The following is a 70,739-nucleotide window of genomic DNA, read 5'->3' on the forward strand; positions in this document are numbered from 1 at the left end:
ACTGAAGACCTTCACGCTCGATGACTAGAACCACGCTCATGACCTATAGGGTAGCTGCAACATAGAGCAAGAGCTCCTTGTCTAGTCGAGGAGTAGTTAGTATAGGCGGGGAAGAGAGGTACCTTTTAAGATCTTGAAAAGCTACCTCCGCTTCTGGCGTCCACAGAAAGTGGTCGCTTTTCTTCCGAAGTTTGAAAAGTGGCAACTCCTTCTCTTCCATCCTCGAGATGAACCTACTCATCGCTACCATGCACCCCGTGTGCTTCTAGACTTCCTTTAACCTGGTTAGGGACCTCGTCTGGTTGATGGCTTTAATCTTTTTAGGGTTTGCTTTCATCCCTCGCTTGGACACGAGGAAACCAAGCGACTTCCCCAACAGGACTCCGAACGTGCACTTCTTCGGGTTCAGCTTCATGCAATACTGTCGGAGGTTGTCGAATGTCTCTTGGAGGTCTATGACCAGGGCGTCCTTGGTACTACTTTTTACGATTGTGTCATCAACATAGCCCTCAACATTTCTACTAAGTTGTGGTCAGGAAGGGCAAAATGCATCGTTGGTAAGTAGCATCAGCGCTTTTTTAGCCAAATGGCATCTTTACATAGCAAAAGACACCAAAGGGTGTTACAAAACCAATTTTTTTTCTCATCTACCCCATACATGCAAATCTAATGGTACCTTGAATGGGCATCTAAGAAGCATAGTAGGTCACTGCCAACAATCAAGTCAACAAGTTGGTCGATGCAAGGTAGAGGAAAGAGATCTTTTGAGCACACCTTATTGAGGTCGATGAAGTCGACACTCATCCTCCACTTGCCATTGGATTTTTGGACCATGATAAGGTTAGCCAGCCACTATGGGTACTGCACTTCTCATATAAAGCCTGCTTCCAGGAGCTTATCGAGCTCCTCACAAAGCGCTTCCAATCTATCGGGTGCGAACCGATGCACCTTTTGCTTTACTGGTAGCGCGTCGGGTCGTACTGAAAACTTGTGCTCGATCACCTTCCTAGGGACCCCAGACATATCCGACAAACTCCAAGAAAAGATGTATGTGTTTACCCTAAAGAAAGTGATTAGAACGAGTTCCTATTTCGGGTCTAGATTGGCCTCGATTTGGACTGTTCTGGATGGGTCGGCGCCGTCTAGGCACACTTCCTTGAGCAGGTCATCGGGATAGGCGACGACATGAACCTTATCTGGGTGGCCGCTTGGCCATGCACCCTTGGGCCATGATCCAGGAGTTAGCTCGACCATGTTAAGGCTCCTCCTGTCACATTACAGGACTGCCTTTTGGTTGCCCATGATGGTGATGACTCCCTTAAGACCAGAGATCTTGATTGTCTGGTATGCATAATGGGCAACGGCCATGAACTGTGCTATCTCTGGTTGCCCTAGGATCATGTTGTACATGGTCCCGAAGTCCGCCACGTCGAGCAGGACCCTCTCGGTATTGAAGTTGTGAACCAAAAGTGATGGCAGCTTGATCTGCCCTAACGGCTTGGCCAAGGAGCCAGGGTGATCCTGAAGAAGGGAGGAGATGGTTTCAACACACTCTTTGGGATCTGCAGGGCATCTAACGTGTTGACGAAGAGGAGGTTGATGGAACTCTCTCCATCGACCAGCACGCGCCCCATTCGTATATTGTGCACTATGGGCTCGACCACGATGGGGTAACATCCGGGGCGCTTGACACATGCGAGGTGGTTCGCCTGGATGAAGGTGAGGGGTACCTCCGACCACTTCAGTTGCACACTTGGGCTCGGCATGGTTGTCCATACCTCATGAACCACTGACTTGTACTCCCTATTTGAGGAATATGTCACAACACCCCCATAGATATGGTGGACCATGTGCTCGGCCTGCTGAAAACCTAGAGCCGACTGGTCGGGATTAGCCCCATCTTCACCATCATCGTCGTGCCCTGGTTTGCGGCCCCCGAGCTCTTTGTCAATAATGCCTAGCATGAACTTGCATTCGGTCAAGTCGTGTGTGTCGGTACGGTGGATCAGGCAGTAGCCTCTGCCCTTTTTTGCGTCCTTCTTGAAGCGTCGGTGCGGTTGGCCATCCTGCTCGATTGCCATGACATCGGGTGGTCCAGACTTGAGCTTTTTCTTCTTTTTCTCCTTCCAGCCCACCCCTTTGGAAAGGACGGGATGGTCAGAGGTCGGCTGCTGCTCCACGCCGATCTGGCGCACTCAACCCTCGGTAGCCTGTGCGCACTTGTCCATGAGCTCGAAGAGCTCGGAGGTGCTCCGGACCTCTTTGGTGACCAGCTTTCAACCATCTTCTGGTCTCTGACCCCTCCTCTAGAATGCGATGATCACATACTCTCCTATGATCTTCGGAATGATATTCTGGCACTCGGTGAAACGCCTGATGTAATCTCACATCGGTTCGCCACGCCATTGCCTGACCTGGTATAAGTCATCCTCGACCCCTGGTCGGGCGTAGGTTCCCTGTAAGTTAGCGACAAACTAGTTGCATAAGTCTTTCCAAGAATAAACCGACCCGCATGGGAGGTTCATGAGCCTGGACCAATGCAAACCGGTCAGGGCGGTCAGAAAATAGTTCGTCATGATCTTCATGTCACCACCTGTAGCTTGCACCATGATGGTGTAGATCTACAGGAACTCCTCTAGGTTGGTCGAACCATCATACTTTTTGGCTAAGACCGGTCAGAACTTGTCCAGCCAGCGCACCCCCCACGACCGAGAAGAGAAAACTTTGCACCCTGTCCCATAATGGGGAGCTGCTCACTGATGGGTAGCTTCACGTGACCGGGGGGAGAGCCAATGGTCTCGCGGCCTTGGCGATGGGGTGGAGGAGTTTGACTTCCTCCTGCAAGGAGAAGGTGAGTGGCAAGGACGCTTGCCTTTGTCATGCTCTCGCTGGACACGGTCCTCCTATTTTCGGGTGGTCCTCTAGCCTCAGATTACGTCGCGGAGGTCGTGGTGGCAAAGAGAGTCACACAGGTCAGTGGGTTGACTGTCCCGACATGGTGGCAGTTTCCGCGTACTCCCTGTTACTGAGGGAGCACATGTTCTCTCCTACTGCAGGGTCCACTGCAAACCCTATGAACCACGACCTCGACCAATCCTCGTGATGGACGAGGGGGCTGCTGCCGTGGTCTGGCACCGAGCGGTCTCTACCAAGAGGTGAGGTCATGCGATCATGGTGCTACCAGTGAAATATCCAGTACCACCACCGGCTTGTGGCTAAGAAGCACTCGCACAGTCTACAAGTTCTGTGCATGGGTCATGGTCTCGTAGTCAAGCCGCTGACCACAGAGTGGAAAGACATTACGAGGGGGAGCCCCAACGCTTGTGTTCTGCGTATGGCGCGAGTCTGCGATGTAGCGTGACAGCCTTGAAGACGGCGTGGCATAGTTGCTAGGGCAGTATAGGACCACCACCATGCCTGGCGCTGGGCTAGTTTCCCTCTTGGCCAATGGCCTGAGGCTTACCTCCAGTTCATGAGACACAAGCATATCTGCTGCCCCCTGTTGCATGGTCTGTCATGCAGACTCACATTTGGTCTCTGAATATTCAGACTCTGTCACAATATCCCATGCTCAGAGCACACCGAGCTCGGCTGGATCATACTCCATGATGAAAACCTCACGAAGACCAGGGTCCTCGAAATGGGACTCCACAGCCGTCACAGATATGGACATTGGTAGCCCAACCATGGTCTAAAAATGCGAAAAATGTGCCCCTTCCTAGCGTGCCAACTGTCGGGAGATGATCCCTGACAATGAATCCAGGGTGTACCGGATGACAGGCGTGTTGATTAGCGTTTCTTGTGGTTGGGTCAAATGGGTGCAAGAACGCGGAGATTTATCCAGGTTATGGCCTCCCATGGGATAATAGCCCTATGGCATGTGTATTTTCTTATGAATTGGATGAACTTGTTACAAAATATCATTGTCCTCCTCTACAAGCTAGGTCCTCCCCCTTATATAACAAGGGAAAAGGAGAACAAACAAACGGACGATGACAAACCCTGTAGCAGACCTACTCCTAATGAAGGCAACTACTCCTAGGTCATCATTATGGGGGGGGGGGGGAGGTATGCACGCCCATCCTGCTCTGTTTGCCTTGTAGGCCCTATCACGTTCGCCTATGAGACCGTCCCATAGCACTAAATGCTATGAGACTGGTCACTCCAACTTTACATCTGCTTATGATCATGCTTGTCGAAAGGAGGTGCTTGGGGAAGAAAAAACTTAAATGGATGGTATTTAATGCGATTTGATAGGTTAGGTGAGTACTTACCCTACGACTAGTAAGGGCTGGTCGTCTGAGCCCTGCACTAGTCGTGGGGTGAACCCATGGTCTTGATGACGTCAATCATTCGATTGACAATTGGCAGCGTGGGCTCGCCGGGTGGGGCATGCCCTTACCTATTACACCGACACAATCCTTCTCTTCTGTTGATGACAAAATTTAAGGCTAATGTTTGAGCCTACCCACAGTAATGGTTTGTTATAGCACATTTTCTGACACAAATAGTTGAATATCCATATTTATTTTGGTTCAGTTCACAACACAAGAATATAGATGATGTGGTGAGTTAGCCACCCTGAATTTAATTTTTTACTTCAACTTGTGTAGAGGGAGACCGATTTGCATGTGGGGGGGTTGGATTGGGAATTCATTTATTTAGATAAAGCAACGAGTTTCAGCTTTTTGTATCATTCGATGCATACAGCCTACATTTATTATTACATCAATGATTAAGCATAACGGAAATAAGTTTTTTTTTTAAAAAAATAACATCAACCACATAGCCTATGATTATGCGGCCACCCATTCTTGGCGAAGACTTGTATGGCCACCACCTCTAAACAATGGCATGCTTTCATAATGTCTTCTCCTTGTGTTTCCTTTTGAAGTAGCCTCTAGAAACGTAACCAATAGGTTCCTCTGAAGATTACCTACATGAAAGTCACAGAAAGTTTTTTTATTAAAAACTATATCATTACGGCAAAGCCATATAGACCAAAAAATGGCAGCCGCCCCAACTAGAGCTTGGGAATTAGAAGTAGCTCCCCTTGTGCTTGGCCAATTTCCCATTATATGACCTATACTGTTAGGTTTTTTATTCCCAAGGCAATAGTAATTATGTGTCAAATGGACCTTGCAAAAGACACTTAAAAAACAAATGTAGTATGTTTTCATTGTGGTTGCAAAAACAACCTTTTAAGCTACCATTCCAATTTATTTTTGCACCTCTACATAAGTACCACAAGAAAACCTTGATTTTGAGCAGGAGCTTAAGCTTTCATAGACCTCTTGCAGTGACAGAAATGGGTTGTGTAATCATTTGGTTGTACATTGAATGAACCAAAAAATTTCCATTCGAATGCAACCCCCATTTAAAGATGCCTCGTCCACTACATAATTAAATATGTACCAACTTGGACACCATATTATGCCAAGCAATTTGTTTATCCCCAATAATTGGTCTACGAAATGAGAGATTTAGCGATATGGAACTCATGATCTGTCACGTCCCAAAGCCGTAATTACATAATTAAGCATAATCATGCTTCATAAGCATTAGGTTTAATTTTGAGTAATTTTGTTTCAAAGCATTAGAGCACTTGATTTTAAGTTAATTGGATGAGAAAAAGAAATTTAGGAGAGAAAGAAATGAATTCGCAGTTGAAACAGACTTCTTTCTCTAGCATGTAGAGCCCACATAGGTGGCCAACCACCCCATCTCCTCTTGGGGCAGCAGCCCTCACCAACTCCCTCTCTCTCCTTCACTCTCCCAGCTTTCTCTCACTCCCGCTGCGCAGCCCGAGCAGCCCCCTCCCTCTCAAGCTCTCTCTCTTTCTCCCTTCATTCCTCCCTCTGGAAGCCAAATCGAGGTACACATATGGTATTCACATGATCACTAGATCATAAGATTCCCATCTATTTAATTCATTTTCATTTTCCCGAAGGATTCGAGCCGGTTTTGATGTCTTTTGGTGTTCTTGGTTGAAGGACGAGGAGTACCGGTGTTCTTTCTCTTCCCGAGCTTTTCCACCTTCCACCGACGGTCACTAACGTCGGCAAAGCATCTTGGGTGAGTCTCCTAGGCTCCCATGTAAATGATGCACGTTTTGGTTGGATGAATTCCGAGTTTGGAGCTAAGTTTGTGGAGTTCTCAAGTTATTGAGCTTTTGAGAAAAAAGAGATGATTCGGATGAGATTTGTGCTAGGAATCGTGTTTCTAGGTTGGTGAGTGAGTTCTAAACTCTATGAACTATCTCAAACATATTTTCCTTTGGTTTGGAGAGGCTCCCAGATCAAATCAACCGATTTTCCCCCTCGAAGCAACCTCTCTGGACAACCCGGATAGTCCGGGTAGCCTAGTGAAAACCTCGATGAATTGTGCTAAAAAATCATCAGGATTTAGGGTGCAAGTTGGGTCTAGAATCCTTTGTATAGTGTATATGTATGTTTATGTAGGATAGATTTAACATGCGAGTCAAATGACCCGAGGAAGATCATCGAGAAGTACAAGTCTGCCCAACCCGGATAGTCTAGGTTAAACCCGAAGGATTCGGGTAATTTGCAGTGCTTTTAACCGAGCACCCTCACTCGGAGTCTCACCTGAATAACCTGCCCAACCTAGATAGTCCGGGTTAAATACGGAGTGTTCAGGTTAATTCGATTTAGATTTAGTTAAGTATCATCGCTCAGAGCCTCACCCAAACATTCCGGCCTAACCCGGAGGTTCCGGACTTAGCCCGGATCCTCTGAGTTAATTCAAAAATAGCTAATCAAGAAACCTTGTCTAGAGTACACCCGTAGATTTCGAAACTCGTAGATTCCGAGTTCAATCCGATGTCTCTAGCCTTCTATTAGTTTTTCAAAGTCGTTTAGATCACAAAGTTTGCTATTATTTGGCATGTCTTGCACTTTTAGCTTGTTGTTATGCATATTGTAGCATATATTGTTACACTTCATTTATACTCATCATTGCATGCGTTCTTCGTTACTGAACGAGGTTCCAGAGCGTGACACGGGTGTGGTTGAAGGTGACATCGAGCCACACGGGTTTTGTGAATTCTGTGTGGGTAGCAGCAACCAACCAACTGAGCAGCAAGGTAAGCATCTAGGCATATTTCTCCTATTAATTTTGATCATATGTGTCTAATATGATAACATATACTTTATGTATGTTTGCATGTTATCGACTCGACGTCGGGTTTGGTATGGGTAGAACCTATATTGATGCATTACATCCCCTATCTTGAGATGTTGATGATCCATATCCTTATAACCGAGGTTTAACTTGATATTGTCTAATTCAAAGGTTAACCGAATTTCTTAGCCATGCTTAGGATCCACCCAAAAGCACGCTACACGAGTAGCTTGCACTACTCATTCCCACCACCTACATCGGCAGGCGTGAAGTAGCCAAACACGAGCTCCTCCTCACCCGTGGAACCTGAAAGAGCAGCGTCAGTGCGAAGGTACTCGCAAAACTTAATCTATAATGGGTACATATAAATAACCCGACTCTAATGACTATGCATTTAAGTCATTAGCAAGGAGTAGATCACAAGGTTAAGTAAATTCATATGTGTAAACAACCATACTTCTATGTGTGAGCATCTATACTTAACTCAAGGCACATATACCCTGCAACATTAGCCTATACATAAATGTAAAAGAAACCATCTCATGTAATCAATAATCCTCAACAATCAAACCCAACATACCATGCCATATCCCCAAATTTGAAAACTCTACAACCGATGCGGATGGATAGAAGCATGCTCATGACCGAGAGCGTGGTAATTCAAATTGTTCTTACATCCTGCAGGTGATACAACTTTACCCACACGACCCGGATCCATCCTCTTGGCCCTCGAGATAACCTTTCCCATACCTGGAACTACCCACTTGCACATGCCCCTATGGCACAAGGGTTACCGCGGGCGGGTCCCGGACATCTCCGGCTCTCCGCCACCTTGCTTCTCCTTTATTTTTCTTACACATATAGGGACACACAACAAACGTCAGCACGACGTATGATACTCGGCTCATTCATCCATTATCCGAATATGTGGTTGTACGAACAGTGCTAAAGCCAATGGCACCAATGAACGGTGCTTAACTGATGCAAACGTCTATGACATCCGGGTTCCACTCCCAACCTACCCCTAGCATTACCCATATCTCGCCTCATTCTCACATCTCATAGATCCCGCATCATTCTCATTGTAATTGAGACAATAAGTAAGCCCTAACCTCGCGAACAACGATTGAACCATTGCTCGTCTTCTATTATTTCTGAGCAATTGTTGCCAAAACCCATCCTCATTAAGTAATCTAAAAAGCCACTTGCTGAGGAGACAAATATTCTTAACCGAGAGATTATTAATACCTAATCCACCCCGGTCTTTTGGTTAGCAAAGTATATCCCAACGAGCTAGCCGATATTTCTTTTTATGGCTATCCCCTTGCCAAAAGAACCTGGATCAAAGATGATCTAGTCTTTTAAGTACACCCCAGGGGACTTCAAAGAAGGACATCATGAAAATGGAGAGGCAACTTAACACTGAGTTTAAGAGTACTAATATTCCTCCAACATACATAATCTTTGCCTTCCAACTGCTCAGTTTCCTCTCAAACTTTTCTTGAACCCCCTTCCAATCACTATTTCTTAGCTTCCTATGAATAATAGGAATGCCAAAATATCTGAACGGTAGAGAACCAATATCACATCCAAATAATTGTGAGTACTAGTCTTCACATTCTTCCATGAAAATGATGGTGTCATCTGCATATTGCAGAATAGATAAGCCATCATCCATCAGGTGTGGCACAAGTCCATTGATTTGCCCATCCCTTTTTACTCTAGATATTAATATTGCAAGCATATCTACTACTATATTGAAAAGTATGAGCGATAGGGGGTCTCCTTGTCTTAGTCCCTTTTGAGTTTAGAAGTAAGGTCCAACTTCATCATTAACCTTAATTTCTACATGTCCTCCTGACATAAAACTTTGGATCCAGTCACACCATTGTGCTGAAAATCCTTTCATTATCAATGGTTGTTGGAGGAATGACCATTTCATCTTGTCATATGCTTTCTCAAAATCAATTTCTCAGGATCACACCATTATGTTTCTTCCTATGCAGCTCATGAATGGTCTCATGGAGTATTATCACTCCTTCCATACTGTTTCGACCGGACATGAATGCAGTTCGTGTTGGACTAATTATATTTTCAGCCACAACACCGATTCGATTAGTGGCAACTTTAGTGAAGATTTTAAATCTGACATTAAGAAGGCATATAGGACGATATTCTTGAATCTTTAGCGTATTACTTTTTTTAGGAATCAAGGTAATGAACCAAAGTTCAGACTGAAAATGGATAATTGTCCTAGGTGAAAGTCTTTGAATAAAGCCATGAGATCGCCTTTGATGATTTCCCATAACACAGTTGGTAAAATTCAGCCGGAAAGCCATTAGGGACTGGAGTTTTATTATGCTCCATTTGGAAAATCGCCCTTTTAACCTCATCCTCTTCAAATTGGGCGGTGAGGATCTCATTTTCGCTTTCACTTACTTGAGGAATGTTGCTAATTAAAGATTCATCCATCGCAAAACTATTATACTCTGGTTTTTCCGAATAAGCCTTTATAATACTTTGTGATGTATTTTTTAAGAGCGACCACACCGATTATGGGCCCATTCTCTTGTTCCAACTTGTATATTCTTGTCTTTCTATTTTTACCAATGGCCACCAAATGGAAATATTTGGTATTATTATCTCCCCCAGTAACTCTTTAACCTTAGCTCTTTGGCACCATTTGAGCTCTTCTTCTCTTAGCATATGGGATAACCTTTCATTAAGGTAATGCTTCAATGCAATCTCATTAGGCATTAAAGGATTATTTTCTGCCCTTTTATCAAGCTCATCTATCATGATGATGAGTTGTTGTTTTTCTTTCTTAAGAGTGTCAGAAGTATGTTTGTCCCATCCTCTCAAGTCTTGTCGTAGAGTTCTAATTTTGTTTTGCCATTTTTCTATTGCATTATTCCCTCTATGCTCATTTTGCCATATATTAGTCACCATCTCATAAAAACCATCGCAAATCAGCCGCCCTAATTCGAATTTGAATAGGGGTTGTGTATCAAATTTGGCAATAAAGGGGTATGATCCGATCAAGACGGATCAAGTGGCTCAACCTTAACTTTTGGGTGCTTGGATTCCCACTCAGGGCTCATGACAACTCAATCAAGTTTCTTAAAAGTTGGTGGATCCTGTTCATTTGCCCATGTATATTGTCTTCCAATAATCTCAATCTCTCGTAAATCCAATGTGTCAATTATTGCATTGAATAAATAGGGCCACCGAGGATCAAAGTTATCATTACCCTTGTCCTCCGGTCGTCTCATAATATTGAAATCTCCCCCTATGATCATCGAGTTAGTTTCCAAACTACAAACATGAGCCATTTCAGTTAGAAATTCTTCTTTTAATTCCTCTAGGGCCGGTCCATAGACCGCATATAATGCCCAACTGAATCCATCTTCTTTGTTCTTTAAAAGGAATTTAAAGTAGAAATCCCCTTCAACTATGGAGCCTATATCAAAAATAGAAGCATTAACACCAATAACCATTCCCCCTGATCATCCTCGTGGTGGCATAACATGCCACAAATAATCCAAATCCCCACATAAATGGTTAAGGGTTGAAGCAGGAAAATTACTTCTACCTATTTCCATAATAGCGAGGAAATCGAGATGTTGTTCTTTCACAATGTACGATATATAATTGTGTTTAGCAAAGTCTCATAGACCTCTGCTATTCCAAAAGAGCAAAGTCTCATAGACCTCTGCTATTCCAAAAGATATCTTTCATCATATATGTATTTTAGATGGAGTATTTGGCTTTTTAGGTAGGCGATGAACCTAACCTTTTTTCTTAGAGGAATTAGACTTCTCTTTTCTTGGGACCACATTCAGATTATCACATACACTGTCCAAATCCTCATCATCGAGGATCTCAGTTAAATCACGGTATATGTGACTAAGGGTAACATCAAGTCCATCGGTATCCTCTTCCTCCTCAAAATTATAGTCAATCGGAGTCTTAATAACAAGTTTTCCTCTACCTCTAGAGCTAGGTGTTTTTGCTAACACAGATAAACAATCAATCTCTATGTTTTTAATAGAGGTAATAGATTGCTTAATAGATCCATCATCTCTACCCATAGAAACACCTGGATTCTTAATGTTCGGAGTAACAACATTATTAGATAAAGAAAGGAAGGACAACTTTTGTGTACCTTCATCTAGGTTGCGCTTCATTGCAAGACGTTTCACCTTGGTCATCGAATACTCATCTCCCGAAGCTTGAAGTCGGCTGCTATTAGGGTGCAGAGTGACCATGGTAGCCCCTGGGACTTTGAAAATAACACCCGGTACCGCCCTTTCCTAAACTACAGTCCCTGTCTTTACAATAACCTCGACACCAACCAACCTCGGTAGCGCCACCAAAGCCTCAATCATCTCAATATTTTTTATGTTGGCCTTGACCCCATTTTTCTTACAAAGATGGTGCAGCTGTTGTCTTGAGAAAGCCTCAAACACTACCCTCATGTGATCAATGGTAGCATGCAAGCATGGTAATGCAGGCGTTCCTGACTAAATCTCCAATGTTACACAGTCACCATTTCCTTCAGCTACATTCTGCACAACCTGGAAATGAGCATCACTGGCTGGCTTGAACACAGCATCATTGTGCTTGATCAATGGTGCATCATAGACCGCTAGGTAGGACAGATCAATCGGTGTCCCAGCGTCTAGCGAAACCACCTCAACGACATCCACATTGCAAACCCAGACTCACTATGATCGAATTCAATGGCTATACTATCAGCACATGTAGCCATCAACTCAACCACTTCTATCGGCGCTACAGCATCACCAACCAAAGCAGCAACAGACACAGATTCAACATCGCTCTTGATCATCTATTGTCGCTGAGCACCTAGGACCGCCTCCGCGTCTTCCATCTCTTAAGCAGCAGAGAGGCTAGGGAGCACTGCAAGCTGTGATTTCCACTCCCTGCGCATCGCGCACATCACCGGACTCATACATCGTACCACGCACAACCACTTCCATTGCATCACCCATAGCTGCAAACACCTCCTCAGGCATTGTTACTGGACAAAACCGTTGACAGCATACACTTCGGCGCACAAGCCTCCTGTGGGGCACCGGGCAATCCTACACCCCACTTTCTTTCTGCTGCAGGCCCTTCACACCCATGGCGCCACAAAGCTCGCTGCCATCGCAACACAGGACTCTGGCACCGCGCCACTCAGCCCCAGAAGTGCCACTGGACCCCGGCACCACGCCACGAGATGAGACACCAATGGCAACAGACGAGGAAGCTCCCATGTCAACCTCGTCTCCACCTGGCTACCACAGAGAAACCTCACACACCCTGGCAGCCCCATCTGTAGGCATTAAAGAAATGTCTATTGCATGATAAAAAATAGCGGGCATCTCCACCTCTGGTAGCACCAAATAGCATACCGGCATTGTTTGCTTAACCTCGAGACAAAAAATCAGATTAGAAGTGTTGATACCCAATGAGTCCTTAACCTCCTCCATCTCATCCTCAATCTTGTCATTCTCAGCAATGACCTTGTCTGCTATCTCCGATAAAAGATTATCCACAGCCAAGTTGATTGTCTCATCAACCAGTTCCTTTACACGATCCCCATCTTTAGATGCAGGGTCATTAGCCTTAGGGTCTTGTTGCATTGCTTCAACCCCTTGTGTATCATTAGATGGAGCATTATTGTGATTCAATGAATCACCTTTAGGTCTTTTACAGAGGCTATGTCTTCCATATCCTCGTCCTCTTCGTGTCGGTGATCTTCCTCATCATTATCATTATCATGGTTATCTTCCCATTTGCCATCCCGCAAAATCTTATCAACCTTGAAAAAAATATCATACACCGCGTCACCTACCACTATATCAGCAACATCGGGAATGCCTTTGACATACAGAACCGTGACCAATAAACGGACCACCTCGGTTCTCTTTGTATATATCATATCCACTTTCTGGGTAGCACCAAGAATGGATCCAATCGCCCACAACGGTAGAAAAGATCTTATCTCAAGAGGAACCCCATACACATTAACCCACACCTTCTGCAAGTATTGGCGTGGTTCAATCTTCTGATCCCACTCGTGGAAAGTCATGACCCCCCTCTCCTTTGTCCGTTCTGACCTCACGGATTGCCACCATTTTTTGTAATTACACTTTGCATGGAAACAAAACAATGAATCCATCTTCATGTTCCTGGACCAGCCATGTCCACTTCACAGGGATGAGACAAGCCAACTCAGTCTTGATTAGTTTGACTGGAACCACACCCTCCTTGATACAAATCAGAGTGGTAGGTGTCTCTTTCTTGGGTGTGTTGATCATTGTTTTTCCAGCATTAGGAATTTGGAAAAAGCCCAGATTATCACCTGCAAATCGACTTTGGAGCTCGCAAAAATGGACATTCAGGGGTAAGATGTGCCTCATCACAAATGTGGCAGCACAACGCTACTTGCTTCTTCTTTCTAGCCTCACCATGCACTCCCAAGATTTCACCCTTCCCCACTTGACACTTCTTCACATGAGTCACCGGTGACACGGCCTATGTAGTGGCTGGATCCGAGGGCCCTGAATGATGAAGCCCTTGGTTAGCCTTTTCATCTTGCATCAGAGGCACCTTCTGGAAGTCACGGTCGGCTCCGTGGCCACCGCCATGTCCATGGTCACCACCGTGTCCCTGACCAACACCTTGTTCATGACCATGCCCACCTCCGTTGTTGCCACGATCCCATCCGTTAGGGCCACGGCCTCGGCGCGCATCACTGCCCCTGCCATTGTTGCGCCCACCATGAACTCCTTGCGTGAAGGGACGTGGGTGCCAAAAACCCTCGTTCCCCCGATCAGAACCCCTAGCGCCAGTAGATCCGCCAACCTTGTCCTCCGTCAACATGTCCTCTGCTGGCCATCCCGTTGATCACAGCAGCCGCGTATGAGCGATCAGGAGTCAAACGTTCGTTGATCATAGCAGCCGCGTAAGAGTGATCAAGAGTCGAACAATGTGGAATAATTTGTCTCGTGGTAGAACAATAACCTAGTGTCAGCTAGGGTTAGACGAAGAAACCCCTAGTCAGGCTCGGAGGGAGGCTGGACCCGAGTGCTGCCTGGCCCAAGCTGAGCTCAGCCCACGATTAGGCCCTTCATAATCATGGTTCAAAATTCGAACGCCCATAGAATCTGAATCGGACTCCGGAGAGCTGATCTCTGACGACTGCGCAACCTGTCATGTGAACAGCTCCGACAGACAATCACCAAGCATACACTAGGGGGGGGAGATTCTAGGCCTCAGCAACAGACCTTTCCAAGAACCAGACGATGGACGCTGCAACGCCACAGAAGCAGCGAATTTCCCAGCCACCATCTCACCTGCACCATCAGAAGATGTGCGTACCTCGTGACGCGTTTGAGTCTCCACCGGGGCTAAGCAATTGACCACTGAATTGATCTCTGATGCAGAGTAGCTCGCCATGACCACATCAGAGACAAGCTAAGATGTAGTCAATGTAGATGTAGAATTCTCCACGGGAACATCTTGGGTCATCGGAATTGCCAAATGGAAAAAACCCATCCTTAACCGCACGCTCCAGGTGCAAACGCGCATGAAAACGACAGATCATCCTCTTCCTTCGATTGGGAATTCATGACATGTTGGAACATAAAATTATCAAGAAAACTTTTTTTACATAAATTTCAGATGACACAACTTGATTCTTACATATCAAATAAATTTCAGATGACACAACTTGATTCTTACATATCAAATAAATTTCAGATGACACAACTCGATTCTTACATATCGAACATGACTTTGAATAAATTTGAGAGATTGCAACTCCATCCATAGATTGTAACACAGAGCTTTGAAAAGGCTTTGTCCGAGACTGAAAAGGTGTTTTCCTGATCAAGAACACCCCCATTCAAATTCAAGCGAAACAGAATTTTACACGTCGGATCCGACGGCGAATAGAAGCCAGCCACAGCCAGGCCCCCGCACGGCCCACGCGCCCGGTGCTCGACGCGGACGCCGACAGCGGGGCCCACCGACATACCCACCTCCCCGGTCCCCCCTCCCCTTCCTCCCTTCCGCTCCTCTCGCAGTCTCGCTGGCGCTGGCTTCCCCACCTCTGCGCGCCTACGCTCCTACCACCACCACTATATAATCCCCGATCGCCTCACGCACACGCACCGACCCACCGGGCGACGACGCGCGACGCAAACTCACACGCACCGGACCGCCGCCTGCGCTGTCGTGCCGTGCCGACCCGCTCCTCCCACCACTCAGGTGCTCTCAGGCTACCGCCGCCGTGGACCCTGCGGGTTGCGTCCGGACCGTGCTTGCACAGGACGAGGGGGAAGCGCGGGGACCGCAAGCCGCGGCTAGCCCGAGGGGCGAGGTGCGGAGGCGGAGGAGGTTGGTATGGAGAAGTACGAGGCGGTGCGGGACATCGGGTCGGGCAACTTCGGGGTGGCGCGGCTGATGCGCAACCGCGAGACCCGCGAGCTCGTCGCCGTCAAGTGCATCGAGCGCGGCCACCGGGTTCGTTGGTTTTCGTTTTTTTTTTCTCTTAAACTTTTTTGTTACGGCTTGTTCGGCTGGCGGTGGATTAATCACTAGGTCTGTTTTGATTTTGACGCGATTCTAATTTTGTTGGTTTTGGGGATCTGCGCTGCGCAGATTGACGAGAATGTGTACAGGGAGATCATCAACCACCGCTCGCTGCGCCACCCCAACATCATTCGCTTCAAGGAGGTTCGTCGATGTGGACCGAAACGTTTGCCCTTTTGATCATTTTCCTTCGCCTTTTTTTGATCATAGGTTGTTTGGTGCCATTTTAGTGTTAGGGAGCGGTTTAAAGGGTGGCGGATAAAGGATTTCTTTGAAAATATATTTTGTAGTTTAGTTTGAGACCTTGTTGATTCCTCTTAACGGCATATAGTGAGGGAATCTTTTGATTGGCGCTGTTTAATTAGGTGCCAACTTTTGCTACTTTCCTTCGTCCTTTGTCCCTTTCCTTTCTTTCATTTTAGGCTATTCCCCTCGCGTTTCTTGCGAATTAGGCTTGCATTTTAGTGTCAAGGATGCATCGCTTTAGATACTTGTTATGTTTTCTGTGGCGAATATTCGTGCAAAATCTCAAAACTTAAAAAGTTGAAAAAATTATGTTTAAATTGTTGTGAAGTTTAAGTGGATGAAGAAATTAGATTGTACCTTCACTCTGCTAGCTTCGGTAGTCTCTTCTCTCCACTTTTCTGAATCACATGGTTTTAGTTGTTTTGGGAAAAATTCTGCAGGTGATACTTACACCAACGCACCTTACGATTGTGATGGAGTTTGCAGCAGGCGGGGAGCTCTTCGATCGAATCTGTGATCGTGGGCGGTTTAGTGAGGATGAGGTCTCGTAATTTATTCTTGAGTTTATGTTAATCTTTTGATGAAAGAGTGATACTTTTTTTTCTTCTACTTAGTGCAGGCCCGGTATTTCTTTCAGCAGTTGATCTGTGGCGTGAGTTACTGCCATTACATGGTACGAAACACACACACACACACAGAGATATTTTCTTATGAAGTCTACATCCAAAATAGCAACCCATTTTTAAAGTATAAATGAATGCTATACTTTGTGTTTTCATTTTTAATATATGCTGGTTTTCGTTAATGAAAAAACTGTACTCTGATGTATGAGCTTTATATCTGTACTGTTATTTCCAATAATCGATTCTGAGGACAAATTTGGCCGATACCAGCAAATATGCCATAGAGATTTGAAGCTGGAGAATGTACTCTTAGATGGCAGCCCAGCTCCACGGCTCAAGATATGTGATTTTGGTTATTCCAAGGTCGTTTGCTGAATCCATGGTTAATATTGCAACACTGAACTTATTGGAATTTCTGTAAATTCTCATTAAGAAACTATTGCCGTGTGTGGAACAGTCATCAGTATTGCATTCAAGACCCAAATCAGCAGTGGGGACGCCAGCATATATTGCACCAGAGGTGCTATCCCGTCGTGAATATGATGGAAAGGTGAGTTTATGTCCCCTTGTTTCTTTTGACACCTTTGCAATATCTAGGCATTTTTTGTGACTTTGTGCAAATATTCTGTTGCCTTGCTCTCGTGTCCATATATGTGAAATACTAAGATGCAAATTGAATACGAAAATTCTGTTTGATCGAAGGGAGTGTTTTTTCATGATTCACCCAGCTTTTTTAGGTGCACAAATTAAATGATTGTTATCAAACTTCCCCATCACAACCACATAGTGGATGTACATTTGTCCATGATTGTGACGTAATACATGCATGGCTTCTCGATGTAATGAAAAGTCAGGTTGAATGATCCATCATTCCAAAACCAAAATTGCCCCCCTTCCAAAATTCTACATAAGCAGGGAAGAGTCTTAGGGAATATCTGATATGTAAGCTTATTTGTCATATCGTAATAAGTAGTTCTATCGGATCCTGATGTGTTCTCTGGCTGAACCAAATTGGTCATTGTTTATGATGATTAATTAACTAAAAGTTTGTAAAATGTAGTGCATGCGGCAGACCTCTTTGTTGTTGACATGCTGTTGGTGGACAGTCTAGTCTTGTTTGGCTAGTAGATGGACTTCACAACTGTTCTTTGATAGTGCATTTCATTATTATCTGTAGTCAGAAATTCTCTTGATAAATACTTCTGATTTGGATGAGGAGTCATTGCCAGCATGAGGTGCCGGAACATCTTCTGTTTGGTTTGTTGAGGTAATATGTACCACAAAGGATGTTGACATTGGAAAAGTGGAGTGGGGCTATTTGGTGAATGCAGACCATCCATCCACAAAAGAGGTTCTTATCCTACAGATTCTCCATGTTTCTGTGAGATGATTCACCTTTCAACTGTTGATGGAGGTTTAGGCTTCTAGTTTCTTGTCTATAACAACACTGTCATAACTAGATAGGCTCTGATAGGTTCATAAGCTAGGTTGTAAGGAGGAAACACCTGTATCTTTAATTAAGTCTAATTTTTTGAGCACAGTAAATGCAACTAAATCAATAAAGAACACTACTCTGGACATGTGCATCACACAATCCAAGTATTATGCATGAGATGCATGAGATTTGAGCTCAATCCATATTGTAGGAAGTGCACTTCCTGGGTAGCATTAAGCTTGATGGCTTGGTATGAAGATTCACTATATCAGAAAACTTGGTATATCAACTTCTTTTTAAGAAATTGTGTTATAGCAGTTTGTATTTGTTACCTGCATAACTAGGTCAACCATTGGGCTTCATGCGCATGTCATCGTGGCAACTTGAACAAGATTGTCTACCCTATTTCCCTTTTAATGCTTCTTCTAATTTGCTTGTGGAGCATAATATGATAATATGTCCATGGAGCGGCCTATTTGTTTCCCCTTGATGCTTCTGACTTGCCTTTGTGTGTAATGTGTTTAGGGTTAATGTCTTTATGGCTTATGTTGATCTGCTTTGTATTTTCTTTGTTAATACTGTTCTGATATGGATTATTAGTATGCTAAGCCGTCAATAGAACTTACCGGCTGCTCTCAGCCAACTTCTCTACTCCATTATTTATGCACAAGGTCACGAGCAACCCGCATATTGGTCTATATTTTTTAATGCAACAGCCGAACAGAACTGCACCACATCAAAAATCAGTTCATTAGGATGCTTTTGTCTTGGCACCTCAAAATCAAATAATTCTCCTGTAGGATGACTGAATTTGAAGCATTGTCAGTTTACCACAAAACATAAACGATAGTAAGTCATGTCAAGCACACGGAACAGATAATCATTTCCATCATTCTAATTCCATCCTGATAAATCTAACTCCTGACCTTCTAATTCACTATATCCTAATAAAGCTAGTAATTTTTTTTACCAGAGAGTATTATTCAGCTCTACTCATTGGTGACAATTGAACTTGTTTTTGTAGCTTGCAGACGTTTGGTCCTGTGGGGTGACTCTTTATGTCATGCTTGTGGGAGCATACCCATTTGAAGACCCGGATGACCCCAAGAATATACGCAAGACCATTCAGGTGACAAGCTATACGCCAATGCTATAGATACAGTCCAATGTCTGTCAGCATTTCCTTTTTTCCACATCACTCTCATTCCAGTCACTTTTCTTCACCCGCAGCAAATAATGCAAGTGCAGTACAAGATACCAGATTATGTTCACATATCTACGGAATGCAGACAACTTATTGCCGGTATCTTTGTTGCCAATCCAATGAGGGTAATGATCTCAACCTGTAAATTACAGTCATGATGCGTCTCGATACAAGTGGCATAATGTGGACCTGGACATGGTAATTTTGTCGAATGTTGATGCCGTATTTTTTACGAATGTTCTCCAGAGAATCACAATGAAGGAAATCAAGAGCCATACATGGTTCTTGAAGAACCTGCCAAGGGAACTCACGGAGACAGCACAAGCCATGTACTACAGGAGGGATAACAGGGTGCCTTCTTATTCAGACCAAACGTCAGATGAAATCATGAAGATTGTCCAAGAAGCAAGGACCATGCCAAAATCATCCCAGTCGAGCTACGGGTGGAGCAACGAGTGTTCGGATGAGGAAGAAGAAGAGGAACACGGGCCAGAAGAGAACGAGGAAGAGGAAGCCGAATACGATAAGAGCGTCAAGGAGGTTCATGCGAGCGGAGAACTCTGTTTCGATGCACTACGCATATGAAAGTTTGTGGAAGAAAGTTGCATGTAGATAACCGGGTACTGCAGAACTGAACGATTCAGTGGGATGTATGCAATTTTGTCTGCAGAATCGCCTGTCTGGTCTTCCTTCCTTTAACATAATTTACAGTACTTGATACGCTGAGACAGGTTACAATGATCTTTTGTTGGTTTTTGGAGAAGACGAAACCTGTACATATAAAAAACCATATGCCTACCTGTCTGCGATGTACAGTGCGCTAGGTCCTGGTATGATAATATTCTAACGCTGTAACGCATGTTGAAGTGTGACCGATGCTAATATGCTATCCACCACCACCTTAACACCCAGTGTATATATGGAAAACGACCAGTAACTGTAGTTGATTGGTTTGAACTTTTAAACTGTGGAAGACACGAAACTTACGGAACTAGGACGACTATAGATAAATATATATATATATATATATATATATATATATATATATATAAAGAAGTATAACACACGTGTAAAAGTGGTATATGAGAGGTGGGAGTACATACACCCAGGAGTACATACTAGTTTTCCTATATATATATATATATATATATATATATATATATATATATATATATATATATTTGGTTTGAACTTTTAAACTGTGAAAGACACGAAACTTACGGAACTAGGACGACTATAGATAAATAAATAAATATATATATATATATATATATATATACATAAAAAATCAATGGAAGAAGCTCGTAGCAGTAATAACCCCAGGGAAGTTGCAGAGGTTCATACACTTTTACGTATGCTATTAACTGCCAAAATCTAGGTGTCCCATGCCAGCAATAGAGGCACTATTTCAGAAAGCCATTGATTTAAATCTTGAAAGGAAAACAAACATCGAAGCAGGATTAATAAAATGTAGTCTCAACAGGAAATTGATGCATGTCCTACAACAGCAAATCTACAGTAGGAATTTGGTAGTTAGCTTGCACTTCACAAGATTACAAATTATCTCTGCTGAATTGTTTCGTTGTACTATCTGTGTTGTATATATGTCGAATAATTGTACGGAGTTAGTTACGTATAGGACTTAGAGTTGTATTAGCGGTACATGGTGGAATCCTAGTAGGACTCCTGTCTCCAAACCTCCTCATAAATATGAGAGGAGGGCCGCTGTTTGTAATGAAGACGACATAGTGACAAGTTCGCAGGGGGGCAGCGAGTTTGCGGGAACCCCGGAAAGTGGCCGGGGTTGCTAGTTGGGGAGGAGCGCCCGTAGTCATGCCTCGGGGATGTAGACTTCGGTCGAACCTCGTTAACAAATATCGTGTCTGGTGTCGTCTGTGATCGTGTGCATCATCTCGGTAGATCCATCCGTTGCTTTCGCTGATGGTTTATTTCCTAACAAGTGGTATCAGAGCCGTGGTTGGATTGGATCTAGATGTGTTGCGTGGAAGATCACACAGTGGCACGAGAATTATGCTTCTGCAAGGCGTCGTGCAACGCATGGACCGTGCGAGGCAGATACGGCGCAAGGTGGAGCATGGCAGCAGCCGGTGCGCATAGGTGGTGCGCGAACGACTATGGTGGGTCGAGGCAGACGTACGGATTGTGCAGCGTCGAGGACGGAGTCATCGTCGAGGGAAGCGATGTTGTGGTTGCGGAGGAGCCAACTGCAGGACACACGAAGAAGGTGATGGGAACATGGAGCCGAAGGGCCGAGGAGCGGGAACAAGTCCCAGCCGGACTCATCTCTTCACATGGGCATGACGCTGCGATGTGTTCAAGTCGGACGCGTTGGTAGGCCAGGAGAGGTCAGGCGTGGTCGGTCCGTCGGTGGAGTCGATTACGAGCGCCAAGCAGTGGTACTATCGATCGGCTGGTCAACTCGCGGCTGGACGCAAGGCCCGTGCGGAAGGGCGCGTGGCCGAAGTGGCCGAGCGCTGGATGAGTGAGCCCGGTGGAGCCGGTTGGCTTGGCGCGGCTCACGGGGCAGGCTGACAAGAGTGGGCTATAGCACGTGGAGGCCGAGGCCGAGGTGTGCGAGCCAGTGCGCAAGAGAGGCACGGTGGTGCAGTGGTGCCATGGGGATTCATCTAGGCTCCGCCGGGGACGGCGTGCGACTAGGCACAGATGGAGAAGAGCCGACGCTTGGCTGGACACGTGCACATGTCTCGTCAAGAGAATTTTTTTTTTTACTTGGAGTCAGATAGGGTGGCAGGATGCTCAGGTGGATTAATGCTCCTTGACAAACAAGAAAAAAAGAAAAGGAAAGGCACGTGGTGCACTGCGGAGTAACCTGGAGATTGGTTCGGTCGAGCCGTGGTCGCGGAGGGCATTGGTGCATGGACGATGTGGCTCTGGGCTTGCGCGTAGTGAAGCGTACAGTTGGCTATCGACCGGAGCACGTGGCTGTGTCGGACTGGGACTTGGGTGGAGTCGGACATGGACTGGAGACTGGAGGTGCACGTGTTTGCCTCGGAGTTGCAAGTCTCTCGATGCATAGCTATTTGAGGGCCTGGTTTTCTGAAGCCGGTTCAGACGGGCAACCAGGTGCTTGCATCACGGCAGCACAGGTGCAAGGGAAACGACGACGACAAGCGGGTTCAGTGACAGATCCGGACAGACAATTCGCGGTGAGAGCAGATAGTCTGATATTCGATGAGGGGAGATTGAAATCTCGATCAGACGTCGGATGGATTGGCGTACAGGTGACAAGGTGTGTCGTGCGGATGCGCACGAAATGTGCATATGTTGGAGTGCGACAAGAGGTCGCAGACACGAGATGAGCAGGTGCTGGAGCGCGACAGGAGGTCACAGACGCTAATGTTTTTTATGCAACAGGTGAAAGAGGAGAGGCAGTCGATCGGTTGGCCAGACCTCAAGCCTGTGTTGCGGTGCTCAGTGATGAGCTTGGGCTGTCGACGGTGTTCAGTCATGATACGCATGACGACTTATAAGAGTTCAACAGTGGTGGCCGGACAGTTTGCGGGCATATAGCAAACAGTCCAGGGAAGGCTGACGGATAGTTCACTTGGAGGGTGAATATACCGTGGTGCAGGGTGGACAGGTTGGTGGCAACAAGTCAGTCATACCGCGGGTAGCAGAGATGAAGAGACTGGTAACAACGACATAGGAGTGTGAGGGTCGGTAGTGGTTATTCTCTATGGCGTGGCAACACGTGGCGCAAGCTCAAGATGCAGGATGTCATTGGAGAGGGCTTGCGTGCTTCCAAATCGGCAAGAGCGCGGATTGATTCGAGATGTACATACGGGTTTCTGAAGTGTGGATCGATTAGCGTGAAGATGCATCAAGGGTTGAATTGGAAGTAAGTAGAGATTGTGGAGGTCTTTACTTGCAACTGGAGTAATCTGGTTGGTCTGAGACTACAGGAGGCTATGATGTAAGACGTCAGAAAGAGCAATGCTATTGTGGTAATTTCAATGTATGGCTCGGAAAACAACAGTGAAGTTCTCAATATCAAGAAGCAGTCAATCAGCAGCGTGGATGTCGAATTCAGTTGGTTTTTTCATGTGACGTCCAACATGGAGCGGTTTTTTCTTCATAAAGTCTGGTGATTCTGGTTGTATCTACTTATGTGACGACGCGGGCTACCGTGCTGTTGAAGTAAGGTACTATCAAAATCAAGATTTATAATGGAGTTATGTGCTTTGGGGAGTCAGGCAATATGTCAACGTTAAAGAGGAATCTGATTTCGCTCAATAAGGATGTGTTTATAGAAGAGAAATGTGCTCAGTTGCAGGTGTAGTCATGGAGTATGAAGTTGCAGGATAGCAGAGTCTCTGAAAGACAGTGAGTCTGAGTAAAACTCATTGGGCTGCTCTCGTTGAGCGGCAAAGGCGACAAGTCAAATCCGGTGTGCATGGAGGTTCACGCATGACGACTTCAAGATGGTAAATTATTCGCCAAGGTGGAGTTTGTTGGATATGTGTTGAATAATTGTACGAAGTTGGTTACGTATAGAACTTAGAGTTGTATTAGCGGTATATGGTGAAATCCTAGTAAGACTCTAGTGGAATACTAGTTGGACTCATGTCTTCATGATTCCTCATAAATATGAGAGGAGGACCGTTATTTGTAACGAAGACATAGCGACAGGTTCACAAGGGGGCAGCGAGTCTGCAGAAACCCCGGGAAGTGACCGGGGTTGCTAATTGGTGAGGAACGCCCGTAGTCATGCCCCGGGATGTAGGATTCAACTGAACCTCGTTAACAAATATCGTATCTCTGGTGTCATCTGTGATCGTGTGCATCATCTCGATAGATACATCCGTTGCTTCTGCTGATAGCTTATTTCCTAACATTATGCTAAAAAACAATCCAGGTGCGGACATGGAATTAGTTATGTTGAGATCGATTGGATTACCGAGATGACAAATTAACATGTACAGAGCTAATTGTTTGGATCAGGATCGTACTTTTATGTATCTTTGACCAGTTATCATTTCAATTAGCATGGATTAGCATTAGAATATACACTTACACAAAAAAAGTGAGATGCCCTTGAAAATTAGTCACCTTTCGAGATGACAACGAAGACATCATCTAGTGACCACTTCCTAATCACAGACTTATGTTCTGGGTTAATGATTGCCTGGTCAGTGTTAGCAAGGCGGTAGCCAATCACAATCTCATCTCTCTCACGAGCTCTAACCATTATATCGAAGAAACTCAATTCCTCTTGCTCGTACAGGTAAAATTCGGCAGATCGAATGCACATCTCGTTGCCCTGTAACATGCAAAAGGATAAAAGATCAGATGCAAGGCACAGCAATCTGGGTAGTTAACGAACAAAGGACGCTGCATTTCAGAAAGTACCTCCTCGGCAAAAAGTTCTTCAAGAACTCTATTTATTTGCTTGTCTTCAGCTACCATTGCTAGTGCCATACTTACAAGTTCATTAGATAGAACGTAATCACTGATTTTGGAGACAGATACAAGGTTTCTTGTTCTGGAGTCCAGTATTTCGCTGATGATTATAGATTTGTCAGATGCATGCTGCATTTCCCTAATCCAGGAGCTGTGACAGAAGCCGTTGTAACGGAGAGGTGATTTTAGCTCCTTGGATGGAAGACGCTTAGACTGTAGAGGGAGGCACACATTAATGATGCAGAAATCATTTATTTATGCAGTGTGTCTGTCATAATATCAGGGCGCTTTATACTCACCTGAATTTCACGAATTAGAAGAAGTGTAGCTAATGAACGTGAATCAGAATGTACAATGGAATCCTCCACTGATTCATCTGCAAGAATTAAAATCTGTGGTTTCGAAGTTAGCAATGGAGGTACTTCTTTGAAGGTAAACTGGCAATTGGAGAAGTATACACTAACATGACCATGATACTGTGTCAATTCTATGCAAACAAACCAACTAATAGGCTCCAAACTTTAGTTTCAATTATCTGATGACAACTCTAAACATAAGATGTGAGTGCAATTTAGTATACGTACTGAAGGGACAATTTCGCACAATCGCAAACACAAGATTATTACGGAAACCTGAAACTCTGAGCAGAATATGGTAATAACTGATAGCTCAAATCTGTTATGACCCTCATTGGCAATTTATCAACTATTTGTTTTATTGAATAAACTCACCGAGTCAAATGTCTCCAGAGGCAAGCTTTCTAAGTGCCGCCTGATGACAGCATTCCCTTCTTTATGTACAAGTTTAATGTTTGTTAATCCACAAATATCCAAACCACCGTCAGTCAGCTTTATCTCCCTCTCCTTCTCTGGCACCTCATTGAACATCCATAATTCAGAACCTGGAGCAAGAAATGCTTCCAGAACCTACATAAAAGCACTAACATTCATTACTAAAATATGACTTATCAGACATCAATACGGGAAAAATTTCTAGTACCATTACCATTATCATATCATGGATATCACGGCGCCAACCACAGAACAAAATTTTCTCTGGATATTTAGGAGGGGTCGGTATGTTAGGCAAAAAACCCTTATTCACCTGAAAAGAGATAACATCAATGAAGTAAAACTCAAGGTGAAAGGAAACAACTAGCACGACAGTTGATATAACAGAAGCAACTATTATAGAACCCTAAGTAGAAGTGATGAAATACACCTCTGGTAGGGGGGCAGGAGCATAAGTATCATCATCTTCTGCTATAACAAGGACCTCATCACCTTCTCTTAAAACATAGTCATCATCCGGGTTCATTAAGATCTTTCCGCCTTTTGAAGCAACCTTGACTCCACAGGATACCGCATCAGGAAATGAGATCAAGACATCCCCAAATCGCATGCCATCCAATTCTGGCCATCGTTTAATATAAAACTCTGCATTTTCAAATCCCAATATATCTTCCCATATCTGCAAAAGTGGTTGACAGGTTAATATTAGCAGTAGTCCATCCTGAAAAAAAAAATCAGGACCAAATAAAATCTAGTTTACTCTGGCAGGTTCAAACTTTAATGACATAACAGGTGAACAGTGGAACATTAGCAACTAGTGTTGGTTCGATAATCTCGACCAGTCAAAATGACTGAGTCTTCAGGAGGGCTAACTACCCACTTACACACACGCCATGATCGGGAGGCGCTGATCAACACCGACCGAGGCTTGGTCCCAACCCATGAGCGCTATAAGAAGGGGTCCCGGCTTCTCTCGGAGGTGAGTGAATCGATTGGGAAGGTTACCCCACTAACCTACCGATCAAGGGCGCGACGCAATGGGTTGAAGGCCATAGTCCACCGCCAGCCATCTGTGCCGGCGATCACCCTGGCGACACCGAGCATCTACATCGACATCACGCCTGCATCCCGTAGGCACATGTCTATAGCGGCCATATCATGGCATTGCCGAGCGCATGTCAATCTCACTCTTTCACTAAGTAGATTAGGTGTTCTATTCCTAGACTAGGTTCATGTTTATGAGCTAATTATGTGCAACTCGTTTCCAGTTGCACAATCAGATCCGATGGCTCATGTCGCTTGCGTGTTGATACGGGCCTGTGGGATTAGTTGGGCTGCGCGCGGAGGTTAGCTTGGGCCAGACCAAATGCAAGACCTATTGGGTAGTTTTCTTAGGTTGTTTCCTTTTGGGCTGGAATTTCAGTTAAAGGTCCATTTTCAGTTAAGTTTTGACTCTTTTTCCTTTTATGTCTGAGTCGTCTGTTTCTTTTTGGGCCGAGCGCAGGGCATGATCATGTGATTAGTTGCCCAAAATGATGCAATTATTTTATAGTAATTAAGGAGTGCACAATTTTAGTTAATGATTAAGTTTTATTTTAAGTGATATTTTATGGCCTCTTACAATTAAGTTTGTCTCAAATCAAAATGGAACCAACGGGAAATTTTGATTTAGGACTATAACCAAGTTTTGGGCATTAATATACTTAATGTTGATTTTTCATGGTTGTATTCCAACCAGAGTTGTTTATAATCATAAATTATTAGACTATATTGCCCACTAATGAAATATTTATATCTCTAGGTCGTGCGTATTTAATAGGCCCAATTTTGGATATAAGATTTAGGTTGGCCTTTTGGATATTTCTCAGTTGGGCCAGAAATAATGTTTAAGTGCATTTCAGGAATATGCTAAGATGGGACCAATTATTATGATTCTCCTGAGATATTTAATTAACTCCTTTTATGTTATTAAGAATTTTCTTATGCTTTAATATTGCCCTAAATTATGAGATTAAGTTTTTCCCTTGCTTTCATTTTAGCATTTATTTATTGCTCATTAATTATGATATTATTTAATGTTTACGCTTCCGCAATTAAGTAATGTTTAATGCACATCAATTTTGATCACACAATTAAGCTTGCCTCTAATTGATGTATTTTGCTTTGAGACTTGATGTGGTTATAAATCTTATGGCTTGTGGCTATATATTGACCAACATCATTATGGTCGTGTATCATTTAATTAATTCTTAAATTAAATAAGTTATTGAATCCTCTTGTCTCAAGCATTTACGTGATCATGACTATGTAATAATTAAGTTATCTCCGATTTAGATGTAACCAAAAAAGTCTTAATTAGAGATATGATGATGTTTGAGGATTATGTTGTGGCACATGATTACATTCTGGTCCACGTTGATTATAATCATGTGTCATTCTCATAGTTTCTCTAATCAAAATGGAACCAACAAAAAGTTTTGGTTAGAGATTTCATAATAATTTAAGAATTATGTTGTATGGCTTATGGTTATATACTGACCAATATTGTTTGTGATCATTTGTCATCTCCATAAACGAGAAGTTTTGGTTAGAGATTTCATGTTGATTTAAGAATTATATTTTATGGCTTATGGTTACATACTGTCTAACGTTGTTTGTGATCATTTGACATCTCCATTAGTGAATCCAGTTATTCTTTGTTTGCTACCAAAAGATGATGTGAAATTAGACTGCTGATTCTTTCCTCATCTTAAGTTCTTTGTTTCTACCAAACGGTGAAGTGAATTGGAATTGTAAAAGTTTATCATTAGCATGTTATTAATCTGACTAGCGTAGGATTAATTACATGATAGATAATTATTCACAGTTTTTGTGGATATTAAAATAATAACTAGTGATACGTCCCTATTATCAATTCAGTCAAATTCTTCGGCAATTTCTAGTACTCTAATAAGGAATAGAGTAATTTATTAGCATATTATTCTTGAGGTTACGTATATTGATTACGCACACAAACATAATGATAATGATTGATTCCCATTAGAGAAGTATCTAATAATTTGGACATTGATGAAAATTCAATATTTTGATGACTAGTGAGAGCAATTTAAGCAAATGTTCCTTATAATCATAAAATTTAGGGTCTGAAGGAGCAATCATCTGGTTAAATTATGATTATCTGATAATAATGAAAAAGCATTATAAAACTCCTTAAAAGTTCTTACCAGTACACTGATCGTAAGAGTGATCAAAGGTTAATGAGCTAGGACATGAAAAATTATTAAAGACCTTCTGATTCACTTCATTACACCATTCTTTTCTACGATGATCAACAACGCATAATAAGAAGTGAACTATGATTGTGCTCATAAATGTACGCATTCATAAAGAAAGTTGGCTAAACACTAAGATAAAAGGTTATGTTTATGCTGCCAATATTACCTCAGGAATATGAAGCGAAGTCTTTGAGAATGGATAGAAGGCTGATGTTGAAGCTGTTTTATGCTTTCACCCTCCATCCTAATAATGTAATTTTATGTCCCCATTATGAGAAGTATTTTACTTGTATTTCTCGTTACACTCTTATGATTTTTTTAGGGGGGGGAGGGGCATTAAGTAAATTGCAAACTCTATTGGCATCACTTGAAGTGAAATATTTATGAGTTCATCGAAATTTTGGCATTGATGTTTATGCCATATTTCGAAGGGAGAATAAAACGTCTCATTAAGAAAGGAGATGCTTCATTATGTGAGACATACTTAAAGTGAAATATTTATGAGTTCATCGAAATTTTGGCATTGATGTTTATGCCATATTTCGAAGGGAGAATGAAACGTCTCATTAAGAAAGGAGATGCTTCATTATGTGTGACATACTTAAAGTGAAATATTTATGAGTTCATAGAAATTTTGGCATTGATGCTTATGCCATATTTCGAGGGGAGAATGAAATATCTCATTAAGAAAGGAGATGCTTCATTATGTGAGACATACTTTATGACTAAATTTTCTTTAAGAAAAATGACATTATTGTCTCAACCTCTGGTGAACTCGTACGCTTATGCATACCTTACGGAGTTTTATGGATGGAAGTATCAAAGACGATTGTGCATACATTTAGTCGGTATCTCAGCAAATCAGTATCAACATATTATGTTTTGGGAAAATGCCGAGCTTAAGATACTTATGTGCATAGGATTGACAAGATTCTATCCAGACTTGTTTAAGTCATACCACTGAGTTAGTAGAATTGTTGATTTCAATGGGAGCTCTAAGACGAGGAAAACTATACTTGAGAACAACCGAGCTTATGTTCCAATACTGAACTCCGATCGATTAACAATCCTTCGTCTCTAAAGGTTTTTCTCCAGTTGATTCTGGAATTTATGAATAATGTGAGTCTCACGTAAAGATACCTTAAGTTTTAACCTTAAAACAAATGGAAGTAAGTTTAACCTCTCCGTTGGGTATTAAAATTATTTTGGTGATGTCTCATGTTTTGACTATTAATATTCACCAAGGTAGGTCCAATATTAATAGAGTTTACACCGATTATTGAGGGTGATAAAAGTTTTTTCTTACGTTACCGCTATCATGAATATTATGTATACTTAAGTTTGTATACGTCCTTATTTAATATTTGTCACCTGGATACTTGGCAGATATTGATTTAGAACTGGACCATTGAAAAACTACTAAAGACAGCTTAGTTATCACGCCCGTTTTCCTTCCTCCCTCTGATCTCTCTCTGCCTTATGGGTCCTGCTGGTCATCTCCTTCCTGACCCACTGAATCCTTCCCTTCCATGTACAGAGCAGCCACTCGCCCGATTCAATTCCTATCGATTCCGTCCGAGTAAAGGAATGAAGAAGGCCACGTTTCCTCTAGTAACCGTCGCTGCAATGAAGAAGGCCATCACACCGGGATCAAATCACGAAGAAATAGCGCAAGAGAAAAGGAAACGAAGCCGAATTCCTCGCCACTGTCATTAATCCCCGCCGGCAAGTTCAATCCCGCCTTCTTCCTCTATAAAATCCAAATCCCATCCTTGATCGAGTCTCCTTGCACCGCACCGCACACAACCTCCAAGTTCCCTTGGTTTTCCCCTCACCCGTGAGCTCTCGTGCCGCCGCCAAAGCTTCGCCCAGCCACCTCACTGTCGTCGAGCCGCTCCAAGCTTCCCCGACACCGTACGAGTGCGCGCCCGTGTTCATCGACCGCATCTCGTCGTCCTCAACCGAACGCCGTCGAGTTTCATCACCGCCAGCGAGCTTCCATTGTCGTCAAACCTCCTCCGTTGAAGGCCACCGTCGCCGAGCCTCCTCGAGCTTCCCCGACGTCCCGCGACCCTTCAAGCGAGTTCGTCATCGTCTTCTAGTCGCGCTCCGTCGTTCGTCGTCAAGTTTCGAGCCGCGCAACGCACAATCCGAGTGTCTACGGGCGTCCTCCGTCGCCCCGAATCGCCGCCGTCGACTTCCGATCACCAGAGCCAAGGTAGCTCCCTCCTTCACCATCCAATCGTGTTTGTAGGGCTAGAATTAGAAGTTTTGTGTACCGGTTTGTGTATGCGATCTTGGCCGTCCGATTAGAGATCTAGGGTCTGGATTCAATTATGTATAATACTTGTCAGCGTCGCCACGTCAACCGGCCACATGTGCGTTTCGTCCAACGCGGCGAACCCAGTCAGCATGCCTAGTCAGCCGCTAACATTAGCGTTGCACAATAATCCGGATTTCCTTTAGAAAAATAATTCCCGATTATCCGAATATTCCAAAAAATTGGTTTTCTTTATTAGAAAAAATCCAAAAAATAGAAAATGCTTTATATAAATGTTTTAATAGGTTTTAAATTTTGTTTTATTTCTGAAAAATAGTTTTAAGGTTAGAATAAATGTTTTTATTTTGGAAAATGGTTTAGAAAACATATATTAATACTGATAATGTTTAATAAATTATTTTAATTTGTTTTGATGCATAATTATTTCCAGAAAAATGTAAATAAATTCTATAAAAAAATTTAAAGTTTTATGCTATAGAATAATTTTGGAAAAATTTTAATAAATGTTTTAGGCGTTTTAAAAATTAGATTTAGTTCCAAAAAAATAGTTTTGTCGTTTTTAGCCGTTTAAAATTCGTTTACCCGTAGTTTTCGCTTCGTTGCTCCAATTTGGGAGATTCTTGCGCCTAAATCTTCCTAAAATCGTGTTCTAATTTGTTCTAGTGTTTATTTTATGTGTTTGTTTTGTTTCATGTTTGTTCTTAGTGTTGCTTGTTTGCTCGCTTATAGAGGAGTTTGTCCCGGAGGCGTTCGAGAACATACAGGATCAAGACTTCGGGGATTTCAAGCAACTCAACAGAAAAGGTAAGTGTCCTCGAACATTTTGCACCTAGTTTTATAAAGTTTTGTTTTACAAATTGCATGCTCGTCAAACATGATATCCCATTGTTATGGTTTACTAGTTTTCCATAAGCTTCCTTGTAGTTGTAGTCTAGTTGTCATCTTCTGTGTAGAAAATGCTTAGTTGTGCTTACTGATGGGTAGTATAGGAAAAATGGGTTTTGGTTAATAATGTTGAACTTTGGTAAATGCTTAGACTTGGAAAGTAAGGTCTGGACAAGTTGGCATGGTAGTTGGCCTGTGGATGTGTTCCAGGCAAGAATGTTGGCTTTATCGAATATTGGTTATCTCCCTATGTTGGATGCTGGCGGTCTTGCCCCGACCATATTAAGGACTGATTCGTGGAGCGACCACCTACGAAAACAGTACAACCACAAGCCTGATATGGGACAGGCCTAGCCGAGTAATTCGCTATCCTCTCGGCATTGTGAATGTCATTTGATGGTACGGGAATTGAAGGGTGTACTTCCTGAAACCGTAAGGCGCAAGAGGGGACTTCTGGGGTGGAGGGTGTATTCCACTTATATATGGCGATGAAACCTCAACGAATCGACATGTGCTGAGAGAGGCATTAGAAAGGCTTTGCAGAGGAATCCTGGCCGCACACCTCAGAAGTGTGTCAGTGTTTGATCGACACGGGCAAAAAGGAGGACACGTCTTGTAGGTAAAGTGTATGATCTCTGCAGAGTGAAAACTGATATGTTAGTCGTGCTCATGGTAATGAGTGGCATAGACTCCTCACATGATTAGTCGGGTGGTTCCCGGGTTAGTTTTGGGTTGGATCTGGTAGATCGCAGTGGTGGGAACTGTGATTCAAGTTAGTTTTGTTTAGAGGTGGTTAGAACCTCGGTTGGTGAGCAAAGTGGTTGGAACCTTGGCTCAGGTCTTAAAGAATCATTCACATAGAAAATAGATTGCTTTTATAACTGTTTTACTACTAAAATAGTATTTATGCAAATAAACCCCTGAGTTAAGCTTATCTTGACTTTTGACCCTCATGTCATATTTTTCCACACTTGCTGAGTATTACATATACTCACGCTTGGTCTTTCTCTCATAATCTTGTTGCTGCTCAGAAGACGAAGACTGCGAGGACTTCCTAGAAGATGGAGCTGAATTCTAGGTAGACGACTTTTCGATCGATTGCATGTGGAGTTGGGCGCTGTGCTAAGTTTATTTTCACTGCTTTGTAATCTTCTTTTAGACTCTTGGGTCATTGATGTAATAAAGTAACGTTGTAATAATAGATATTGTGTCTGCTACTCACTTATAACATCACTACGTGTATGTAACTTAATCCTGACATATATATAGTCTACATTCAGTTTGGTCTTAAAACCGGATGTGACATCTGTGTTATACGCAGAGTGCTAATGATTACATGCTCACATATGAGAAGTCGCATAACCATAAAGGCATACCTTATTCAGACCCCAATTATGCAAGATATGTTGACATTAAGAAATCCACATCAAGTCAAATCTTCATCCTTGCATAAGGAGTCATTTTGTGGAATGGCTAGAACCAATCTCTTAACGCATCATTAATGATGCAAGCTAACTTGTGGCATGTTATAAAACTATTGGATAATAAGAAATCCACATTAGGTTGTGGTGGTTTAAGAATAAGGAAGAAATTTCTTTTGGCTTAAGATTCTATCTCGGAACTTATTATATTAGAGTGCAATTTTGTTTCAAGTAATAACTTGTCAAGCGACACTGTCAAACACATGACATTGTGAAAGATGGACTCAGAATCAAATTATTGGTATTCAACCTATAAGAGTTAAGTATTATGTTCAACATATAAGTGTTATGCATTATGTTTAGCTTAATGATTTCATGTTAAAGGTTTGCCTCAAAATTAGTGCCAGCATAATACTAATTGACAGTCTATACTTCTGGAACAAATTGAGATCTCAAACTTCAATTCTGGAAACTGTAAATTTTGTTTTGACATTTTCAATGTGCACATGATGACAAATGAAAACAAATTGCACAAAAGAACGAGTGTATAAGTCATCTGTCAAATAAGTATAAGTGACTCTCCTATCGAGATAGAGTAGTACACCATAGATGTGGAGGTTTCGGTGATGTCCTATTAACTGTTGTAACATTGTATCTTGGCGTGTTGTTCTGTTGAGTGTGAAACTTTTGATTTCAGCCATTCGATCATGTGAGAGAATGTTGGTTCGGTGATCTCAGCCGGTCAAAATGACCGAGTCTACAGGAGGACTAACTACCCACTTACGCACGCACCATGATCGAGAGGCGCTGATCAACACCGATCGAGGCTTGGTCCCAACCCACGAGCGCTATAAGAAGGGGTCCCGGCTTCTCACAGAGGTGAGTGAATCGACTGGGAATGCTACCCCACTAACCTACCGATCAAGGGAGCAACGCAGTGGGTTGAAGGCCATAGTCCACCGCCGGTCATCTGTGCCAGTGATCACCCTGACGACACCGAGCATCTACATTGACATCACGCCTGCATCTCGCAAGCACGGGTCTACAACGACCATATCATGGCATTGCCGAGCACAGGTCAATCTCACTCTTTCACTAAGTAGATTAGGTGTTCTATTCCTAGACTAGGTTCATGTTTATGCGCTAATTATGTGCATAATGTACTAACAACTAGCAAGCTTCACAGAATGAGAAAAAATGTCAAAAGGCTAACAGGTGTAATGCCTGATGGGATAAGTCTCTGTGCTGCATATGGTCTTTGTGGGGCTGCTTCAGATGGTCCTTGGCTGATCTTTGTGATCCTTTCTAGGGCTACAGCATCTAGGACAGCATCTTAGCATCTAGGACAGCATCTAGGACAGCATCTTAGCATCTAGGACAGCTAGGACAGCATCTAGGACAGCATCTTAGTATATGCTTGGCTGGCTAGCAGCCTATAAATATGTATCCCCAACCCCTCAGGTTGGCATGGCATTTGTGTGAGAAATAAACCAGAAAAATTGCCCCAACTTCTAGTGTCATCCTCTCTCGATGAGAGTAAGAATTCAGCTACTACCAAGAGTAAGAATTCAGCGACTAACAAGTGGTATCAGAGCCGTAGTATCCTGTAGCCTGAGCATCTCCTGCTCACCTCCTTTCCCAGCCGCGCAACAGCCCCAGCTGGGAGCAGCAGCAGCTCCGGCCGCTCCTGCTCACTTCTCTCCCTCTGCGCAGACGAGCAGCAGCTCGTCTGAAGCAGCCCTCTCCCCACGCAGCAGCCCCCGGGTAGCGCGTCATGTCCGCAGGGCAGTCTCAGCGCTCGGTCGCCTCGAGCACGCGGCGTCGGCAGGAGGCCGAACTTGCCGCGGCAGAGGAACGCGAGCGAGCGGCGGCAGAGACCGCTGCGGCGGCGGCAAGGGCGTCGAGGCTGGCAGCGGCGGAGCTGGCAGCAGTCAGAGCGGAGGCGGAAGCAGCGGCGGCGGCGGATGCAGCGCGTGCAGCGGCAGCAGAGGTCGAGGCTCTGCGCGGCAGCATCAGCAGCTCCGTTTCTGCTGACGACAGCGCCGACGCGGACCTCGAGTTGCTGGGGAGGGAGGCAGCGCGAGCGCGGGCGGCGCAGTGGGCAGCCGCGCACGCCCACGAGCGCGGCGGCAGCCCAGACAGACGCGGACGCGCCGGCGGCGCTCCTGGAGGAGGCGCGCACGACGGTGGCGCTCCTGGAGGGGGCGAGCACGGCAACGGTGGCAGACGGGCCGATGGAGAGCGCGGCCTTCACTGGCAGCGTGGCTCTCTCTCCCCGGATCGGTACCGTGGTTACCACGGGCTCCAGGCTGTTGTCAGGGACGTCGGCCTCGGCGGTAGGTGGCCTACCCTCACTAAGACCAACTATGTCGAGTGGGCTGCGGTGATGAGGGTAAAGCTCCAGGTGCGGAACATGTGGGAGGCAGTCCGGTACGACGACGTCGACTACGACCAGGATCAACGGGCGCTGGATGCCCTCATCGCTGCAGTCCCGTCCGAGATGCAGTTCTCGCTTACCAATAAGCGGACTGCCAAGGAGGCTTGGGACGCCATCGCTGCGGCACGCATCGGCAACGACCGCGCCCGCAAGTCCACACTGCAGGCACTTCGCAAGGAGTGGGAGAACCTGGCCTTCAAGCCAGGTGAGGACGTTGATGACTTTGCTCTCCGTCTCAACACTCTGTTGCAGAAGATGGTGCAGTTCGGCGATGACACCTACGGCGAGGAGAGAGCTGTCGAAAAGCTCTTCCGTTGCGTCCCCGAGAAGTACAAGCAGATGGCTCGCTCGATCGAGTCCCTGCTGGATCTCTCCACGATGTCGATCGAGGAGGCGATAGGTCGACTCAAGGTCGTCGACAGCGATGAGCCACAGTCTCTCTCGGGGCCCATCACCACTGGCGGGAAGCTCCTTCTCACTTGGGAGCAGTGGGCTGCCTGCCAAGGTGACTGGAAGAAGGGGGAGCCTTCTTCCGCGACAGGCGGCCGCAAGCGTGGCAAGCCGCGCAAGGCGCGCAGAGACGCCCAGGCCGGGGCGCGAGGACGTGCCGAGGGTGATGCCCGCGGAGGCGCCCAGGGCGGCGCCGCTGGCAAGTACAAGCCAGCACGAGACGACACCTGCCGCAACTGCGGCCAGCTTGGCCATTGGGCCAAGGACTGTCGACAGCCACAACGCGGTCAGGCCCATGTCGCACAGGCGGAGGAGGAGGAGCCGGCTCTGTTCATGGCACATGCAAGCATCGAGCTACCTCCAGCGGCACCGGCCGCAGCGGCTCTCCTCCACCTTGACGAGCCAAAAGCACACGCCCTCCTCGGCGACGGCTCCGGCAACGACAAGACTGACGGGTGGTGCCTCGACACCGGCGCCACCCATCACATGACCGGTCGACGGGAGTTCTTCACCGAGCTTGACTCTAGCGTCCGAGGCTCCGTCAAGTTTGGGGATGCCTCCGGCGTGGAGATCAAGGGCGTCGGCTCGGTCATCTTCACCGTCGTGTCTGGTGAGCACAGGCTGCTCACCGGAGTCTACTACATCCCCGCGTTGAGGAACTCTATCATCAGCTTGGGACAGCTGGATGAGAACGGTTCGCGCGTGGTGGTTAAGGATGGAGTCATGAGGATTTGGGATCGCCGTCGTCGCTTTCTTGCCAAGGTAACCAGAAGCGCAAATCGACTCTACGTCCTTAACGTGCAGGTGGCACAACCCCTCTGTCTCGCTACTCGTCGGGATGACGAGGCGTGGCAGTGGCACGAGCGCTTCGGGCACCTTCACTTCGAGGCCCTGAAGCGGCTCAGTGCCACGGAGATGGTGCGAGGCCTGCCGTGCCTCGACCATGTGGAGCAGCTCTGCGACGTCTGCGTATTGACGAAGCAGAGGCGACTCCCCTTTCCCCAGCGGGCGAGCTTTCGAGCCAAGGAGAGGCTCGAGCTTGTGCACGGGGACTTGTGTGGTCCGGTGACACCGGCCACACCGGGAGGACGACGCTACTTCCTGCTGCTCGTCGACAACCTCTCCCGCTACATGTGGGTGATGGTCCTCGGCAGCAAGGGAGAGGCTGCGAACGCCATCAGGCGTGCGCAGGCTGCTGCAAAGGCGGAGTGCGGCCGCAAGCTGCGCATGCTGCGCACCGACAACGGCGGCGAATTCACGGCGGCTGAATTCGCGTCGTACTGCGCTGATAAGGGCATTCAGCGCCACTACTCCGCGCCGTACAGCCCGCAGCAGAACGGCGTCGTCGAGCGACGCAACCAGACGGTTGTGGGGATGGCTCGGGCCCTTCTCAAACAGAGGGGGATGCCGGCTGTTTTCTGGGGAGAGGCGGTGGTGTCGGCCGTCTACATCCTCAACCGCTCGCCTACCAAGGCGCTCGACGGCAGGACGCCGTACGAGGCTTGGCATGGGCGCAAGCCGGCGGTCTCCCACTTGCGAGTCTTCGGCTGCCTCGCGTTCGCCAAGGAGCTTGGCCACATCAGCAAGCTCGACGACAGGAGCACTCCGGGAGTGTTCATCGGCTACGCGGAGGGCTCGAAGGCCTATCGCATCCTCAACCCGAAGACACAGCGTGTGCGCACGGCGCGCGACGTTGTGTTCAACGAAGGGCGAGGATGGGCGTGGGACAAGGCGGTGGACGACGGCTCTGCTCCAACGTACCTCGGCTGCGATGAGTTCTTCGCTGGCTCCACCACAGCTGGCACCAGCACCGACAGGCACCTCTCCGGGCACGTCTACTCCAACACCAGCTCGTGTCGAGCACAGCCCGGTTGAGCTCGCTACTCCGCTCTCTCACGACGAGGAGTGCATCGACGCGTACCACGACGGCGAGCCGTTGCGGTACCGTACGATAGAGAACCTTCTCGGCGACCAGCCGGTGCCGGGACTGGTGCCTCACGACCTGGAGGCGCAGTTGCACCTTACGTGTGACAACGGCGAGCCTCGGTCGTTTGCAGAGGCCGAGAGACTCGCGGCATGGCGCGCCGCGATGCAGTTGGAGATGGATGCGGTTGAGAAGAACCGCACCTGAGAGCTTGCTGACCTTCCTCGTGGTCACCGCGCGATCACCCTTAAGTGTGTGTACAAGCTGAAGAGGGATGAAGCCGGCGCCATCGTCAAGCACAAGGCTCGCTTGGTGGCACGAGACTTCGTGCAACAGGAGGGGGTCGACTTCGACGACGCCTTCGCTCCCGTGGCACGGATGGAGTCCGTGCGACTCCTCCTTGCGCTAGCTGCCCAGGAGGGCTGGCGTGTTCATCACATGGACGTCAAGTCGGCGTTCCTTAACGGCGACTTGAAGGAGGAGGTCTACGTGCACCAGCCGCCGGGATTTGCGATCCCCGGCAAGGAGGGCAAGGTGCTCCGCCTGCGCAAGGCCCTCTACGGCTTGCGGCAGGCGCCGAGGGCGTGGAATGCCAAGTTGGATTCCACGCTAAAGGGGATGGGTTTCGAGCAAAGCTCGCACGAGGCGGCCATCTACCGACGGGGCAGTGGAGGAAATGCTCTGCTGGTGGGTGTCTACGTCGACGACTTGGTGATCACCGGCACCAAGGATGCGGAGGTGGCGGCATTCAAGGAAGAGATGAAGGCCACTTTCCAGATGAGTGACCTGGGGCCTCTCTCCTTCTACCTGTGAATCGAGGTGCACCAGGATGACTCCGGGATCACGCTTCGACAGACCGCCTACGCCAAGCGCGTCGTTGAGCTAGCTGGGCTCACCGACTGCAACCCAGCTCTCACTCCGATGGAGGAGAGGCTGAAGCTGAGCCGCGACAGCACGACGGAGGAGGTGGACGCTACGCAGTACCGGCGTCTTGTGGGGAGCCTTCGCTACCTCGCCCACACACGGCCGGACTTGGCATTCTCCGTCGGCTACGTCAGTCGGTTCATGCAGCGACCGACGACGGAGCACCAGCAGGCTGTGAAGAGAATCATCCGCTACGTTGCGAGGACTCTCGACCACGGCCTCTACTACCCTAGGTGCCCTGGGGCGGCACACTTCGTCGGGTACAGCGACAGTGACCACGCCGGCGACATCGACACCAGCAAGAGCACGAGCGGGATCCTCTTCCTCCTCAGCAAGTGCCTCGTTAGCTGGCAGTCGGTCAAGCAGCAGGTGGTGGCCCTGTCCAGCTGCGAGGCCGAGTACATAGCGGCCTCCACCGCTTCAACTCAGGCGCTCTGGCTCGCTCGACTGCTTGGTGATCTCCTCGGCAGAGACACTAGAGCGGTGGAGCTCAGGATGGACAGCAAGTCCGCTCTGGCCCTGACAAAGAACCCCGTTTTTCATGAACGGAGTAAGCACATCCGGGTGAGGTACCACTTCATCCGAGGCTGTTTGGAGGAAGGGAGCATCAAGGCGAGCTACATCAACACCAAGGACCAGCTCGCGGACCTGCTTACCAAGCCTCTTGGGAGGATCAAGTTCCTTGAGCTCTGCTCCAGGACCGGGATGGTTCAACTTTCCCACAAGACGACGCACAAGACTTAGGGGGAGAATGATGGGATAAGTCTCTGTGCTGCATATAGTCTTTGTGGGGCTGCTTCAGATGGTCCTTGGCTGGTCTTTGTGGTCATTTATAGGGCTACAGCATCTAGGACAGCATCTTAGCATCTAGGACAGCTAGGACAGCATCTAGGACAGCATCTTAGCATATGCTTGGCTGGCTAGCAGCCTATAAATATGTATCCCCAACCCCTCAGGTTGGCATGGCATTTGTGTGAGAAATAAACCAGAAAAATTGCCCCAACTCCTAGTGTCATCCTCTCTCGATGAGAGTAAGAATTCAGCTACTACCAAGAGTAAGAATTCAGCGACTAACAATGCCTCTAGCATCTAGGTAATGCCAATAATTCAAATGCATGCATGCATTTGTCGCGTATTGTTTCATGTTACGAGTTTGGAATTTTGATACATGTAAATCTGTGCAGAGAAAAATTTGATACCATACAGAAATCCCAAAATATCACGATCCAAGGAAAATGATAGGGGTACTTATTGTTCACCGTACAAGCAGAATAACAATGAAATGTACCTGTGCCAGGCCAGGTTGGAGTGCGCACTGTATCATCAAACGTCCAATCACATCATGGGCAACAACTGTTTCGATTAGTTCACCTCCGACCAGTTTTACTAAAGGTTCATTGTCAAGATCACTCATCTCTACAACAACATGGCCCCTTAGACCCTCTTTGACTCCAGTCAGACTCAGCACCACTCGCAAAGCTCGTGCATCACTCTATGGAAGACAAAGAATGTGAGCATATGCAATTATATGGTATCTTAGCTCTTAAAATATTAAATATATGTAGAAGGAAATTACTAACTTGGTCTGCATTTTCATCAGATGCTAAAACAATAATAGCACGTGCTTTAGAAACAGAAACCTGTGAAAAGAACATTTGAGGTCTGCTATAAGAGATGAAATCATCAAAAGGAGTGCTGTGCAAGGAGCAAGGACAACAAGAAGAGAATAATTTCTTGTACTGCTACCTTCTTCAAATCTGCTAGAATTAGAGGGCTGCCGCTCCTACATATTACAGATGTTCCCATAAAATCAAATTCTAGCTTTGCTATGTCCATCTCCATCTCTTCCTTGTCTCTTTCTGCCAGAACAACAACTACACCACCACCAATACTCTTATTTGCTATAGCTAGCTGCTTCAGAAGAGAGCCCTGGTCCACACAGCGCAAATACCATAAGCCAAATTAGTCAATAATCATGTTTTGGACATGATACAATCTCCAATGTGTACCTTTGACCATTATTTTCTACTAGAATATATTTATAAATCCAATAAGTGTATGAGATTGTGAAAATATTTTTCAAGTCAAATCTACACATGTTTTTTCATGTTTATAAACTAAATATTTTAAAAGGTATTGATAGTCAAAATTTCAAAAGTTTGTGCGAATCTTGTTATTTATGATTGGATGGAGTAATATATTAACCTTGCAGCAACTAGAATCTGGTGTTTACTGCGTTAACTAATTATATCAAACATTTTTACATACTAAAGCAGTTTTCCTCGGAATTTTACCAGTTTGTCACTCCATCCGAGGATTAGTATATGGTTGATCTCTATCACCTCACTTTTCCCCTTACGCCAAGAATCCACCTTCTCTGATATCGCATCTGAAACGAGCCCAAGCATTGTGGCAAACACCAGCATGCCCCCAGAGCTAATTGATACGGACACAATCCTCGGTCCCAGGCCAACCTGGTCGGCATGGTTTCCCGAATCTGCCACAAAAGTCCAAGAAAGCCAAAGAGCCTCCAGGAATCCACTGCCACTAACAGCATACAGTGCAATCCCACCTGAAGCAATGAGAATTATGGTGGCTAACAGGAGGGCAAGAAGCTTCGCATACGGGTGCCCTGAGAAGAACACATCAACCATATAAGCAATCCTCTTCTTGAGAGGCACTTCTTCCTCGCTACTTCTCACCCTCATAGAATTTGCTTGTCTCCGTCGGAGCTGATCAACATATTTAAACAGGAACAATGGTACTGCAAAAGCAAGAATTGTGCTAGAAGGAGCTAGATTCCAGTTCCCAGAATTGATAACAGCAGAGCCATGGTCCCTGTCAATCCAAGACATCTTTGCAGTTCCCACACTGTCCACAGGATTATCATCACTGCATGATCTGATCTTCTCCTGCGAAAAGATAGAGTTGTAAACTGAATTCTGATTTAAACCAATTAGCACGACACAATTTTCACGGATCAAGGAGATAACCTGAAGTGCCATAACTTCTATCCACTGCCAAATAGCCAGGGCAGAGCTTGTGACGGTTACGACCAGCAGCTGTAATACTCATGGGAAATGGACCGAAATAGCATATCAGTTGTTACACATAAAGCTGACGTTGTACAACTTAGCTTGACTTACGAGTGGGAGGTACGGAGAGAGATCAAATCGCGGAGCGCGCGGCAGCGGAGGTGGAGGCGGCAGCGGCCTCCGCTCCTCGAGCAGCGGCGGACGCTTCACCACGGACGCAAGGATCTTCTCCTCCTCCCTCTGCGAGACCGCCACCCTCGGCGGCACGGTGGGGTTAGTACTGTTCCGGCGGTCGGCACTCGTCGGGGTCTGCTGCTGCTGCCGCGGCGGCCGCGGCCGCGAGGCGTGCGGTCCGAGGAACGACGGGTAGCACCAGTCGCGGTCCAGCACGCCGCCGTTGGGCGCCGCGTAAGAGGGGTCGTCCACGGCCACGGTGAGCCGGCGCGGCGCCGGGGCCGCCCCCGCAGCCGCCGCAGGAGGAGGGAGGGGCGCCGTGGAGGAGCGGCGGACGAGGATGCTGTCCCTTCCACCACCGCCGCCTCCTCCTCCTCCTCTGTCGGCGGCCGCGAAGGACGCCGCGGCGGAGCCGGAGATTGTGCGTGACTTGGTCAGCTGCGGCCGCGGCGGGCGCGGGTCGGGGCTCGCCCCACCGCCGGCCCGGGAACCAGGGCCAGGGCTCGCCTCGCCGCCGTCGCTCTCCGCCATTAGTAGCGAGCTCAAGCTCCTCCAAGTCCCCTACCCCTCTCCCCGCCTCCCCTCCGGTGCTCGCCCGGGGAAATAATAAACCACTGCCAAATGCCCCATTAACCATGTGATTACTTATCCTCGCCACTAACCCCACCCCACCAATCACCCTGACTCGCGGCCCCACCCTCGTTGCGGCCCCACCTGTCATCTTCGTCCACTGCACAGAGCGAGCGATTTGGCCCTTAGCAAATGGAGGTACATGTAACTGCCGCGGCAAAAGCAAGCGGGAAACGGAGGCAACGGCGGCGGCGATCGCACGGAGTCACGTGCGGCGCGCGTGAGCGGCCGCAAAGGCCGCCGATCGCGTGATCGCCTGTGCCGCGTGCCGTAGCGAACACCCGTGGCCCTACAGGTTTATCTCTACAGCCTCGGCTGGGGCCTGAGGTGGGAAAGAAATACATGTGACATGGTCGCTGTCCTATAACTAACTCTCGATGGAACCGTAGATGAAGGAATCGGATCCGCGCCGCCCGCGGTAATGCGGCTATAGGATACTGTCACACTAGGTAAAGTGTGTTTTTAGCGCTAAAGCTGCTTTCAACTAGGCGACAAGTTTATGCGTCGCGGCAGGAGGTGATGGGCGCCGGCCATGTGCTCAGCTGCTCATGCCATCGTTGATTGTTGATGCTCGGGGTCAGGGGAGATCTCTCCATCTTTGCTTATTGTAAGGAACTTTTTGACCTTTTGCGACAGCTCGTGTGACGAGGCAACAAAGAAATTTGAGTAGCAAGCCAGCCACATCTAATCAGGGGGGAAATTCGTGACCATTGTAGTATGTACTTAGTTTTCACCAAACCAATGCATATAGGTCTGAAAAATCATGTCAACGAAGCTAAGCTAGGTTAAATAGATAATATGTCGGTATAATAAGTAAGAACCTATCCTACGAGGTAAGTTCCATATCGTCAAGTGTCAGCTGGCAGTGGGTATTGTTAAGATCATAACTGTTTCGTGTGACTAGGACGAGGTTCGTGCGATCAAACCCCTAGTCGCAAAGTAAGATCCTGCGAGTAGCCATTGCTGGCCGTAGAGCAAGTCCTCACCTAACTAGGCAAGTCTCATTTAATATTTTTCACTTAAGTATTTTCTTTCTCAGACGCTTGCTTACTATAAGACATGGTCGTGGGGCGATGTAGAGTTGCAGTGACATGTCCCGTAGTATTTAATGCAGCGAGATGGTTTAATGGTAAGTGTGACAATGTTTGGTGATGATACAGGGCTTGCAGGATGACTAAAGTAGAGCAGACATGCCTATCCGACGTCATGATGGGTTAGGAGTAGTTGTCTTCATCAAGGGTAGGACTATCATAAGGTTTGGCATGGTTCGTTAATTTGTGTATCTTTTTCCTAGTATATAAAGAGATGAAGACTTTATTTGTAAAGACAAGAGAACACACTTTGTAACAAGTTCACCCAACTCACAAGACAAATACAAAGGATATAGGGCTATTATCCCTGAGAGACTTGAAACTGGATAAATTCTTATGTTCATGTATCCAGTTCAAGATACATCCAGTAAAAATGTAGATCAACGTGTCCGTCATCTGGTATACCCCTGATTCATTATTAGGGATCATCTCCTGATAGTTAGCGCGCCACATAAGAGCCATTTTTCACGTTTTCTGCAAGTTTGGAGGCTATAGTTGGGCTACCCACATCCAAATTCGTAACGGCTGTGGAGTCCCATTCCGAGGACCCCAGCCGTCATGAGGTTTTCGTTATGGGGTACGACCCATACGAGTCCAGTGTACTCTAAGCATGGGACACTGAGCTGGAATTCGAAGAATCTAAGACCGAACGAGAGATTTGTATGGTGGCTCATTGTGACAAGAGGAGTCTCGACATGGTCAAGCTAATTCCCAAGTGGCAACTCGAGAGTGTCGAGCCTAGTGGTCGCCCGATGAAGGACCACATTGTCGTCAATCCCGACGATTGGCTCGGCAGTTTGCACAGACGGTCTAGATAGGGACCTGCTTGGACCCCAAATGGGAACTCACGCTCATCACTTTCCTCCAAGCGAATGCAGATATCTTTTCTTGTAGTCCATATAATATGCCTAGAGTCCCTAGGGACCTAATCGAGCATAAGTTGTATGTACAACCTGACGCACGACCTATGATGCAAAAGGCGCATCGGTTCACATCCGATAGAAAGAAAGCACTTCGCGAGGAGATTGACAAGTTCTTAGAAGCAGGCTTCATCCAAAAGGCACGGTACCTGGAATGGCTGGCTAACCCTGTCATGGTCCGAAAGTCTAATGGTAAGTGGAGGATGTGCGTTGACTTCACCGACCTCAACAAGATGTGCACGAAGGATCTTTTCCCTCTACCCCAGATCGATCAGCTTGTTGACTCAACTGCCGTAGCGATCTACTAAGCTTTTTATATGACCGTTCAGAGTACCATTAGATTAGTATGAATAGGGTAGATAAGGAGAAACCCGCTTTTGTAATGTTATTTGGGGTCTTTTGCTACGTAAAAATGCCTTTTAGCTTGAAAATTGCTAGTGTCACTTACCAACGATGCATCTAACTCATTCTTCGACCATAGCTCGGTAGAAATATCAAGGCATATATTAATGGCATAGTCATAAAGAGCAGGACCAAGGACGAACTGGTCGCAAACCTCCAGAAAACGTTCGACAACCTTCGAAGGTATCACATGAAGCTAAACCTGGAGAAGTGATTGTTCGGAGTCCTGTCAGGGAGGAAATCGATTTTCTCGTGTCGAGTCGAGGAATAGAAGCAAACCCAAATAAGATCAGAGCTATCGACCAGATGGGATCCCGACCAGGTTGAAGGAGGTCTAAAAACTAATGGGATGTGTAGCAACTTTGAGCAGATTCGTCTCGAGGATGTGGGAGAAAGGGTTGCTACTCTTCTAGCTCCTGAAGAAAAACGACCACTTTCAGTGGATGCCAGAAGCCGAGGCGGCCTGCCAAGATCTCAAAAGGTACCTCTCTTCCCCTCTTGTACTAACCGCTCCCCGACCAGACGAGAAGCTATTGCTCTATGTTGCAGCTACCCCACAGGTCATGAGCGAGGTTCTAGTCATCGAGTGTGAGGGTCTTCAACGATTAGTGTACTACATCAGTAAAGTCTTACACGATGCGAAGGCTCAGTACCCATAGGTATAGAAACTGTTGTATGTCGTGCTGATGGCCTCTCGCAAGCTCATGCACTAATTCTAAGCCCACAAAATTAAGGTAATCTCTTCACTCTCAATTAGAGAAATCATTCACGGTAGGGATGCAATATGTAGAACAAAAAAGTGGGCAGTAGAGCTCAGGGAATTCGATATTCAGTTCGTCCCCCAAATGGTTATCAAGTCTCAAGAGCTGGTCGATTTTGTGGTCGAATAATCATACTTTAAGCCCGAGCAGGAACAATAACTAGAGGTGGATGAGCACTGGACCATACACTTCTATGGGTTGTTTACACTAAAGGGAGCAGGGGCTGGAGTGGTCTTGAACTCACCTACCGGTGGCACCCTCAAGTACATAGTTCAATTATATTTTCTTGCCACTACAATGTTGCAGAATATGATGGCCTCTTATCAGGAATGAGAGCAGCATCTGCACTTGGTATAAAGTGTTTGCTAGCGAAAGGGGACTCGCTACTGGTTGTAAACCAAGTGCAAAAGGAAATTCAGTGCTCTGACCCGATAATGATGGTATACCTCGTTGAAGTGAGAAAGCTAGAGCGACGCTTTATCGGTTTAGAGGTTAAGCATGTCCTGTGCAGGGACAACTTCCTTGTCGATGAGTTGGTCTGTCTAGCTTCTTCTCGCGCAGTTGTCCCGATCGGAGTCTTTGAATAAAGACTCACACGACCATCCGTCGTGGTCTCGGTCCAAGTTGAAGGGGATTCTTCGCTTAGAAACGAAGCACCCGAGGTAACACATTTGGAGGCAACACCTCCTTTGGTGCAGTCCTTGGGCGATCATCATGTGGTCGCCTAGTTTAATCAGGTATGACCTTATGGTATCCTAGTTTGATTCAGGTATGACCTAGATGAATCAGATCTTGGCACACCTTCATATTGAGCGATCCATGATGATGATGCATCAGCAGAAAAGGTCACGCGCCAAGCCTGCAGATACTCCTTGGTAGAGGGATGCCTTTAACGCAGGGGGGCAACAGAATTTTACTGAAGTGCTCTACGGAGGCATATGTGGTAGCCACACTTCATATTGCACTATGGTTGGAAAAGTGTTTCGGCAAGGATTCTATTGGCCCGCGACCATTTAGGATGCTTGTGAGCTGGTGAAATGGTATGAGCTGTGTCAATACTATGGTCGATAGACCAACTTACCAACCCAAGCACTGCAAACCATACCACTCTCTTGGTATTTTGCTATCAAGGGGCTTGACATTATGGGACCATTCCTCAAGGCCCTTGGTGAGTTCAAATTCATGTTCGTGGTAGTTGATAAATTCACTAAGTGGATTGAAGCCAAGCCAGTTAGGAAGACCACCGCCGTGACATCGATCAAATTTATACGAGGGCTGGTAGTACGATTTAGCAGTGTAAATTGCATAATCACGGACAACGGGACTCAGTTCATTAATAGCGCTTTTAGAGACCACTGTGAACAAATCAAGACCAAAAATGTTATGCGTCTGCGACACACACCCAGAGCAACGGGCAGGTCAAAAGGACATACGTGATGGTACTGCAAAGGGTCAAAACCCGAGTCTTTGATCGAACTCCCCATAGTACTCTGGTTGCTACGAACGACCCCCAGCAGGACCACGGCCGAAACTCTATTTTTCCTAGTCTTTGGCGCTGAAGTAGTGCTCCTCTCCGAGATCGCCCTCCAGTCTCCTCGAGTAACCAGGTACTCGGATGACGACCAGATAGCTCAATGGGAGGATGGCACAAACCTGATTGAAGAGTTCCACAATCACACTCTAATCCAAGGAGCCTGATACCAACAGAGTCTCAGGCGCTACCACAACCGCAAGGTGTGGTAGCAGACCCTGGTTGTAGGTGACCTCGTCCTAAGAAAAATCCAGAATAAGACATGTCGAAATAAGCTCTCTCCTAAGTGGGAAGGACCCTGCATAGTGGTCGAGGTTACCCGACCTAGTGTAGTCAAACGAGACATGGAGTACGGTCGTGAACTGCACAATTCTTGGAACATAAATCAGTTATGCAAGTTTTATGTGTAGGGCTGCTCGAGCGCGGGCATGTTTTCATGTGGTCCTCCGTCTTCTTCAAAAGATGAGAACATACTCTTTTCAAAGTTTAGCTTAGCAGCAACAATAAGCATTCAATGCTAAGGGGTGTGGGGGTATATATAGCTGACCCTCAAAGACTAGCCGTTATTGTTCTGACTCACCTAACCCAGAGTATCCGGTGAACACCAGAGTCTCCGGTCTGAAATCCAAAACGGGCTCAAAACAGTGTCAGAACTAGCCGTTACGGTTCTGTTGAATTGCTCGGAGTATCCGGTGAACACCGGAGACTCTGGGTGGGACTTAGTCACCTCAAAGAAACAGTCCGGAGACTTGCTGGACTCTCCGGCTTCTCCAAGTACCGGAGTATCCGGTGAACACCAGAGACTTCGATCATTTAAATTAAATGCTAACCGAGACTCTTTGGTGGAGTCTCACTCGAAGACTCCCGCCAAAAACTTTATCTACCCGGAGTATCCGGTGAACACCGGAGACTTCAGTCTTTTTTAAAATAAAAGCTTAACCGAGGCTCTCTGTCGGAGACTTTCTCAGAGACTCTAACCAAAATTCACCAGGTACCGAAGTATCCGGTGAACACCGGAGACTCCGGATAATTAAAAATAATTCAGAATCGAGACTCTCTGGCGGAGTCTCACTCGGAGACTCTGGCCTAAAACACCGAGTACCGGAGTATCCGGTGAATACCGGAGACTCCGGACTCAAGACAATCTGCCTATTTTCATGGTGTCCATGAGTGAATGTGTCTCTCAACTATTGATTCTAATAGGTTACATTGAGCATTGAGACACCGTCAAAGCTGACAATTGCATCCCTCTTGATAGTACGGTTTTCCTATACTCAATTTCAAAAATAAAACAAATTAAATCCTATTGAGTACTACAAACCACTTCTCTTTTCTTTTCGAGGGACGTCAACGTCATGTATCTTCATCAATGAGACTAAAATCTGTTCATAGCTTCAATAAACATATTAGTTCCTTAATCGTTTTGTCATCAATAAGCCAAAACCCACTTTGGGTCCTAGATACACCTTTCACTAACGAATTTTGAACACAATTCAACGGACAAATTCTACTGAACTCGGAGTATCCGAGCCAGTCCAGAAAAGCTGTTCTCGAGTGAATTTTTAGTTGATTCGAGTTGCAATCTTTTCCAAGTCTAAATGGGACATGTTAGGGATAGTACAAGAGTACTAGAACTTACTCATCAACTAGTAACACGACTCTAGAGCTCAGATTCGACAAAACTTCATTTTTGCTCCAAAAAGCTCAAGAATGCCAAGAACTTCAAAAACTACTCGATTCTTCCACGAAAACGAAAATGGATTGATAGATGAGTAGCTCATGAGCTAGAGAATGCAATGGTACCACATGCATACCTTGAATCCTTCACTTGAGCTCGGATTTTGGAAGAAAAGAGATAGTGCTTGAGTGGGAGAGGGAGAGAGGGAGGGGAGTTGCAGCTGTAGCTTTGGTGGGCGTGTGGAGTGAGGGGAGGAGAGGGAGAGATGGCAGGGGGGTGCTGCCCACTTGAGAGAGGGAGTGGATGAGGGGTGGGGCCACATGTGGGGTCCACATATTAGAGGAAATGGGTATTTTCAATGCAATTTTATTATTTTCTTCTTCAATTTTCTCTCTCTTATCCAAATGATTTTTAATGAGTGCATTAGCGCTCCGGATTACCATTACGAAAAAGTTAAGCATAATGCTTAAGAAGTATGGTTTTACTTAAATACGTGATTAAGAATTTGGGACGTGACAATCTGCTCCAAGTTCCTTTGTACCACGAGCAGTTTTTCCTGACAAGCTGGTCGAAAACAAGCTGCAGAGCATGCAAGGGTCAGCTGGTTGGGCATTTCTCAACTAGCTTAAGACTACACGTGGTTTAGTCTGTGGAAAGACTGGCGCACCTCAAAGATCACTCTACAAGTTCTCTCGCTCGACCGTGAACTTGAGTTCATACTCGACAACTGCTTCCTATGCTGGTCATTGGTGTCCTCAATGGTCGTGGTCGTGGGCTTGGAGCGAGCAAGAGGTTCGAAGATTAGGGACTCTATGACAATAGCAACGACACAAGCCCATTAGGGAAACAAAATAACTTCATTCAAGGTATGATACATGCCTAAGTTACTATATGATAATTACTCTTCGATGGTCTCTACCCAGAAGAGAGACCCTACATACTCCAACGCCTACTGGCACTTTGTTTGCAACTTTGTCTTGGCTTCGGGACTGGTGGTTGTGATCCCCTCCTGGATGGCCTCAAGGTTGAAGTTGGTGTAGTGGCTACGGTAACATTGGAGCATGTACCCCGTCGCATCTTTCACCGCCTTCACCATGTCCTCCACTGCCCGTGCAGTTAGAATTATGTTGTTGTTTCGATTCTCTACAGGGTTTTATGGCTTTATAGAACAAAAAATAAACTTAAAAAATGTGGCAACAGTTGCACACTTTTAAACTGAGGAGAAAGGCAAAACCTTAAATGTCATGTAAGCTTAAATAATGGTCATCATCCATATTATAAGTTGATATAGAAAACACAATTCATAAATGACAGCAACCTAGATGATAACAAATATCATGAGCACCATGAGGCTTCCAATTTCTCTAATATTGATTTATATATACACAAGTGTACCAAGCAAACTCAAATTAACCTACACTTTTCTTGGATACACATCAGAAGGATTTGCACCATACATCCAAGCCGTTGAACATGACCCAAATAAATGAACCACAAAATCACACAGATCATATAGTACTATAGAAGATAACAATGCTACCCACAAACGTCACTGCATCCAAGCATCTAAAAGACAAAAATAAACACGTACAAGAACTGATAGGATGACATTCACCTATAGCCATAAAACTGCAAGCTTGTTTAGTACAGGAAACAAAACCAACGATGAAGGTGAAAAATTTAATGTTTCTACCAACTTCGTTGTGCATAGAGACCCTAATCTATCGATTTAAACCAGTAAAAATACGAATCCGATCACCAAAATCATCAAACAACAAAGCTACAAGAAAATCAAAATAACCGAAGCAGAAACCCTCACATGCTTTTGCAATCTCTATGATACTACAATCATCTGCATACGACAACCACATAGAAACCCAACCCATACCAAACCTATCGATCCAATATACAACCCTAAACAAATCCAAACCCTCAATGAGCAAAAGACCGACAACAACCCTCACCTGCGCAATGGCAACACGCCGCTTGCTGACCTTGTCAAGCCTTGCGTCGAGCCTGTCCATCCCTGAGAAGAACGACGCCCTATTGCCGTTGCTAATTTGCCCTCCATTTTTGGCCTCCCTGACCCCCTCGTCCTCCCCGCCCCCGTCATCGAACGACCACCACCCCGCTCAACTCGTGCGATGCGACGGCATCTGAGCCCACAAACTCGGTGCCTCGCCCAAACCAATCATGCCCATGCTTGCGGCACTGGTCGCGTGGTGTCCGCAACGGAAGAGGCAAGATCTCTCCTCCCACTAGCCATCTTTGCTGCCCTGCACATCCGATTCGCCGTCGCGTGACCTACCGTCGTCCCGATGCGTCTTTGAAGCCTGCCTGATGGTGTTGTAAGAGCTTAGGCTTCGGGGAAGACGATGGCCACGTGGCGCGTGACGCTGGCGGCAATGATGTTGGCAAGCAACGCTGTCGCCTACAGCTCGAACCCCGACTGCACCTCCTGCTCAAGGGTGTGGTGAGTGTAGGAGGCGCCGTTGGTGAGGGTGCAATGAACGGAGAAGGGTACGATCATGATGATGGAGCGAGTGAGCGATGTGGTTTGGATGGAATCGGGAATTACTGGAGGAGTGCAGGGAAGTCGGGAGAGGAACGATTGAAAGTATTAATGTAAGAAGCATCGTGCGGTTTTCAAATTAGATGCGAGTAAGAAATGTGACATCAGCTGTTAGGGAGAATCTTTAATAGAGGACTGTTTGATTGTGTTTATTATAAGGGGAAATTGTCCTCATACCATTACGAAGATTTGCATCTTTCTAAAATAACACTGGTATGTCTATGACATGTGGAGTCAGGTCCTACATATCATTAAGACAGTTCAATGGTATTTTGGCAAAGTAGGAGAGAGGGTGTGGTATGATGACAAATTTTCCTTAATATAGGATGTAGATTGTTCAGTTCTGTTAAAACTCGTGTATTATATAGGGATATAGATACAACGAAATATAGAGTCGTGCTAAGATGTTTGGTTTAGATTGGACTAATGTGTAGTTTGTTCATGTAAACCCATTTTTAACCTAGAAAAGGTACATTTTTTAAAGAGAAAAAATAGGAATAGAAAAACTTGGAAATACATTTTTGTACATGCCGTGGTTTGCCCATCTTATGTGTAGATCCATGTTCACTGCTCTGTAAGGGCATTTACAATGGGTGATATCAACCGTTTAAAAGAAATGATAACTAAGATTTTTCATAAGTGGAGAAAAGAGAAATAAAAGATAAAATGATATTGTGATAAGAGCAATGCTCGTATAGATAATATTTTCCCATTATTTGAATGCTATTTGTTATCTATGGTATTAATTTTTCATATATCATTTAATAATTAGGTATCGTATAGACTATTTATAAATAACTTATATAATAAATTATCTATTATATTATTTGTATGTGACTATAGTGTTTAGGGTTTAGAGGGTATTTATCACTGTAGTCACTGGCTCACTCGCTAGCCCATCGCGCCGCGCGCGCAAACAGAAAAAACACATACCCACAGGCGCCGAACACGATCGGACCGAGCGCCAAGAAAAACTTGGAAAATTCAGCCGAAAACAAGGCGACGAGAGCTCCAGAACCCTAGCCATGGCCGTAGGGGCGGGAGTAGACCCCCGAGCGTGGCTAGCCGTCGACGAGACGGCGGGAGCCTTCCTCTCTCGCTCCCTCTCCACGCGGCCCCCCATCATCCTGCCGCCGCCGCTTCACCGCGCGCCGCTCCGCCCGGGCAACGTCGTCGAGATCGCTGGCCCGTCTAACTCCGGCAAGTCCCACCTCCTCCTCATGGTAAGCGAAACCCCAACGCTCATGTCCTTCTCCTCCAAGGAATTTTGCAAATGGCGCCACGGAGTGGCAGTATTATCATGAACTGGATGTGTCTATATTAGTTTACCGCAAGGTTTACTCGGCAAGAGTATTGTTATGAAATTAGAGAAACATAGGGGCTGTACGCACGTATAATTCAGAGTGCAATTTCTGCACGTCTTTTAGGGATTTGGGCAATCTTTGATAGGGTACAATAATTTCTGGCATTGCTGATGCTGAAACATAGGATATATTTTCTAAAGGGAAATAGATTTTTTATCATCTTAAGATTAGCACACTTGCAATGCTTCATGCTGCAAACGGGAAAATCTCAAAGCATTTTGACTTTATTTTTTTCCGAGAGGACATTTTAAATTTAAATGAAATTATATAAAAGACTGGGAGTGATTTTCTAGTAAAAAGCCAATCCCTGCTCTAAAAAAACTAAAAAAGCTATCTCTGCTTGTGTTTGGTATCTTAGGCTGCAGCGCAGTGCATACTACCGAAGGAGTGGGAGGGCATCTACTTTGGAGGGTTGGGGAAAGCAGTAATGTATTTGGACCTGGATTGCCGATTTGATGTGCTGCGGCTGGCTCAAATTCTGAGGAATCGCATTGCGGAGGGTTGCAGTAAGTTCAACTTGCATACTCGATTTTGCGTTGTGCTGCATATCCAAGAACCTGGGTTCTATTTAAATCTTTTATAAGCTTTCTAATTTCATCAATCTGCACTGCATACCCTTCATGGAGCCCCTCTTACATTTGACAGGTTCAGCATGTCCAAGAAATGGAGAACCTGGAAAGGATAGCAGCACAGACAAATTTCATTGTTCTTTTGAAAGCACACTGTTTTCTGATTGCATGCAGCGTTTCTTGTATGTCCGTTGTTACAGCAGTCCCGAATTTATAGCTGCTTTGAAGGCAAGTTCTATGGGTTGGCCTATATCTCAGCAAATCACTACCCTGTTGGCATGCTCATATGTGTATCATTCCTTACTTGCTTTAGCTGATGTAGAAAAATACAGAAACTTGTAAAAACAGGACTATCTTAAATTACTTACTGCTGACCTGTAGTACCACTGGACAGAATTGGTTAGATTATTTATGGTTCATAGTTAGTGAGCTTGAAATATATGGTTAGCAAGACAAGAATGTAGAGTTGCTTATTTCCATTAGCCATACATGTAAGTTTCGTCTCGTTTTGACTTTTGTGGTACCTTTGTATTGCTTCAAGTGTCTGCTGAGGAGGTGACATGTGCTGACAACCAAGAACAACACATTTTAGGCATTTAGCCGCACACTTCTGAAATTATCCACGAGGATTTTTTTCGTTAGTCTTGTCCAACAAAATTAGATGTTACTAGGTCCTATATATGGTATATCAGAAGCATCATGTAGAACATGATTGCTATAACTGAGTTCATGCGCACCACCATATGCAGGATCATCTTATTAGGACTCCAAGCTTAAGGTTCCAGAAATAAGATAAAATTTCCCCTCCAGTCTGAATTACTTGTCATTTTAGCTTCATGCACACGGTACAAGGAAGGAGTAAATACTGTAGTATTCAATACTGTTTGCCCCTTTTGGTTTCTCTCATCACCACTACCAACAAGTAATTAATAGGGGCATTTGGTGGAATATGAAACCTGACATCTATTTGCAGACCAGCACTAAGTTCTTAAATAACATCTATTATGAACTGGAGGGTGTATTATCAAAAAACCAGAGAGAGAATTAGGCGGTGCAGTCCGAAGAATTAGTTATGAATAAAGAGAAGCTCCTCTGCTTGTTTATTGCAACAGTTTTATACCATGCTCAGCTAAACTATATCTTCATCTGTAAAATTCAAGTAATTTCCTTATTTCTGTGGTTTTGTTTACTTTACAGTCTGTACAGTCTCAATTAAGGAGTGAAGTTCTTGGTGCCGGTATATATTTTCTTATGATAGACAGGTATTCCGTTGCAGGTTTGTTGCGAATTTAATTTTGGCTTATACTTGTCGCTCTTTTGTTTTACCTGGTCCTATTAAAGTTATTGCTATTGCATAAAAAATAACAAGTGATATTTGTTAATTTTACTATTTTTACTGAAGCATATAGCTTGCTTCTTTTCTGCATTTTCATTTCCATAACGATGGCTAACCATTTGTTTAACAATTTCCCTTTTTACAGCATTGGTGCGTTCTACTGGATAGATCGTGATTCTCAACCTGTCCGAGAGAATAAAGGGTGATTTCAAGAAACACTATATGCAGTACCAATACTTATCATAGCCACCTGATTTTGCCATATGCGAGTCTATACTGCAACAATTGATTTAGCATACTTGTTTTGTATGGTTATCTCATCAATTATGATGAAGTCATTGTAGACATGTGGCTATTCAAAAGAAGGTTTTATCTCAAGTTCTCAACTTTGTTCTGAGGAACTTTCTCGCATATATGAGTAGGATGGCACTTTTTTCCAAAAAAAAGGGTGGTATGGCAAGGAAATTTAGTTACCCCCCATACTGTCTTTCATGTAAAATACAATTTGTGACAGTTACAGCATGTTATAGACATGCTAACAAGGCAGCGAAGGCGCCAAGTTCTATATTTAACTCAAACAGTTCAGTTTCTCAGTTCCCTTTTTAGCTAAATGCCTATGTTGCAACTTTACTTGCATCTCAGTGCTTCTGGGCCAATTACAACTATCCATGCAGGAAATCACTGCAAAGTATTACTGAAACTGTTGTCCAAGAGATTCACAAGGTTTTGCAACTTCAACCTGCATTAGTGTTAGTCACAAAGTCACCTATTTATGGGGAAGGAACTACAGCAGCAAATGACTTCAACAGGTACTCAGTAATCTAACCTTACTATTCACTTTACAATTTCACTTTGCAAATTTGCGGCTGCTGCCATGTAAATGTAGGCTGTTATAACTGTATTATCAGCTTCAATCTTTCTGACTATTTGTTATCTAATTAATGCAAATATGTTTTCAGTTCAAACACAGTATATTATCATGCGGACAATTTAATCTCTTAGTAAGCTTGAGATTATTAAACACAAAGATTATATTTTCTTATTTCAGCATACCTTTAGTGTTCAAACCTTGGAATTTAGCAAGCTGCGATACTTTGGTTCACTAATAAAAATTAAAATCATAGAGCTACTTTGCATGAATATAACATGGTGAATTATAATGCAATTTCTTCCTTTTGAAATGGAATATTGCAATTTTTAAAAACTGATCTACAAAATTCTAGTGTATCATTAATCAATCAGTTTCAAATCACTCTTGAACATTTGAATAAAATATTCGCCACCAGGAAATTTTACTGTTTCTTTCCTCAAAATATATAATTTGGCCACCCCATCCGAAAGTTGTCTGACTGTCTCTGAGCTAACTTGTGCATCGTCCTCCTGGAAATCAGTGATTAGCTAGCATAGTCTTTTTCTATCTTTATTTTACCGTTTTACTTGCGTGGTCTGATGAATTATGACGGACTGTTAAGAATCTGAAGTTGCAACTACTTATCTAATGCTTTATGACTTGAGTTTTCCCTATTATTCTTGAGATATGTAATTTTCTTCTTTTTTCTTTCAAGTGCTATCTGGGCACACACATTGTTGCAAAGACATCGAGACATACTAAAACTCTTTATTTGGTAGAAAAAAATACTAAAGCTCTGTTCCGTCCGCTACCAGTGTTTCAATCGTCATATTTCATTTCATGTGGTTCTCACCTCTGTTCAAAGTTTGCTGCTTGAGACTACCTTGCGCTGTTTGAAATTGGCCCTACATTGCAGATACCGTACTTTTGTGCTCATGATGCTGCTGTTTTTACGTTCCGTATGACTAAGATCGAAAGCTGAGAAAGGTTTGATGTTTTTATGGTATTTAGGGTTTCTTCGAAGTACATGCTAGAGGATTCAACAGTTCTGAGATATTCAAGGCAGGAGGAACAAAGAAATCTGTCTTGTCGGGATTATATGCCATCAATATGGCAGGTCTGTGCTATATTTTCCTTGCTAAAATGGTGGTTGACCTGGTTGGACTTATTCTGTGATAAATTGAAGATTGAACATTAGCTTCAGTTACTTTCATTTTGTTGATGTGTATTCATGTATACAGTGTCAATCTTCCTTTTCTGATATCTGAATTATCATAACTGCATAACAATGAAACATTTCTCTGAATTTATGTTCTTGCAGTCATTTGTTACACACAGGATAAAGCTGCAAGGTATGGGCTGATAAATGCTATTATATATGATTCATAAATTACTTTCTTGGTCATTGGAAACTTGTTGATTTTATTTTACAGTGGAAGAAGCAGAACTTTCCTCTGTGCAGGAAAATGATGTGCTTTCTACGCATACTTCTGAGTGGGTGCAACCTTCCCTCAAAACAAAGGAGAAGTTTTGTATCAGGGATGTAAGTTTTTGCTAGTCATGTTCCTTTTGGTCACTAGTTTTCCCTAACAATTTTACCAATATAGTTTAAACTTTTTTGACTGGTACCATATTTGTTTTTGTTAGGAATATCAATTTGTATTCCATGGAGGCCCTAGGCCAGCATACATACATATGTACAAGTGACAATACGTAAGAAACCCTTTAGTCTGGGGATATCACACAGAGCAATATATGCATCTAACACTTCAAACTCATTGGGGATCTACCACACTGAGTTTGGAGAGATAAAATCTGTGCTGAGTTGTACTCTGTGTCTTTGTGAAGAAATCAGCCAACTAAAGCTCGAAAGGAACATACTGAAGAGCAATCACCTCATCCTGTATCTGTGTCCGCGTGTAAGAAACATCAACACCAATATGCTTGGTGAGCTCATGCTTCACCGGATCCCGAGCAATACTGCTATCACATGTACTGTCTGAGTAAAGAGGAGTAGGTGTAGGAGAAGAAACACCAAAATCCTCACGTAACCACCGTAACCAACTGAGTTCTGCTGTCAACAATGCCATAGCGCACAACTCAGCCTCTACACTAGAACAAGAAACTACAGTTTGCTTTTTAATCTTCCAAGCAATGAGATAACCACCAAGAAAAACATAGTAGACAAAAATAGATCGACGATCGGAAGGATCACTAACTCAAGTAGCATCAGAATAAGCACATAGCTGTAAAAAGCTAGAGCGTGGAAAAAAGAGATGATGAGATATACTCCCATGAAGATAATGCAAAACACGTAGAAGATGACTATAGTGGAGTTGAGTGGGAGTGCACTGCATGAGAAATGTCAGGATGAGTGACACCAAGGTTAACAAGGCTCCCAACTAGATGACAATAGCGAGTGAGATCAACAAGAGGCTCACCATCAGTGGACTGAAGCTGAAGATTAAGCTCCATGGGAGTCTCAACAGTGCACTCATCAGTGGGAGAAGCACAATGAAGATCCTGAATATACTTTTTTTGGGACAGAAATAAGCCCTCAGAAATAGAAGAAATCTCAATCCCAAGAAAGTAGCAAAGAGGACCAATATCAGATATAAGAAATTGCTCATTGAGACGAGCCTTCACAAAGGCAATATACTCAGAATCATTTTCTATAATAATCATGTCATCAACATACAAGAGAAGAAGAGTCTGACCACTAGAGGAAGTGTGAACAAAGAGTGTAGGATCATGAGCACCAACAGAGAAACCAGCAGCAATGATCACAGAAGAAAAACGCTTAAACCAAGCCCGAGCGGCTTATTTAAGGCCATAGAGAGCGTCGGAGACGACAAACCATGCCCTTAGGAACAGAATACCCTGACGGTGGGTGCATGTATACCTCACGCAACTCACCGTTAAGAAAGGCATTCTTGACATCAAGCTAGAAGATAGACTAGTGACGCACAGATGCAACAGCAAGAAGAGTGCGCACTGTGGTCATGTGGACCATGGGAGCAAAAGTATCATCATAGTTGCGACCATGCTCCTGTTGCGAATCTTATAACTCTCAAGAGAATCATCAGAGCGAGTCTTAACCTTATAGACCCACTTGCATGTGATAGGACGAACATGTGCAGGAAGAGGAATAAGATCCCACGTGTCGGTGCACTGAAGAGCAGCAAGTTCCTCTGACATCGCATGCTGCCATTCCTGATGAGCAACAATATCACGGTAAGAAAACGACTCAGCAGGAATAGCACAAACAAAGCCAAATCGATCAGGAGGACGAATCGAATGACGACCATGAAGAGAGTAGCGAGGAGAGGAAGAAGGAGCTGAATCACCAGAAGAAGACTCATCAGAAAGCGGCACAATAGAATGAGAGGTAGCACAAGAATAACGAGTATAGTGGAAAGGAAAAGGCTTAACAAGACCAGAAGTGGGAGAAGCATGTGAGGTGAAGGCTAAAGGCGTGGAAGACACCAAAGAAGGCACAATAGGAGGAGGCACCAATGTTGCCCGGTGAAGAGAAGAGGAAACCATGATGGGTTTAGCGGGAAAAATGAGAAAAGACAGTGACTCGACCAAGGAAGCTGAAGAAGTAGAGGGAGGGATACGAGAGGATAAAAGGGATGAGACTAATCAAAAGTAATATCCCGAGAAATACACATCCGGTAAGCAACAAGGTCCCAACATCTATAACCCTTATGTTCAGCACTGTAGCCAAGAAAGACACTCAACAGATTGAGTTGTCAGTTTGGTACGTTCACGAGGGGCAAGAAGAACGTAACAAACATAATAAAAAAGACGACGAGATGAGTAGCCAGGAAGGCGTCCACGTATACGCTCAAAAGGAATCTCACCCTTAAGGGCAAAGGAGGGTTAGATATTGATCAAACACGTGGCAATAGAGACCGCCTCAGTCCAAAAATGAGGTGGAACAGAAGAGGCAAGCATAAGCGCACAAGCAGTCTTAAGGAGATGACGATATTTACGCTCAGCAATATCATTCTGAGTATGAGCTTCAGGGCAGGAGAACTAAGATAACGTACCTTGTTCAGCAAGAAAGGAACGAAGATAGCCAGAAAGAAATTCGTCAATAGAATTAGCGCAAAAAAAAACACAAATAGGAGTGCCAAATTGAGGGTGAATCATAGTGGCAAAGTGTTTATATATAGATAACACTCACTATGGGAAGACATGAAATAAATTCAAGTGTGGCGAGTGAAATCATCTATAAAGATAATATAGTATTTATGACCCCCTTTTGAAACGAAGGGAGTCGGGGCCCATACATCTGAGTAAACAGTATCAAAAGGACGTTGAGACACTAACTATGAGGATAAGGAAGCTGAATCTACCTACCAAGCTTACAACCTTGACAATCTAAGGACACATCTCCTTAGACAGACCCTAAAAGACAACGATGAACTAATGAAGACAGACGCAACCCACAAACATAACCTAGACGATGATGCCACTGTTGGAAGGTGCCAATAGTCGAGGAAGCAGAGAGATCTGTGACGACAGCGGAAGGAAGATGAAGCCAGTCAAGCTCCTACAGTCGTTGAGAATCATGGTGCCAAGGGTCAATACCAACCAGAGCACCCGTGCGATGATCCTGAACACAACAAGAGTTATAATCTAGGATAACACGATAACCATGGTCAGTAAGCTGACCAACTAACATGAGCTGTATGGTGAGTTGGGGAACATGAGCAACGAAGGAACGTTAAAAGAAGAGATGCTAAGAGTGCCCTGACCAGCAACAAAAAGAGAAGTACGTTCAACAGTAACGATATGAAGAGGAGAAATAAGAGGATGAAGCGAAGACAGACTGGAAGAATCAGAAGTCATATGAAAGGATGCTCCTGAGTCAAGAATCTAAGGAGAAGTGCCTGGCTGCGTAGAAGGTGGTCTCTTAGTGACAAGAGAGAGTAGCAGAACTTGCCAGTGCAGAGCCAGAGGTAGCAACCAGACGACGAAGCAACGTCACAATCTCCTGCTGAGTGTTAGTCGAAGACGTAGCCGAGGTAGAAGCACCAGAGGAACATCGAAGATGCTTCTTCCAGTAGCAATTCGCCTCAACATGGTCTTCCTTGCTGTAGTAGGTGTAGCGAGGGAGACCACCACCACCTGAAGAGGCCGTAGGTGGCGAAGGAGTTGCACGAGGAGCAGACAATGGTGTAGTCGAAGACGGAGGCGTTGCAGGCGGACGAGCAGCCAACACTGAAGGAAGTGGCAGTAGTTCAGAACCATGCAGAGGAGTCTTCTTCGAGCGCAGCTCCGTAAGAGCCTCCACAAGCGTGGCACGAGGATGTCGAGCAAGTAGTTGAGCTTGACGTCGCTCGAACTCCGAACGAAGGCGAGTCGGGAACTCGTAGAGACGTCGAAAGTCACACTCAACACGCAAATCCAAGTAGCACTGACAGGAGTGTCAACCGGCAACACGAAGAGAGTACAACTGTCACCACACATCCAACATCTGAGCATATAACACATCAATTGTGGCATCACCCTACCGAAGAGACTGTTCCTGGTGAATAACAGACATATAAAGTGCATCTCCGAATGGCTCATAGGTCTAACAAAGATGAGTCTACATTTGAAAGGCAGTAGAGAATCTAACAATTTCAGAAGAAAATTTGTGCTCCACACTAGCAATCAGGATAAATGTTGCACGAGCATCATCTTCCATCTACTGAGCACAGTCAGACAACCGATCACAGTACATCTCCAAAGCTTCCTGATAGGCGGAGACGACCTTCTCATAAGTAGCTGTGGCGATGTCAATAGCCGCTTTATCTCCTTTGCCAACAGTCGGCTGCATGAGCTTTTTCGGAAGCTCCAGGGAAGGCGGATATGAATGTTGCTACAGAGAATACCCCAAATACGAAGGCCGCGCATGTGAACACTCATATGCTGCACGAAGTCTCGGTAGTTGGCACCATCAAAGATCACCGAGCACCAAGGAATCGAAACAGTGCTTGACAACATCCTGAAGAGGTGACGAACGACAGGGAGAGTGCAAAGGAGAAGCGACGGTCGATGGTGAGAGCGCAAAGGAGAAGCAGCGGTCGACGATGAGAGCGCAAAGGAGAAGTGGTCGACGGTGAGAGCGCAAAGGTAGCGGCGAGCAACTGCGAGAGCGTAAAGAAAGCGGTAGATGCTGCTTTTTTTTTTGCAGCTTATCTACAAGTCAGCGGGACTATAAGCCTTGTGACTCTGCAGGTGGCCGAGCCGAGAGGTCCGATTGAGACAGGCGGGCGCCCAGTGGGTGTCCAGCGGTCCGATCGAGCCGGGCGTGCAACGAGCAACCAAGCGACGCGCATGAGGGCAGCCGGTGACGCGGAGGTCAAGGTGGCTGGGCGGGCGGGCAACGGGAGGCGCTGGTTTGGGAACATCGGCGGGAGGTCGCATACCGGTGGGCAGAGGAGTGCGGGGTGGATTCCGTCAGGCCAGTGGCTGGTCGAGCGACGCGCAGGAGGGCGCGGCCGGGCGGAGCCCGTGGTGTGGCGGGGGGAGGAGCAGCATGAGGGAGAACCGCTGTGCGCGGAGGGCTACGGGGAGTCGATGGCTTGGAGACCGACGACGTGGAGAGGGATCTAGACGAGTTGCGGCGTCTAAAAGAACCATAGCTTTAATACCATGTTAGGAATAGCAACTTGTATTCCCTGGAGGCCTTAGGCCGGTATATATACATATGTACAAGTGATAATATGCAAAAAAATCCATTATAGTCTGGGGATATTACATAGAACAATATATGTATCTAACAGTTTTAACCGAGATTATTCTTTTTCGATGATCAGGATGGTGTTGTCCTTATACAGTGAATATACGACTCTGGCTTTCTGCTGATGAACACGACCAACCTCCTGACTGAATTGTTGTGGTCTGTAAAAATAGTATGCACGCCCGCAGGAGTTTCTATGGTAATATATCTATCTTGGTCCTCTGGTATTGTATCGCACACGCACAACCCTTAGGTGAGTGCTGAGAGCAAATGCCTGCTTTTGTAGAAGGGACATATAATTTTATAGTTTCTCCAGTAATACCAACCACTGGCAAAGAATTCACATGTAAAATTCTTTATAGCGGACCTGAGTAACCTCTACTGATGTATTGTGTTCTAGTTTCTAATTTTGGCCCTTTGTGGCCCACTTGGCACTTTCAAATTGTTCATCTTTTTGTGCCTACCTTTCGGTGTTCTTGTATATAACTATTTTGAAGGTTTTAATAATTCAAATGAAGTAGCAGAATTTTCCTTGTGCTCGCTAAAGTTCATTCTGTCTCTGGTAGAGATTTTCTTTCCGTTCATTTTTGTAACTTAGACTTCAGAATGGAAGTGGCTGTTGTTGTTTGGTTGTATTCTTCAGAGGAGTTCTAGCAATCAATCCTAATGAAGCAAACATATCTTAGGCTAAAGTTATTCAGAAAGGCTTGCAGGTCTTGCATATCAGCTTAGCACGTTTATAAACTGTGTGCTCTTAATCATGGAACGCGATTTCATGTTATCATGATACTTGAAGACCATTTAACAAGGAACAAATTATGAATTTACTTCCAGTTGTATCAATATGTTTGTTTCCATTTGTTAATATATTTTTTTTCACAAAGAGGCGTCACGCCCTCAGAAACTGAGGGTGCCTCGGGGGCTACCGCCGGGGCTCGAACCCAGGATCGGCAGCCTAGGGGCTGGCTTGAGGAACCAACTTGGCTCACCAGCCCCACGTTTCCATTTGTTAATATGCAGGTGTGACGTTATTTTGATTTTTTTTGTTTCCTCTCACTAAATGTGCAATTGCCATGGCTTGATCGTTAGCTTGCTGCAATAGCTAAATATGATGCTAAAGCCCAAACATAAACTCACATAGCATCATTGTTGCAAAATTTGGAATAGTAGAATGTCACATTTATAAAAACATTAACATGACAATGAAGTACAATGATGGTTTAATCTTTTTTCTTTTGGGTTTCATCTCTATAAAAGTGGCTGGGTTTTTTACGTTGGCTTGCCAAGCCTGTCACAACCCTCCTCAACCCGGGCTTGGAACTGGCTATGTTGTTGTTGTTGATGATGGTTTAACCTTTTTTCTTGTCTTTGGTGTTTGGTGTTACATAGTGGGACCTGTCATTATAATCTATATTGTTCCTGGGAAAGCAAGCCATTTTCTTTATAGAAACATTTGTCAGGACTATTGGCTGCTTTGTAGTGATGTCATGCAAGTTTAAGTGTCCGTTTGTTTCAGGTGCATGACATTTCTATTTGTGCAAATCATTAGGAAGTACACTGGCTTCTGAACCAGATGAGGAGGAGAATTATAAGGCATAAGGCTGCAGAGGCACCAAAGTGTCAGGTATTACCTTCTTCACAAAATTAGGTCAGTATCATTGCAAAAAGGTGTAAACAAGTTGCTTCTCTGTCCATAGTGATTTTATGCATTAATGAATGTTGGGACTCATCTCACCGCCAGAAATGAGAAGGCCTTTCATATGAGGCCTGAAGGGTTTTGGAATCTCATTTGGATAGAACATAAACAGTTAATCGTTCAGCATGTCTATTTATTCAAGGCAAGCTGATTGGTTGGTTGCTGTGGAAACATTCACCAAATTTTGGTTCTAGGTCTAGACTATGATTATCTAATGTGTTTTTTTAATACTAGTTCATTGTCTTATTCTCCACGTCACTTTCTATGCGAAACTTTGTTGTTGCAACATCTTGCTTTATGCTGTGAATCTTTGCATCTTTCCTAGATAATAATTTGTCATGTGCTGTGAGTTTCTACTTTAGTTTATAACTGTTATATTGATTGTACTCGATTTTTGTCAATGTCCTTGCAGATTCTTATGTTCCAGCTAGTGTTTCATGCTCCTTTTTCTAGGAAGAGACGTGCCACGTTTTGGCGCTCACAAAGTTACTGTACTTATCCTTGAAGTTATTTTCTTTGCCACTCTAGCACTGTGTTTCCCCCCCATCTTTTATTGATTGTTGCTTGTCAATCAGCATATCAACCGATTTAACAGTTAATTCAAATTGTAACATCATCGTTTAAGGTGAAATGGAAGCCGCTAATGGCAATGGTCAATTTCTGCCGGCCTTCCAATTGACTAGGGGGAGTCCCATACTTTAACAAATGATTTCTATTTTTGGCAGTTATATGCGCAAGTGGTCGAGTTAAGAATTAAGATATTTTTTTGACTTATTATAAGCTTGGTGATGTTTACGTGCCTGGAATGAAACCACTCTAACGCTGCAAATAAGTGTTTGATCTGTTCATGTACAGATTTCTTTCGTTGGCGTCCTGGCGTTATGTGCCGATCCACGGCCCCAGTGCATCCGGTCACCTGATGGATCACAATATGGGTAAAGCAGAGTAGGCTTCACATAAGAGCTGACATAGTGTTTCTATCAGCTTGTGACCCAACGTGTGAACTTAGCTTTTAAGTGGCGGAGTCGATATTTGCTGAACCTTTTGATCTCGCGAAGCCCAAAGCAGAAGATAGATTCATTTGTGCTGTAAGCCTGCAACTTTCGAAGTGACTGGAGGTCACAGAATCATCGTGCAGGACTACATCCAAAACTCCATCTCGTGCGACCTTGCAGACATCTAAGGTAGAGTTTGGTTCGAGCTTTTGTAACGTAATCAGCTCACAGCGTTAATTGAATCCTTTATATCCTATTTGTTTTAGGCAGGTAGTAATCTATTATCGTGTAATCGAATACGGGTCTGTGGAAGCTTGATACCCTTCCTATTCCAGCGTAATCTGTTAACGATATGTGTAACTCCTCCTTGTCGCGTTTGTCGCCTCCATCAAGTGTCTTTCTCCACTCGCCTCACCTCAACTTGCCTTCCCACCACATCTGAAAATGAGTTTCAGATGGCAGGCTCGAACTGATCCGCCATGGTGGTGGCCTTGTTGGAGGCGAGCTCCCCGCCTTCAATGACCGTGCGGTACACACACATCTGTTGGGGTGTGAGAAGAAAGCCGTGCGGCGACATCGACGTCAAGTGCGTACGCGGAGGAACGCAACGATGGCAAGGTGCATCGGCCATAGCTTGTCCTGTCCTATGGCCGCGGCGGGAGGAGCCAGATGGAACCGTGGTGGAGGAGCTTGGGAAGTGGAGTGTGAGTGTTCATAGATGGTGGTTCTTTGACAGCAATGTCAATTGAGATAAGCAATTAGTTGATTTGGTTTGTGAATTCGATTATTCTAGATCTCTGATTTTTTTCATGCGAGTTAATTAGTCTGTGTTCGTCTTGATTTTTGATTAAATTGGTCAATATGGTTCTTGTGCAGAAATTTTTGTTGCGTGTTTCTTAATAGATGATACTGATGAATCCAACATAATATTATAATGGATTATCATTCCATTCCCCAGTTGAATCAAATAAGATGTGGTTTCACCCATTCGGTTTTTATTACCAGTGTATTCCGATTACGTTCACACTTGCGTTTAGATTTCTGAACCAAACACCACCTAAGTGTGTGATAGTAGAACTCCCACAAGAATCAGGCAAAACTCCCATGTTTCGGATGGGATATACACCTTTCTGATTATAATTACTCCATTCAACTAGCTGCTGAAAGTGACCGGTCGTCTCATGAAATCGGTGAAGTCGGGAAGCTGCGAGTGCCGCAATATGTAAGCAGGAGCAGCGAAGAGGTGCGTTTCTCCGCGACGCGCCATGGATTCAGACCGTCAGGCACGCAGTCTCATGCCATATGTTTATGTACTACTCGTCAGCCATATGCAGACAACTCACCTGGCGACACCCATGATCGTTTCAGGGCACCTGATATCATAATATTTCCAGGGCCTTTCGCAAAAAATAAAATAAAATTCAAGGGTCTGCACCACCGTTTTGTATGCTAATCGTTTCTTGCTTTGGCCGGTCAAGTTAGTCATCCGCATTAATACGTTTTCCCATAGGCTTATGTTGTCATGCCTGGAGTCTGGAGGCATCTACTTTTGTGCAATCAAAGAGGTGACCACTGCTCCTGACCAACGGTTACAGTACTAAGAGAGATTTTCATGATACCTTCCTGACGTCATATTACTTGCATACTAGCGAAAGTAGTATCGCAGTTGCTATAACTATAACAACTTTCCAGATGTGATTGATGGTATATATGGACTATATATATACAGGTTGGGTAGAAATTAGATGTGTAGGGTTATATTTGTTAAAAAAATATTTAGTTAGTTATATTTATTTGAACAGGCTAAGTTGAATTTTTGTTTGATTGATCGAGTCTGAAGCTATATAAATAGATGTAAGAATTGAGACTGTGATTGACTGTTTATATAAAGATGATTTTATAACATCAACAAATAAGCTCACATGCATGAACGGATGCAAGTCGGTCCAAGCTATAGACATACATTTGTATTCATTAAATCAAAATAGAACATCATATATAGATAACTAAATATGTTTTTTTTAAGATTATACGTATTTATCAGATTAGATTAATCTTGTACGGCTAACCAATCAACCCATTACTGAACGCTCAAGTTACCGATCCGTCTTAGCCAGGTGTCTGATTCAGACGATTGTCTCATTAACGGGACATCCCAAACAATTACGAACCCAGTAACTCGAATGGATCCATCAGCCAGAGGTAGACACAAGGTTCCGCATTTCTGCAGTTCATGTCTTTTGCTATAATCCATTCTTGTTCGCCTGTTCCGATTCTTCGGCCTTCGCTTTCGAGACATTGACTTCCAAGTCAAGGTTTCACATGGCTGCTCCTCGTAACCCGGATCCTGTCCTCCCATGAGGATTAGCATAAAATGCAGGGAAATATAGAGGGGAGGTCAGGACGAGCGCTTTTTCTCTGCTCCTGAGGGAATCTTACGGATTCGATGATCTGTTGCATCCGTCAATTTGGGCTAGATTCCTAGTAACCATTTTTGAGTTGCCTATGCGCAAGGAACCTGAACCGTTCTTGATCAACCACTGTTTTGTGCTACTTTGGACGCATGCATGTACCGGTAACCTTGCATCTCTCCATCTCTAAACGTCCCGATATTAAGCGGCAAGGTGCAGTAAAGAAATTCTAGTCTCTTCATCGAATTTTTTTTATGAGACTTTGATTTATACTGTTTTTTTAATATAACGGCTGTCACATGCAATTGAGATAAAGGAAATAAACATGTGGTATATATAAGAAAGAGTTTTTCTGTGAGATCAAATCTTATAGATTTTTTTTCCAAGACGTAGGCTCTGTTGTGTATTTGCATATGCGATCGTGTCTATCTATGACATGCCGCTGAAATGTTGTACGCACTTAATGGTTAATCTATGCGTTCCAGCTACAGGATTCTGCATTTCTGCTACGTTTATACTCTTATGGGGCTGCTTGGTAGCCTGCATGGAGCCTGGGCTGGCTCTGCTCGTGTAGGGACGGTCTGGTTGATTGCCTGCTCGCGCGAGCGCGTTTGTCTGTAGCTGTGCAAATTCACTGTGCAAGCGTATGTGTAGGAAACGGATTTTAATTTTCTTTCCATCGGGCCAGACTCGCCCTGTGAGTATGTTCGCTCGTGCTCACGCCCTGCTACTCAGTTCAGTTCGCTCGTTTCACTAAAAGTACATATTTTTTATTTAATTCTCGATTTTATTTGAGTATAAGAGTAGTCTAAAAATTCTAAACATTTTTATGAGTAAACTAGAATTCACTAGCAATCCATTTTAATTATTTTGACACAAAATTCTAAGCCAATATTTAATTAAAAACTTAAAAAACATACTTTTATAACTTCTAGTAATTTTTTATGCCTCAAATAAATTCCGAAAATCAGAAAAAAAAATCACTAATATTCTTATCATGTGGTGTACTAATTTATATAAATATTTTTAACCCTAAGTTATTTGATTAAAAGGTGAATTACTTTGTAATGCTCTATGTATACGCATTTTTACCATTTATGATATTCTTATGCGGCTAATTAAACATAATCTTTTCTTAACTAGACTGGTCATATATAGCCAAATAAATAAACCTTATAACATATTTCTAACCGGACTCAATAGATACGAGTCATGCTGAGCCATTCCAACAAGCAAACGGGCTCTTACATTCGTGGAAGATGGATAGTTCGGAGCACACGACAAGAACGTCCAGCCAAGCCGATGACATCCTCAACCAGCCAAGCAAAACTCGCATTATTACTAAGGTAATACTCCTCACTAAACTAGTCTAATACTCCTCACTAAACTAGTCCAGAAACGAGCAAGAGCAAGAGCACAAAACGGAGAGATTTGAGGCACTTCGTGCCAGAATCTTACATGATTAAGGGTCCTTCAATACCGAAGCCCCATGCTTGGATTCTTCCCTCCTCACCCGCCTGGCCCAACTCATTGATGCAGCTTAGGATCTAGCTCCTCTCCTTGTGCCACTCCCCAGCGCTCTCGCTGGCCTCGCCCACCCTTGCCACACGCGTCAGCCGCACAGCCGATCCCTATATAAGACCGGCCGGGAGCCTCTCATTGCAGCCTCATCGATCACCAGCGCAGTGCCACCATTATCTCCGGCGACCACCTCTAGTACGTACGTACGTACCAGCTACTACCTGATCGATCATCGTCGCCGAGCTCGTGGCCGAGGATGGCGTCGCCGGACGGGCCGTTCAACATGTCGGCGGCGTACACGCCGGGGCTGGGGGTGCCACCGTGGCTGAACAAGGGCGACAACGCGTGGCAGATGGTGGCGGCGACGCTGGTGGGGCTGCAGAGCGTGCCGGGGCTGGTGATCCTGTACGGCAGCATAGTCAAGAAGAAGTGGGCGGTGAACTCGGCGTTCATGGCGCTCTACGCGTTCGCCGCCGTGTGGCTGTGCTGGGTCACTTGGGCCTACAAGATGTCCTTCGGCGAGAAGCTGGTCCCGTTCTGGGGAAAGGCCGGTCACACGCTCGGGCAGGGCTTCCTCCTCGGGCAGGCCGGGCTTCCGGCGACCACGCACTACTACCACAACGGCGTCTCCGTCGAGACCGCAGAGATCACGCCCTTCTACCCCATGGCGTCCATGGTCTACTTCCAGTGCGTCTTCGCCGCCATCACGCTCATCCTGCTCGCCGGCTCCCTGCTCGGCCGCATGAATTTCAAGGCGTGGATGGTCTTCGTCCCGCTCTGGCTCACCTTCTCTTACACCATCGGCGCCTTCTCCATCTGGGGCGGCGGCTTCCTCTTCCACTGGGGCGTCATCGACTACTCCGGCGGCTACGTCATCCACCTCTCCTCGGGCGTTGCCGGCTTCACGGCCGCGTACTGGGTCGGGCCCAGGTCCACCAAGGACAGGGAGAGGTTCCCGCCCAACAATGTCCTGCTCATGCTCACCGGCGCCGGGATTCTATGGATGGGATGGGCCGGGTTCAACGGCGGCGACCCCCACACCGCAAACATCGACTCCTCCATCGCCGTGCTCAACACCAACATCTGCGCCGCCACCAGCCTCCTCGTCTGGACCTGCCTCGACGTCAACTTCTTCAAGAAGCCCTCCGTCATCGGCGCCGTCCAGGGCATGATCACCGGCCTCGTCTGCATCACTCCCGGCGCAGGTATACACGACTCAGTCCACCATCGACCACTACTACTGCCAAACGAAATATTTGTCATTCGCTATGGTTCGTTACCTATATAGCTGTAATTTATTGATCAGCAGATTAAGTTAACCAGAACGCGCCGGCGAGCATGCACGGCACGATGACATCATTTTGTCACGTACGACAATA

The 70,739-nt window shown here is 45.2% G+C and overlaps 4 protein-coding genes across 22 annotated transcripts in view; 3 read left to right on the forward strand and 1 right to left on the reverse strand.

Annotated features, from left to right (window-relative positions):
* Nucleotides 1–15,274: 15,274 nt before the first annotated feature.
* On the forward strand, nt 15,275–19,975 carry LOC133909261 (serine/threonine-protein kinase SAPK4-like). Of its 3 annotated transcripts, none has more exons than XR_009908336.1 (9): nt 15,275–15,678; nt 15,817–15,891; nt 16,434–16,535; nt 16,613–16,666; nt 16,887–16,979; nt 17,074–17,166; nt 19,076–19,180; nt 19,262–19,380; nt 19,502–19,557. XR_009908336.1 is itself a non-coding variant. In XM_062351608.1 (9 exons), the coding sequence occupies exons 1-9, from the start codon at nt 15,559–15,561 to the stop codon at nt 19,838–19,840; spliced, it is 1,080 nt and encodes a 359-aa protein (XP_062207592.1). In that variant the 5' UTR covers nt 15,291–15,558; the 3' UTR covers nt 19,841–19,975. The 3 variants fall into 3 exon arrangements, 2 of the variants coding, with proteins under 2 accessions (XP_062207592.1, XP_062207593.1); XM_062351608.1 differs by having other exon boundaries at nt 15,291–15,678; nt 19,282–19,380; nt 19,502–19,975; XM_062351609.1 differs by lacking the exon at nt 15,275–15,678 and having other exon boundaries at nt 15,832–15,891; nt 16,411–16,535; nt 19,282–19,380; nt 19,502–19,975.
* Nucleotides 19,976–24,053: 4,078 nt separating this feature from the next.
* Nucleotides 24,054–42,894, reverse strand: LOC133909263 (probable ion channel POLLUX). Of its 2 annotated transcripts, XM_062351611.1 has the most exons (13): nt 42,232–42,894; nt 42,079–42,147; nt 41,380–41,997; nt 40,832–41,014; nt 40,666–40,725; nt 40,374–40,577; nt 25,919–26,167; nt 25,703–25,801; nt 25,429–25,623; nt 24,997–25,089; nt 24,647–24,910; nt 24,347–24,557; nt 24,054–24,133 (listed from the first exon to the last, which is right to left on the reverse strand). In XM_062351611.1, the coding sequence occupies exons 1-13, from the start codon at nt 42,823–42,825 to the stop codon at nt 24,126–24,128; spliced, it is 2,847 nt and encodes a 948-aa protein (XP_062207595.1). In that variant the 5' UTR covers nt 42,826–42,894; the 3' UTR covers nt 24,054–24,125. The 2 variants fall into 2 exon arrangements, with proteins under 2 accessions (XP_062207595.1, XP_062207594.1); XM_062351610.1 differs by lacking the exon at nt 24,054–24,133 and having other exon boundaries at nt 24,215–24,557.
* Nucleotides 42,895–52,785: 9,891 nt separating this feature from the next.
* Nucleotides 52,786–66,319, forward strand: LOC133909264 (DNA repair protein XRCC2 homolog). Of its 16 annotated transcripts, none has more exons than XR_009908342.1 (13): nt 52,786–53,102; nt 53,602–53,749; nt 53,889–54,040; nt 55,010–55,074; nt 55,294–55,350; nt 55,823–55,957; nt 57,010–57,115; nt 57,320–57,350; nt 57,432–57,541; nt 62,814–62,936; nt 63,622–63,757; nt 64,287–64,361; nt 64,846–64,876. XR_009908342.1 is itself a non-coding variant. In XM_062351615.1 (11 exons), exons 1-11 carry the CDS (start codon nt 52,905–52,907, stop codon nt 65,948–65,950), a joined length of 1,137 nt encoding a protein of 378 aa, XP_062207599.1. In that variant the 5' UTR covers nt 52,786–52,904; the 3' UTR covers nt 65,951–66,319. The 16 variants fall into 16 exon arrangements, 7 of the variants coding, with proteins under 7 accessions (XP_062207599.1, XP_062207596.1, XP_062207600.1 ...); XR_009908345.1 differs by having other exon boundaries at nt 64,254–64,361; nt 64,846–64,860; XR_009908337.1 differs by lacking the exons at nt 62,814–62,936; nt 63,622–63,757 and adding an exon at nt 65,695–65,862 and having other exon boundaries at nt 64,846–65,617.
* A 2,772-nt stretch (nt 66,320–69,091) lies between these two features.
* LOC133910180 (ammonium transporter 3 member 1-like) overlaps nt 69,092–70,739 on the forward strand; it is a 3,104-nt gene continuing 1,456 nt past the window's right edge. Inside the window, exon 1 of the mRNA XM_062352692.1 lies at nt 69,092–70,565. Within this exon, the coding sequence (XP_062208676.1) occupies nt 69,617–70,565 (949 nt within the window). The 5' untranslated portion in view covers nt 69,092–69,616. The remainder of the gene's footprint in view (nt 70,566–70,739) is intronic.

This window comes from Phragmites australis, chromosome 2, assembly GCF_958298935.1.
Source record: "Phragmites australis chromosome 2, lpPhrAust1.1, whole genome shotgun sequence".
NCBI classification, from domain to species: Eukaryota; Viridiplantae; Streptophyta; class Magnoliopsida; order Poales; family Poaceae; genus Phragmites; species Phragmites australis.

Excerpts from the sequence above, each read along its gene's own strand:
- LOC133909261 (XM_062351608.1), top strand. The coding sequence starts at position 15,559 with ATGGAGAAGTACGAGGCGGTGCGGGACATCGGGTCGGGCAACTTCGGG. Across the intron at positions 15,892-16,433 it reads ACATCATTCGCTTCAAGGAG|GTGATACTTACACCAACGCA; the intron begins GTTCGTCGATGT and ends AAAATTCTGCAG. Across the intron at positions 19,381-19,501 it reads TTGTTGCCAATCCAATGAGG|AGAATCACAATGAAGGAAAT; the intron begins GTAATGATCTCA and ends AATGTTCTCCAG.
- LOC133909263 (XM_062351611.1), bottom strand. The coding sequence starts at position 42,825 with ATGGCGGAGAGCGACGGCGGCGAGGCGAGCCCTGGCCCTGGTTCCCGG. Across the intron at positions 26,168-40,373 it reads TCCAACCTGGCCTGGCACAG|ATATGGGAAGATATATTGGG; the intron begins GTACATTTCATT and ends CCACTTTTGCAG. Across the intron at positions 25,802-25,918 it reads CTCCTGCCCCCCTACCAGAG|GTGAATAAGGGTTTTTTGCC; the intron begins GTGTATTTCATC and ends ATCTCTTTTCAG.
- LOC133909264 (XM_062351612.1), top strand. The coding sequence starts at position 52,905 with ATGGCCGTAGGGGCGGGAGTAGACCCCCGAGCGTGGCTAGCCGTCGAC. Across the intron at positions 57,116-57,319 it reads ATATGCCATCAATATGGCAG|TCATTTGTTACACACAGGAT; the intron begins GTCTGTGCTATA and ends ATGTTCTTGCAG. Across the intron at positions 57,542-64,286 it reads AGAAGTTTTGTATCAGGGAT|GAAGTACACTGGCTTCTGAA; the intron begins GTAAGTTTTTGC and ends GCAAATCATTAG.